This window comes from Rutidosis leptorrhynchoides, chromosome 10, assembly GCF_046630445.1.
Source record: "Rutidosis leptorrhynchoides isolate AG116_Rl617_1_P2 chromosome 10, CSIRO_AGI_Rlap_v1, whole genome shotgun sequence".
Taxonomy (NCBI): Eukaryota; Viridiplantae; Streptophyta; class Magnoliopsida; order Asterales; family Asteraceae; genus Rutidosis; species Rutidosis leptorrhynchoides.
In genome coordinates, this window is record NC_092342.1 from 222,919,738 (window position 1) to 222,991,826 (window position 72,089).

Sequence of the window (72,089 nt, forward strand, 5' to 3'; positions counted from 1 at the left end):
TAAATTAAGATTGGTGTGAATTTTTTATTTTTAAAATATGAATTTTTAATTTTATGCATTTTAAATTGTAAGTTTGGTGTGAATTTTTAATATTAATTTTGAATTTTATATTTAAATTGTGTGAATTTAAAAACAAAAATTTACTTTATCTCATTAAGTTAAAAATATGATTTTTAAAAATTCGTCGTAAGTTGAAGACTAGGTCGTTGAACCGAAATTGCTTTACTCGGGGGAGGGACGAGAACTTTTATTATCATTATTTTTTAAACTTATTGAATTAAAGTATGCCAAAAAAACATTAAAAAACCCAAAAATCTTAGCTTTTAAAACAATCGCTACAAAAAGACAAATTTTAAAATTTTGTCAAAGGACGGACTAGGACATCTATCCGAAACGACCTCGTCCTAAATAACAAGGGAAACAAAATTTTAAAATTAATTACTTAATTGTTTTAATTAGTATAAGATGTAAAAAAAAAATACAAACTCCGCGACTCGCGGAGTTTGAAGCTTTAAACCCCGCGACTCGCGGAGGGATCGAATTCCAGAAAAAAAAATATACTGATCAAACTGATCAGTCCACACACCACAAAACCAAAGAAAACACTGCGAAAACACTGCGCAAAAACCCAAAAAATACACCCCAAAATCACAATTTTTAACCGTTAATCATCAAATCTTTTACTAAAATCATGTTGAGAAGGATGCTGTCAAGGAATTACTCAAGAAAAACGGTAAATTTCTACACCTAAACACCATTTAATCCGAAAATTAGTGTTCTTGAGCAATTTTTTCTCCAATTTGATTTTGATGCTTTTTAGTGTAATTAGGCTTAAATTGTTTATGTATTATGCTTGTATAACCTAGATTGATGCTGTTTAACATGATTAGAAGCCTTAAACTTCAAATTTTGAGTAATCTAGGGTTTGTGTTCTTGAGCAAATTTGGGGCTTTTTGATATAAACAGGTTATGGTCAATTTTTGTCATGAATTGTTGCTAAATTAAGTAGTGTAACATGTTTAGGTAGTTAAATGATCCAAACTTTGAGCCTAAACATGATTTTGAGAATTAAAGTGGACTTTTTCGAGTCTAAAAATTCATGAACTTGATTTTTGAGAGATAATGTCATTTGAAACTTGTTTAATTGCTAGTAATGATTATTTTGACATGTTATTTGAGTTAAATGCTTATGAACTTGGCGAACATTTTCGTATATGCTTATTTGAAAAAGTGTAGATTTGATGAAAATATGAAAATGAGCTTAAGTTTGATATAAATTGATCATGTCATTGTAATTATTTTGATTGATGATTTTGCTGACACTAATGCATATTTGGATGCACAAAAATTGTGTTTGATGTGTTTTGCAGACTGAAAGGGGTGAATCTTCATCCCAAGCCCGTAATGCTCCTGCTGAGAATGCGGAACAACAGGAGGTGGATAACTACTACAAGCAAGATATACCTCACTCAGTCATGACATTTTTTGATATGCACTTGGAAGATTTGCACCCAAACCTAAGATTTAACAGACTTTGGATAGATTATCCAAAGTATCAAAGGGCTTTGCATACTCTTCATTCTAAAGTTGTTGAGGTACCTAGGGTCATAGAATGAGGACCATTAGAAGCTTTAGAATTGGCCGGGCCAATTAGGGAATTACTTGCACAGAGGTATGGTAATTCTACTTTTAATGACTGGGTACGTTTATTCACCATGCGTAGACCTGTATATAAAGTATGGTGTGAAGAATTGTTGTGTAGTATAGAATTAAATGATCGGGTAGCTAGTTTAACTGATCGATCTTTTATTAGATTTTTGTTAGGAGGTTCGATGCACCACATGTCTTTACTAGACATGGCTTAGGCTTTACGTATATATACGCCTGAGGAGTTAGCATCTGCCGATTGTAGAGGGTTGATACTAAATGGTAGAAAGATAGATGAAAATTTTGATACACACGGTGTATGGAGTCAAATGACAAGCCATCACCGATTCAAAGGGGGAAATTACTCTTATTTGGATATAGATAGAGCTGAATTAAGAGTGATTCATAGGTTTTTAGCTAATTCAATTACACAAAGAGGTAAGAACAAGGAAAAGATAAATGAACAGGATTTGTTTTACCATATGTGTATTCGAGACCCACAAAGCGCTGTAAGTATACCTTATTGTGTGGGTTATTATTTATCAGCTATGGTTAGGGGGATGAGACCGCATAGCATAATAGGAGGTGGTATTTTTATTACTTTGATTGCTGAATATCTCGGTGTGGATATAAGTCGGGGGGGATTATTAGTCGAAGAACCAGAACCCCGCGATACTATAGGTTTAAATGTATACCATGGTGCGAAAGTTTTGAAGAGGCGAAATAACGCCGCAGTACAATACCATGGTAGACATCCACAGGTTGAGAGAAACCAACAGCAAGGTAATGTAGGAGGGGGAAATGAGATGCAAGAAATGCAAAGGTTTATAGCTGCACAGGAGTACGAAAATGCTAGACAGAGAGCATTTGAAGATTGGCAAGTTCATCAGAACCAAATCATAGCTCATTGCCAACATATAGGTAGAAACTATATTCCTACACCAAAACCCATATTCCCTCCCTGGTCTATAGAGATGCAACCACCGTATCCTACGTATAACCCTGCCGAAGCATTATATAGCACCTATGGTTATGCTTGGAACCCCTATTGGTATCAATATCATCCCTAGTCTACTTAGTTTTTTTTTTATTATTTTGTAATTTGTAATATTGATACATTTAATACTTATGTTAATATTTTAATAGTTTTTATAATTTTCTAACTTTTATTCTTAGATTTTAATAATTTTTGAATGTGGGGTAATATACCAAACTTCAAAAATATGTATATATGTTTGCAGTTTATCTTATGTACACAACAGGGTAAAACAACGCATTTTCAAAGACTGGCATTAAGTTCAGCAAAAGCAACTAATTTTGACGACAAGATGCAAAATATATGTGAAATAAGAACAAGACGGAATGAACAAATGATGTGCACCATTTATCATTCAGCAAACAAACGCCAACATATTTGGAAACTTTGGTAAAATTTAATCATTTTCACACAAATCACCCTCAATAATTTAAATTGTTACTGATTTCTTGCAAATGAGGGCATTGCAAGATCTTAAGTGTGGGAAGGGGTTAAATTCTTTCGGATTTTAAAATTTTTATCTTAAACACTTGGTTACCATTAAAAATACTAGTAAAGCAGTAGTTGTATTAGAATCTAGTGCTCTCTGATAATAAAGAACAGCCCTAGTCTTATATACTGACTACCCAATTCTAGTAAAATTTTTCAAAATTTTCAATTAAATGAACTCAAAATCATGTTTATACATATTTATGAACGATAAAACTAGGTTTTAACACCGAAATTATTGTAACCTCGGAAAGGACATAAATTGAGAAACAAACCAAAATGTTAAAATTCATTTAAAATGGAATAGAGGATGATAAAAAGGAAAATAAAAGCCAAGTGTGGGAAAATTCTCCAAGTTATTCAAAACATATATCACATATTTTTGTACAAATAACTGAAAATACTTTTGCTTTGGACTAAACTAAACTGTTTTACCCGATGAAAGAAAAGAAGAGATGGATCTACACGATGAATCAATTCCATCATTAAAAGGAAGTAAAGTCTTCCAAAAAAGAAACGCGCTTCTTGATTTAGGTCATGAAGTTGTCGTCCAGACCAGCTGTAGGTTGACGAAAAATCTAGAAAAGTCATCACTAAAATTAGCAGGAAATCCACGAACCTCAGCATTAAACAGGGTCGCCAAGTGGTCAGATTTATCCTAACCATGAGAAGGATTTATCTCGTACAATGGGGGGCACCATGCAAATTAGCTGGATAAGACTAATGAATCAGATCCCCAGAAAGGATAATCTCCTTAAAGATTAAAAATCAGCTTTTAAGCCTGATATTACTCAATCCTAGAGATTGACCTTAAAGATTGAGAATTACAAACTCATGGAATTCAATGATATCTAAACTCGAGCTTGAACGAGAAAATATTTTGATCAAAATTACAAACCAATTTGTTTTCTGAAAACCCTATTTTCAATACGTTCATTACCATTGAACGTAAAATCCTAGGAATTCACCTGGAATTCATTAGGTCACCTGAACTAAATCGGGTGTCAACCGTAAGAACGGTGGTTGCATAGTGGTCAAAGACAGGACCTTGTGCCAGACCGAAAAATTATAAGGGTGAGCTTTACTATTGCTCCTACCAAGGATAGTAATTGCGTCCGACACGTTATAGACCATAATTAAAAGCATGTCAGGGGACATTGCCTTAACAGTTGCTTGTTCAACGCTTTCCTTTACAACCGGACGGTAGTTTACCGAAAGGTAATATACGGGACAAGTAAACTGGACGTGTTGCTTTCCAAATACAAGGTTAGCAAGTGGGTGACACAAAACCGCAAGTTTTGAGCTAAAATTTTCAAATCTGAAACCCACCAAACCCACAAAAATATTTTGCAAACACCGGTAAAGGGTTATTCCGGAAAACTTATCTAGGGTAAAAACTAGATTTAATTTTCAAAAGATCAAATGTTTTCATAAAGATCCAATTTCCTTAATGGATCTAAATTTTTATAGTCATGTGGGACTGTAAACCATATCGTTACTACCATTGTTTATACCGCCGTATAGAAATCACTGATGTACAAAGTGTGAAGAATAAAGAAGTGATTCTAGTATTTCAAGACGATATTGCTTGAGGACAAGCAACGCTTAAGTGTGGGAATATTTGATAATGCTAAAAACGAACATATATTTCATAGCATTATTCCTCAAGAAAGACAAGCTTTTAGTTGCAATTGTTCTATTTACAAGTGATATTCGTTTAAATAATAAAAGGTGAAGACAAAAGACAGATTCGACGAATTGAAGACGCAAACGACCAAAAAGCTCAAAAGTACAAAACACAATAAAAAAAGGTTCCAATTATTGACAAGAAACGTCTCGAAATTACAAGAGTACAAGATTTAAAACGCAAAGTACAAAATATAAAATTGTACGCAAGGACGTTCGAAAATCCGGAACCGGGGCCAGAGTCAACTCTCAACGCTCGACGCAACGGACTAAAAATTACAAGTCAACTATGCACATAAATATAATATAATATTTAAATAATTCTTATAATTATTTATATATTATATAAATATTTAAAACCGTTGGTAAACAAAGAGCCAAACTTGTGTGAGCTGTAAAAGCAAACTCCGCGACTCGCGGAGTTTGAAGGCAAAAAGGGCCGCGAGTCACGGAGCCCCAAGTTTTGAAAGTCCCTATAAAGCCAACCGAATTCTGATCATTTTTCATAACATATATCATCCATCTCTCTATCTATATCGTAATATTTATATTTATAATTTATATTTTAATTTTAATTTTAATCCTAATAATAAGGGTATGTTAGCAAATGTTGTAAGGGTATAAGTCAAAATTCTGTCCGTGTAACGCTACGCTATTTTAATCATTGTAAGTTATGTTCAACCTTTTTACATTAATGTCTCGTAGCTAAATTATTATTATGCTTATTTAATCCGAAGTAATCATGATGTTGGGCTAATTACTAAAATTGGGTAATTGGGCTTTGTACCATAATTGGGGTTTGGATAAAAGAACGACACTTGTGGAAATTAGACTATGGGTTATTAATGGATTTTATATTAATTAAACAATACCTTGTTAATTTAATATACAAACTTATAATTCGACGTATTTATATATAACCACATACGCTTTACTGGGTACGGTGGGCGGGATATCTATAAATACCAATAATTATTCATTTTACCGGATACGGAACTGGATTAATAGTTAATAGACTTGTTGAAACAGGGGTGAATTACATTCAAGGGTAATTGGTGTAATTGTTAACAAAGTAGTAAAACCTTGGTTTACACGCAGTCGATAACCTGGTGTATTCGTTAAATAAAGTATTAAAACCTTGTTACAATTCGAATCCCCAATTAGTTGGAATATTTGACTTCGGGAATAAGAATAATTTGACGAAGGCTTTCGCTCTTTATATTTATGACTGATGGACTATTATGGACAAATCCGTATGGACATATTAAATAATCCAGGACAAAGGACAATTAACCCATGGGCATAAAACTAAAATCAACACGTCAAACATCATGATTACGGAAGTTTAAATAAGCATAATTCTTTTATTTCATATTTAATTTCCTTTATTTTATATTTAATTGCACTTCTAATTATCGCATTTTTATTGTTATTTTATTTAATTGCACTTTTAATTATCGTACTTTTTAATTATCGCAAGTTTATTTTATCACATTTTTATTAATCGCAATTTCATTATCGTTATTTACTTTACACTTTAAATTAAGTCTTGTATTTATTTATTATTTTACATTTGGTTTTAACTGCGACTAAAGTTTTAAAATCGACAAACCGGTCATTAAACGGTAAAAACCCCCCTTTATAATAATAATATTACTTATATATATATTTGTATTTTTATAAAAGTAAACTAATATAGCGTTAAGCTTTGTTTAAAAAGATTCCCTGTGGAACGAACCGGACTTACTAAAAACTACACTACTATACGATTAGGTACACTGCCTATAAGTGTTGTAGCAAGGTTTAAGTATATCCATTCTCTAAATAAATAAATATCTTGTGTAAAAATGTATCGTATTTAATAGTATTTCCTTGTAAAATTTAATAGTATTTTTATACCACTCTGCTAAAACATCAGTAACTTAGCAATGAAATCCATGGTAATGTTTTCCCATTTCCATTCTGGGATTTCAGGTTGTTGGAGTAGACCCGATGGTTTCTGATGCTCAGCTTTGACTTTAGAACAAGTCAAACATGCTCCTACATATGTGGCTATATCGGCCTTCATTCCTGGCCACCAAAAGTTTCTCTTGAGGTCTTGGTACATTTTCTCCGCTCCGGGATGTATTGAATATCTGGTTTTATGCGCTTCATCTAGTACCACTTTCCTCAAATCCCCATTCTTTGGTACCCAAATTCTTTCAGCTAAATACCTGGTTCCGTCTTTCCGAATATTAAGCTGTTTTTCTAATCCTTTGGGTATTTCCCTTCCAAAAATTTCTTCCTTCAAAACCTCCTGTTGTACCTCTTTTATTCGAGTAGTAAGATTAGTATGAATAATCATGTTCATAGCTTTTACTCGAATAGGTTCTCTTTCCTTTCGACTCAAGGCATCGGCTACCACATTTGCTTTCCCCAGGTGGTAACGGATTTCACAATCATAATCATTTAGCAGCTCAACCCATCTACGCTGCCTCATGTTTAGTTGCTTTTGATTTAAAATATGTTGGAGACTCTTGTGGTCGGTGTATACGATAAACTTGACCCCATATAGATAATGCCTCCACATCTTTAATGCAAAAACAATGGCGCCCAAATCCAGATCGTGTGTGGTGTAGTTTTGTTCATGAATTTTGAGTTGTCGAGAAGCATATGCAATCACCTTCTTCCGTTGCATAAGAACACACCCAAAACCCATTCTTGATGCGTCGCAGTAGATAACGAAATCTTCCATTCCGCCAGGTAACGATAAAATAGGTGCCGTAGTCGACTTCTTTTTCAACAATTGGAAGGCACCCTCTTGTTCGGAAGTCCATTCATACTTCTTCCCCTTATGTGTCAAGGTAGTTAAAGGTTTGGCTATTCGGGAGAAATCTTGAATAACTCTCCTATAATAACCAGCTAAACCCAAAAACTGACGAATTTGCGTTGGAGTTTTCGGGGTTTCCCAATTTTTGATGGATTCGATCTTGGCGGGATCAACTTTGATTCCATTACTACTGACTACGTAACCAAGAAATTGTACTTCATTTAACCAAAAAGCACATTTAGAGAACTTAGCATAAAGTTGCTCTTTTCTTAACAACTCTAACACAAGTTTCAAGTGTTGTTCGTGTTCTTGGTTATTCTTCGAATAAATAAGGATGTCATCAATAAAGACAATAACAAACTTATCTAAATATGGACTACATACTCGGTGCATGAGGTCCATAAAAACTGCGGGTGCATTGGTTAGACCGAATGGCATAACCATGAATTCGTAATGGCCATAACGAGTTCTGAAGGCTGTTTTTGGTATATCAGCTTCTTTAACCCTCAGTTGATGATAACCCGACCTTAAGTCAATTTTGGAGTATACGCTCGAACCTTGGAGTTGATCAAATAGGTCGTTGATTCGGAGTAAAGGGTATCAGTTTTTGATGGTTACTTTGTTCAGCTCACGGTAATCGATACACATGCGAAAAGACCCATCTTTCTTTTTAACGAACAAAATTAGAGCTCCCCATGGTGACGTACTCGGTCGGATAAAACCACGTTCTAATAATTCTTGTAGCTGACTTTGCAATTCTTTCATTTCGGTGGGCGCAAGTCTATATGGAGCACGAGCTATTAGTGCGGCTCCTGGTACAAGATCTATTTGAAATTCAATGGATCGGTGTGGAGGTAGTCCCGGTAATTCGTTCGAAAACACCTCAGGAAATTCTCTTGCAATAGGAACGTCAACGATTTTCTTTTCTTCTTTTTCAACCTTCTCGACGTTTGCTAGTATGGCATAGCAACCTTTTCTTATTAGTTTACTCGCCTTCAAACTACTAATAAGATTTAATTTTGCATTACCCTTTTCTCTGTACACCATTAAGGGTAACCCGTTTTCTATCGGAATGCGAATCGCCTTCTCATGACAAACAACTTCGGCTTTCACCTTGGACATCCAGTCCATTCCAATAATTACATCAAAGCTTCCCAATTCCACCGGTATCAAATCAATTGCAAACGTTTCGCTAACTAAACTAATTTTTCAATTTCGACAAATTTTATCAACCTTAATTAGTTTACCGTTTGCTACTTCAACTATACGCTTTTTATCCAAAGGCGTTAACGGGCAATTTAATTTGGCACAAAATTCTCTACTCATATAACTTCTATCGGCACCCGAATCAAATAAAACATAAGCAGGTGTATTGTTGATAAGAAACGTACCCGTAACAAGCTCCGGGTCTTCCTGTGCTTTCTCCCCATTAATGTTGAAGGCTCTCCCACGGCCTTGCCTATTTCCATTCCTGCACTGGCTTATGGTATGGCCCGGTTTTCCACATCCATAGCAAACAACGCCGTTATTATTTGTTCCGGCATTATTTACTCCTTTGTTTCTATTTGGTCCGCAGACTTCACACTTTGCCGCAATATGGCCATTCCTATTACACTTGGTACATAATTCTCTACAAAACCATTCCGGATGAAATGTATCACACCAGGGGCATATAGTTCTTTGCCTTTTGTTGTCGTTGTTGTTGTTGTTGTTGTTATTGTTGTTGTTGTTGTTGTTAGGGTTATTGTTGTTGAGTCGTTTGTTGTTGTTATTGTTGTGATGGGGATTGTTGTTGTTGTTATTATTATTGGGATGGTTGTTGCGGTTATTGTTGCGGTCGTTGTTGCGATTATTATTGTTGTTGGGGTGGTTGCGATTGTTGTTGTAGTTGTTGTTTTGATTGTTGTTGTTGTACTGGTGACCCTGATCACTGCTTTCCTCCCACTTTCTTTTTCCCTGTTTCATTATGGCCTCCTCGGCCGCTTCTTTCTTTATCCTTCCTGTAATTTGGCCTATCAATTTGTGGGCTATACGGCTCACTTTCTGCATTGTTGCAGGATCGTTAGCACCTACATGCTCTTGGATTCGTTCTGGCAACCCTTTTATGAATGCTTCAATTTTTGCTTCTTCGTCCTCAAATGCTCCAGGACACATTAAAGCCAGTTAATTGAAACGTCGCTCGTAGTTAGTGACATCTAACCCTTGGGTTGTCAGTGCTTTAAGCTCTGTCTTGAGCTTGTTGATTTCGGTTCTGGGACTGTACTCTTCCGTCATCATGTGCTTGAAAGCGGACCATGGAAGTGCGTAGGCGGTATTCTGTCCTACGTAATCCATGTAGGTATTCCACCATGTCAAAGTAGTACCCCTGAAAGTATGTGTGGCATATTTAACTTTATCCTCTTCTGCGCAGTTGCTGATTGCGAACACGGCTTCAACCTTCTCTGTCCACCGCTTTAGTCCAATGGGTCCTTCAGTTCCTTCAAACTCATTGGGTTTGTAGGCCATAAAATCTTTGTAGGAACATCCTATCCGGTTGCCATTGTTTCCTCCACTACTGAAACCCGATTAGTTATTGTTGTTCATTGCATTCACCACTGCAGTCATTGATAGTGCTCCAAATGAACATATATTTAGTAGCAATATCCTCCCAATATGTAAATTATTTAGTTGTAATTGTCCTATTTTAAGTTGTAATCGTTTATATTAAATAAGTGCGAAGACAAAAGGCGAAAACGACGATTTGAAGACGCAAATGACCAAAAAGCTCAAATGTACAAGATACAATCTAAGTGGTTCAATTTATTGATGAGAAACGTCTAAAAATGACAAGAGTACAAGTTGCGGAACGCAAAGTACACGATATAAAATAATACGCAAGGACGTTCGAAAATCCGGAACCGGGACATGAGTCAACTCTCAACGCTCGACGCAACGGACTAAAAATTACAAGTCAACTATGCACATAAATATAATATAATACTTAAATAATTCTTAAAATTATTTATATATTATATTTATTTATATATTATGTCGGCAAAGCTAAGATCCAAATTGATGTGAGCTGGAAAATCAAACTCCACCACTCGCAGAGTTTGAAGGCCAAAAACTCCACGACTCGCGGAGTTTGAAAAATCAGAAATCCCTATAAAAGGCCATGCATTCTGCCGAGTTTAAAAAATAAATAATAATAATAATAATACTATGTAATAAATAAATATATATATATATATATATATAATATATATATAGTATAGGGTAGTTTTATATTAGATTAGTTCGGTTTATGTAAAGGTTATTTTACGGGTTTTAAAGTCGGAGCTCTGTCCGTGTAACACTACGCGATAAATACTCAATGTAAGTTATGTTCTCCTTTTTAAATTAATGTCTCGTACTTAAGTTATTATTATGCTTATTTGAGCCGAAGTAATCATGATGTTGAGCTAAATATTAAAGACGGGGTAATTGGGTTTTGTACCATAATTGGGGTTTGGACAAAAGAACGACACTTGTGGAAATTAGACTATGGGCTATTAATGGGCTTTATATTAAATTAACGATACCTCGTTAATTTAATATAAAGATTATGATTTGACGTATCTATATATAACCACATACGCTTAATCGGACACGATGGGCGGGATATTTATAAGTACGAATTATTGTTCATTTGACCGGACACGGAGATAGATTAATAGTCAATGAACTCATTAAAACAGGGGTGGATTACATTCAAGGGTAATTGATGTAATTGTTAACAAAGTATTAAAACCTTGGTTTACACACAGTCGATAACCTGGTGTATTCATTAAGCAAAGTATTAAGACCTTGTTACAGTTCGAATCCCCAGTTAGTTGGAATATTTGACTTCGGGTATAAGGTTAAATTTGCCGAGCAGTTTATAATTATGACCGATGAACTATTATGGACAAAAACCAGATAGGTTTCAAATACATCCAGGACAAAGGACAATTAACCCATGGGCATAAAACTCAAAATCAACACGTCAAATATCATGGTTACGGAAGCTTAAATAAGCATAATATATTTTATTTCATATTTCCTCGTACTTTTATTTATTGTCATTTTGATTATTGTTATTTATTTTATATTGTTATTTAAATATCATCATTTACTATACGCTTCGCTTAAAATATAAATCGACAAGCCGGTCATTAAACGGTAAACCCCCTTTTATATATTATTATATATAATTATATATATTTTGTACAAATATAGTTGTTTAAAAATATAGTGTGCAATAAGCCCGCTCCCTGTGGAACGAACTGGACTTACCAAAAACTATACTACTCTACGATTAGGTACACTGCCTATAGTGTTGTAGCAAGGTTTAGGTATATCCCATCTGTAAATAAATAAATAACTTGTGTAAAAATGTATCGTATTTAATAGTATTTCCTTGTAAAATTTAATAGTATTTTATACCCCTTCGCTTTAACTATCAAGTTTTTGGCGCCGCTGCCGGGGACGTCGGCGAAACTCTATATTTTTAATTTATTTTTGTATAAATATATTTATATATATTTTTAGAAAAACAATATAAAAAAAAACACGTTTTTTCAAACTCCACGACTCGCGGAGTTTGCAGGCTTAAAACTCCACGACTCGCGGAGCAGCCCTGACGCGCTGAAAGAAACCCTATTTTCGCTTTAATTACGGAGTAATATTATTTATTATTATTTTTAAACCCTAATTACTTTATTAGTTTAATATAATTAGTTTTAATTTTTAATTAAATTGTATTTTAAATTTTAATTAGTTTTATTTATATATATAAATTAATACTTTTATAAAATAAATATATAAAAATAATATTTTTATAAAAATAAATAATTTTATCAAAATTTAAGCTTATTTTTATTTTTGTATCTTTTTAATCGGTTAATCGTAATATTTGTATTTTTATCGTTCATATCTAGTTTTAAGCTTAGTATTTTGCCGTAGCTTATTTTTATTTCTAGATTTTTAGGCTTTGCCGTAAAATCCCTTAAGTGCTTATTCCTTAGACTAAGATTTAGGTGCTTTAGAATTTTGCGACGCCATTTTTTTCGCGCTATCTTTCTTATTTTTATTTTTCGACGTTTTTCGACGCGCACTCTTTTTCTTTCTTATTTCTCGACACGCTAGTTTTTAGGACTTAGAAATTTTCTCTATTTCTTCTCTAAAATTTCAAAACGAAAAATTATTTTAAGCGGTTAAATTGATAGACATCCAAATTTTCTGCTTCGTAGTAATAGTTGGATTTGTTAGTGGCTGAGTTGTGAGCTTCCGATTTAAAGGGTTCTGGCTCCCTGCTGCATCTATTGGCTATTCGAAACGTGGGCAAAAGCAGAAAAGTCTATTAATTGGACAACTTATATAAGTTTTTCTATTTTTATAACTAATAGGATAATTAAAATTTGGTAATAAGCGCATTATGAAAAGTCTCGAAGATATTTTGGAAACTCTTTATGAAATACAAAATCAATACTCTCAACCGAGTGTTGATGACAATTCAATCAGTCAATCTTGGATCACGAACGACGAAACAATAACTGGTTGTGAAATCTGTGGAGATTATCACTCAACATGGGAATGTTACTATTACGTTCCTATGGAAAATTACGCACCCACGGAACCTGAATGGAATGATTATGAAGAATACAATTTAAATTGGGATTATTCCCAAGAATATTTCCAAACTCAACAACCAGTAGGCGAGGAAAATTACGTGTCTGAAAATTTATTAGACAATATGAAAATCAAACTCGAAGAACTCAATGCTCAAAATGAACAAATGAGAGAGTTTGTAAACCGGCAAGCTGAAACTATATCAGACTACACACCTGTTGATCTGAGGAGTCGTGTGCAAGAAAATCTCATATCATCGAATTTTGATGAATTCGAGAGCTCCGAAATCACCAACTATCCCGATGATACTTTTTATTCAGTTTTACCGATTTCACAACATATCGACACATTAGCCTCTATGAATGAAGAAGAAGTAAGGGTGACAAATTGGTACTCTTGGGAAAACGATAACGTTAAAAACTTTACCCCCGAGACCAAAGTGGTGGGACCGATAAGTACCGTTAATGAAGAAGAATCTACTCCAATCCCGAAATTCACCATTCCACAACCTTCCAACCCAATATTCTCAATAGACGAGTCATCTACCGAAGATGAACTACGAGCTGTAATAGATATTGACACCTCAAATTTCACCCAATTGGGTAATAGAGGTGAAAACTTTGATCTCGAGAATAAAAGGAAGGAAATGTTAGGAATTGTCCGCCCTATAATATGTATGTCGATGTATATCGATCCATTTGACCAAGAACCAGAAAAGAGACATATCCATTTACTAAAAGCTACACTTAAAAAAGAATTAAGTAGTGACGATCGGGTGGTTCTAAACTTTAAACCCATTTATATATTATATACCACCCGAGATGTAAATAACTGGCTCACTACTCTAATTCGTGGAACTTATTCTACCGACTTCACATGTCGTCAGCTAAGTGTGGGGAAGTCTAACCCCACTTAACGTTAAATTAGGGGTTCGGGTTAGTGCATAACTCGTTAATAAACATGCATAATAAATCAGGGTAAAAAATGCATTTTTAAATATTAGCAAACAGTTCAGAAAAGCAACCGTTTTTGAAAAAAAAGCATGTGTGATAAAATAAGAAGGAATGAACGATGAGGCGCGCCATCTATCATTCGACGAGCTTTGTAATTACAAACTGGGTATTTTCAATCATTTTTCTACACTAATCACCCTCATAAATTTATAATTAGAGTCTGATTTCATGCAAATGAGGGCATTGCAAGATCTCAAGTGTGGGGAAGGGTTATAAATTCTCTCGGGTTTATACTTGGTTTATTAGCCAAATTTTATGAAAATTTGAAAAATTTTCAACTAAATGAATTTAAAATCATGTTTATATATATTTATTAACGATGAAAACTAGGTGTTAATACTGAAATTATCGTTACCTCGGAAAGGACATAAATGGAGAAACACCCTAAAATGCTTGAATTCATTTAAAATGGAATAATGGAGAATAAAAAGGCAAAGAAAGAAACTAAGTGTGGGGAGAATGTACCTAGTTATTCAATTAAAAACTATCTAGCACATGTTTCTGTAAAGTTTATTGCAGGTGCTTTTGTTTTGGACTAAATTAACTATTTTACCCGATGAAAGAAAAGAAAAGATGGATCTACACGATGAATCAATTCCATCATTAAAAGGAAGTAAAGTCTTCCAAAAAAGAAACCCGCTTCTTGATTTAGGTCATGAAGTTGTCGTCCAGACCAGCTGTAGGTTGACGAAAAATCTAGAAAAGTCATCTCTAAAATCAGCAGGAAATCCACGGACCTCAGCATCAAACAGGGTCGCCATGTGGTCAGACTTATCCTAACCATGAGAGGATCTGTCTCGTAAAATGGGGAGGGCGCCGTGCAAATTAGCTGGATAAGACTAATGAATCAGATCCCCAGAAAGGATAATCTCCTTAAAGATCAAAAATCAGCTTTTAAGCCTGATATTACTCAATCCTTGAGATTGACCTTAAAGATTGAGAATTACAAACTCATGGAATTCGATGATATCTAAACTCGAGCTTGAACGAGAAAATATTTTGATCAAAATTACAAACCGATTTGTTTTCTGAAAACCTATTTTCAATGCGTTCATTACCATTAAATGTAAAATCCTAGGAATTCACCTGGAATTCATTAGGTCACCTGAACTAAATCGGGTGTCAACCGTAAGAATGGTGGTTGCATAGCATGGTCGAAGACGGGACCTTGTGCCAGACCGAAAAATTATAAGGGTGAGCTTTACTATTGCTCCTACAAAGGATAGTAATTGCGTTCGACACGTTATAGACCATAATTAAAAGCATGTCAGGCGACATTGCCTTAACAGTTGCTTGTTCAACGCTTTCCTTTACAACCGGACGGTAGTTTACCGAAAGGTAATATACGGAGCAAGTATACTGGACGTGTTGCTTTCCTAATACAAGGTTAGCAAGTGGGTAACACAAAACCACAAGTGTTGAGCTAAAATTTTCAAATCTGAAACCCACACAACCCACAAAAATATTTTGCAAACACCGGTGAAGGGTTATTCCGGAAAACTTGTCTAGGGTAAAAGCTAGATTGAATTTTCAAAAGATCAAATGTTTTCATAAAGATCCAATTTCCTAACGGATCTAAATTTTCATAGTCATGTGGGACTGTAAACCGCCTTTCAAATGTGCACTTTGCTTTGGAAACCGAAAGTAAATCGGCTATTTGATTGCAAGTGTCGTTGACCTAAACCCGAGGCAACTGTGGATGACACACCCACCTTTAACCATGGTTCTATCGTTACTATCATTGTTTATACCGCCATCTCAAAATCACTGATGTATAAAGTGTGAAGAAAAAAGAAGTGATTCGTGTGATGTATTATATTATTTCAAGTTATGTATTGCTTGAGGACAAGCAACGTTCAAGTGTGGGGATATTTGATAGTGCTCCAAATGAACATATATTTAGTAGCAATATCCTCCCAATATGTAAATTATTTAGTTGTAATTGTCCTATTTTAAGTTGTAATCGTTTATATTAAATAAGTGCGAGGACAAAAGGCGAAAACGACGATTTGAAGACGCAAATGACCAAAAAGCTCAAATGTACAAGATACAATCTAAGTGGTTCAATTTATTGATGAGAAACGTCTAAAAATGACAAGAGTACACGTTGCGGAACGCAAAGTACACGATATAAAATAATACGCAAGGACGTTCAAAAATCCGGAACCAGGACATGAGTCAACTCTCAACGCTCGACGCAACGGACTAAAAATTACAAGTCAACTATGCACATAAATATAATATAACATTTAAATAATTCTTAAAATTATTTATATATTATATTTATTTATATATTATGTCTGCAAAGCTAAGATCCAAATTGATGTGAGCTGGAAAATCAAACTCCACGACTCGCGGAGTTTGAAGGCCAAAAACTCCACGACTCGCGGAGTTTGAAAAATCAGAAATCCCTATAAAAGGCCATGCATTCTACCGAGTTTAAAAAATAAAAAATAATAATAATACTCTGTAATAAATAAATAAATATATATATAATATATATAGTATAGGGTAGTTTTATATTAGGTTAGTTCGGGTTATGTAAAGGTTATTTTACGGGTTTTAAAGTCGGAGCTCTGTCCGTGTAACACTACGAGATAAATACTCAATGTAAGTTATGTTCTCCTTTTTAAATTAATGTCTCGTACTTAAGTTAGTATTATGCTTATTTGAGCCGAAGTAATCATGATGTTGAGCTAAATATTAAAGACGGGGTAATTGGATTTTGTACCATAATTGGGGTTTGGACAAAAGAACGACACTTGTGTAAATTAGACTATGGGCTATTAATGGGCTTTATATTAAATTAACGATACCTCATTAATTTAATATAAAGGTTATGATTTGACGTATCTATATATAACCATATACACTTAATCGGACACGATGGGCGGGATATTTATAAGTACAAATTATTGTTCATTTGACCGGACACGGAGATGGATTAATAGTCAATGAACTCATTAAAACAGGGGTGGATTACATTCAAGGGTAATTGGTGTAATTGTTAACAAAGTATTAAAACCTTGGTTTACACACAGTCGATAACCTGGTGTATTCATTAAGCAAAGTATTAAGACCTTGTTAAAGTTAGAATCCCAGTTAGTTGGAATATTTGACTTCGGGTATAAGGTTAAATTTGCCGAGCAGTTTATAATTATGACCGATGAACTATTATGGACAAAAACCAGATAGGTTTCAAATACATCCAGAACAAAGGACAATTAACCCATGGGCATAAAACTTAAAATCAACACGTCAAACATCATGGTTACGGAAGCTTAAATAAGCATAATATATTTTATTTCATATTTCCTCGTACTTTTATTTATTGTCATTTTAATTATTGTTATTTATTTTATATTGTTATTTAAATATCGTCATTTACTATACGCTTCGCTTAAAATATAAATCGACAAACCGGTCATTAAACGGTAAACCCCCTTTTATATATTATTATATATAATTATATATATTTTGTACAAATATAGTTGTTTAAAAATATAGTGTGCAATAAGCCCGCTCCCTGTGGAACGAACCGGACTTACTAAAAACTATACTACTCTACGATTAGGTACACTGCCTATAGTGTTGTAGCAAGGTTTAGGTATATCCCATCTGTAAATAAATAAATAACTTGTGTAAAAATGTATCGTATTTAATAGTATTTCCTTGTAAAATTTAATAGTATTTTATACCCCTTCGCTTTAACTATCAGTCATATTTGCAGCGAAAGCTTGAAGTTCTTTTGTGTTCAATTGTTGTTGTCTAGTAGCTGGAGGAGCCATTTCCTTCAAAAATAACCGACTGAGTTAATCATATAGAATTTTAGAAGTAGCCAAAAAGTATTTTGTAGCTTAATATGAACTTATTATTATAAAAGCTTTTTCTTCATATTAGCGTTTTATAACTATAATAATGTTCATACTTAGCAGCTAACACACAAATTAACTACTAAAATTCTAATATGAAAAACTATGGTAAATTATTACGTTACTACGTAATAATAAGTTGTAATAATAATAATAAACCTTCCATGCTTATTCTTATTATTATACAATCATAAGGAAAATTACATTGCGGATTTTCTTACAAACTTAAACACACAATATAATACATATTATACAATGCATGGAATACAGGATAGCTGCCGATGGTTCAAGAACGGTGAGATTTCTTAGATGTTGATGTTGTTTCTTTCTCGGCCAAACGTTTGGATTTTCGTTTGGATAGTTCTTTTTTCAATTCCTCCCAATTGGTTCTTTCGGCTAATTGTTTGGGGGCAAAACCAACAGTCGTTATACGAGCGGTCATTTTATAAACTGGTCTCTTAGATGGTTCAGGTGGATGATCACAAACATTTTGGGTCATAATAGGTTCATCGGGTTTGGGATCGGGTATAACAGCCAAAGATTTTCCCAAATCACGTTGTGGTTCGGTAATTTCCACAACTTCTTCAGGTTCCTCTTCTTCGGGTTCCTCTTCGGGATCTTCTTCTGGATCCTCTTCTGGAACCTCTACTGGCAATTGTGAATCTTCCCAATTTTCCCAACAATTTTTCACTTTAATGGTAGCACCAAAAGTTAACTTTTCCGTTGGTTCATAAGTCTTACGCTTTGACTCAGCCTCCGAATCGCTTGATAAGTAAATGAAATCTGAATCACTAGAGATGCTTATATGATCGGATGAAGTCATCTATCACATAATAGCAGGCACGTTAAGAGAATGATATATCTTATAATATTTATATGTTAATAATCTTATATTTCCAACAATTATATTAAGCAATCATTTTTAAAATAATTACGGTCGAAGTCCAGACTCACTAATGCATCAAAAATCAGTTAGACACACTAATGAAAAATTTTCTGATTCTCTAAGACCAACGCTCTGATACCAACTGAAATGCCCCGTTCATATTAATTATAAACGTTTCATATTAATTGGTTTCTTTGCGAGGTTTTGACCTCTATATGAGACGTTTTTCAAATCTTGCATTCGTTTTTAAAAATAACCATAATCTTTATTATTGAATAAAGGTCTTAATGGCATAATTTAGATTGTCTATCAAAGACAATCTCCTCAAATAAATAAGTTTTTACACAACCCATTACAATATGATCAAATATATTACAACAAATACTCCGAATGCAAGTTTAAACAATATAAACAATTATGCCGACTCCAAATCTTGACCTTGGGTTAGCATACGGCAGCGGAAGTGTTTTAATATTCATCGGAGAATAAACATGCTTAAAACGTCATCAAAAATGTTGGTGAGTCATAGGTTTAATTTCTATATAATAATCATAACATTTAATAAGCCACAAGATTTCATTTAATCAAATGCGCATGATCATTACAACTGCAAAAATCATTCATACGATGAGTCGCCTGGTAACTGACCTTAACATAGAGTGCTTAAGATATCTGGCATCATACATTCCACTATTCAAATGTATGACAAGAACCCTTCGAAGTACTAAAGCATTTCCACTATTCGAAAATGGGGGTGGTTGGTGCCCGTAGATCTACCTTTAGGATTCGCATCAATTAGTGTTTTTCACTAATTCTTAGATTACCAAGCATAATAATAATAAGTACAGATATCTAGTATAATAAAACAGTCGTAGAATGTAGTTTCATGAACTTGTGCTTATTTTGTAAAACATTTATAAATTTGCATGTATTCTCATCCTAAAATAATTTAGATAGTAAAAATGGGACTATAACTCACTTTCACAGATTACTAATTCATCGAGAATTAGACTTGGCCACGGGTTGATTTATGAACCTATAACAATATATACATATATTAAAATATGATCGAAATATATTCACAATATTTTCTTTATTACGTGTTGATGATTTTAGTTGTCCAGTTAGCAGTCCAATGTTAGTAGTCCATAATTTGTCGTACATGAATAACTTAATATATATCTTGAATCAATTCATGACCCAGTGTATACATATCTTAGTATTGATCACAACTCAAACTATATATATATTTTGGAATCAACCTCAACCCTGTATAGCTAACTCCAACATTTGCATATAGAGTGTCTATGGTTGTTCCGCAATATATATATAGATGGGTCGACATGATAGGTCGAAACATTGTATACATGTCTATGGTATCTCAAGATTACATAATATACAATATAAGTTGATTAAGTTATGGTTGGAATAGATTTCTTACAAATTTTCACGTAGCTAAAATGAGTAGTTTTTACCAATTTTGTTTTACCCGTCATTTCTTCGTTTCAAATCCGTTTTGAGTGATTTAAGCGGCTACGGTTTCATATTGAACTTAACTTTATGAAACTAAATAGAAAAAGTATAGGTTTATAGTCGGAAATATAAGTTACAAGTCATTTTTTAAAGAGGTAGTCATTTCCGTCGAAAGAACGACATCTTGATGACTATTTTGAAAAACATACTTTCACTTTGAGTTTAACCATGATTTTTGGATATAGTTTCATATTCTTAAGAAAAATTATTTTCCCAGAAGTATAGCTTTTAAATCAAAGTTTTTCATAGTTTTTAATTATCCAAACCAAAACAGCCCCCGGTTGTACTACGACGGCGTATATCCGGTTTTACGGTGTTCTTCGTGTTTACAGGTTTTAAATCATTAAGTTAGCATATCATATAGATATAGAACATGTGTTTAATTGATTTTAAAAGTTAAGTTAGAAGGATTAACTTTGTTTGCGAACAAGTTTAGAATTAACTAAACTATGTTCTAATGATTACAAGTTTAGCTCTTCGAATAAGATAGTTTTATATGGATGAATCGAATGATGTTATGAACATCATTACTACCTCAAGTTTTCTGGATAAACCTACTGGAAATGAGAAAAATAGATCTAGCTTCAAAGGATCCTTGGATGGCTTGAAAGTTCTTGAAGTAGAATCATGACACGAAAACAAGTTCAAGTAAGATTTCCACTTGAAATAAGATTGTTATAGTTATAGAAATTGAATCAAAGTTTGAATATGAATATTATCTTGAATAAGAAAGATAACCTACTATAAATAACAAAGGTTTCTTGATCTTAGATGATGAGTTGGAATGGATTAGAAAGCTTGGAAGTAGTCATGAAGACTTGATATGATTCTTGAAGTGTTCTTGAAAGATGGTTGTTTTTATGATGATTAAAGCTTGTAATTGAAGCTAAAAGATGGTGAAAATGCTTGGAGATGATCAAGTATGATGTTAGGAGTATTTTGAGAGAGAAATTGGAGTGTAAGTATGAGAAAATGGAGTGAAGAAATGGTGTGCATTCATGAATACGTCTTTTACATTTTATAAAGAAAAAAAGATACTTAAGTTTGTTTTCTTGCTAAATAATTCATGCAAGTTGACAAATGATGGTTCCCACATGATCCTTAATCATTTAAGGCTGCTAAGGAGCAGATTTTTATTAGTATATATGAATAGTAAATACATCTAGAAGCTGCATATTATACGAGTACAATACCATACATGTACGAGTAGAATTTTTGATGAAAATGATTGAGAATGTAATTGTAAGCATTTTTGTTAACTAGAAGTACTTTGATATGTTTCTTGAAGTCTTTCAAAAGTGTATAAATACATCATAATACGTTACATGTATATATATTTAACTGAGTCATTAAGTCATCGTTAGTCGTTACATGTAAGTGTTGTTTCAAAACCTTTAGGTTAACGATTTTGTTAAATATAATTGACCCATTATTATTACACTTAAATGAGATGTTAAATTGTTATGTTAACATGTTAACATGGTGTATTATCATATCTAATATCATATATATATATATATATATATATATATATATATATATATATATATATATATATATATATATATATATATATATATATATGTGTGTGTGTGTGTGTGTGTGTGTGTGTGTGTGTGTGTGAAATACTATTACAACAATAATCGTTACATATATGTATATTGTTTCGAAGTCTTTAAGTTAGTAGTCTCATCTTATATATATAACTCATTGTTATTATACTTAATGAGATACTTAAATATCATTTAATCAAATCATAAATATATATATATATATATATATCCAAATATATATTCCTTTAATTAATTATTACGATATATGACGTTCGTGAATCGTCAGACAGACTGGGTGTCCAAACGTTTGTATAACATTCATTCCAAATAACCAAGTCTTAATGAGTTTGATTGCTTAACATGTTGGAAATATTTAATTATGTAAATATTAATGTAATATATATTAGCGGAAAAATCCGGGTAGTTACAGAACCCGCGATGTCTCGCTAACCCGATAACACTCCTTAACCATTTGCTCTATCACCCTTTTCTGTATTATATCATATCCTACTCTATTTGACCCAAAATTTCGTGTTCCCAATTTCTTCTTCAAAAAAAATAAAAAAAATGTCTCAACCAAGACTTGAACCTGCGACCTCTAGTTCCCTTACACATACACTAAACCATCTGCTCTGTCTGTTACTTCTTACTATACTCTACCTGTTTAAACATTTAATATGTACAAAACCGTTTGCCTTTCTCTTAAACTAAAACCCATTTAGTATCTTCATAGTATCACATAAAATCATGATCATAACCTCATCTAATATTATCTATTTATCATCATCGTATGCATCAATATATCGTATCATCATCTTTATAACTTAATCGCCAAACCATTCTCATCGTCACTCAATACCTGCTACACTTTAGATTTCGGCCCAATATTCCTCATAAGCCCAAAAGTTTAAATGAGTTCATATAGCCTAGTAGCTCAATAAATAAATTTGTTATGGCCCAAGCTAGGGCTTCACAAGCTCATCTACTATCTACAGCCCACTTGCAGGTTCGTGGCTTTTAAAGGGATTCGATAGCAGCAAAAAGAAAATAGAGGATTCGAAGGTTAAAGGTGCCGGCTAAGAAGAGGAATAAAGAATACGCACTACCAGCTTTAATTCATTTTCAATCTCTTATTCGTAATCATCATCGTACATCTGTTATCATCTTAATTATACTATATTGTCTTCATCATAACAATAATGTCATTAATAATTAAAAGATGGGTAAATTAGTTGTTAGTCGAATAGGAACCCATAAAAGATCTAGGCTTTAGCAAATCGTGGCCCATATGCTCCATAGCTTAAAAGAAACGGGTACATGGGGTCCATCAATTATATGCATCGATGGTTTTCAAATAAAAGTCTTTGAGTGGAATTTTAGAATCCAAAGTATGGTGTCTAATTGGATACTTTATGAATGTGATCCCTTTTACAGCTCATCCTCCATTCATGATTACTATATTATATGATCATTACGCATAATTATCGTGGCTTCATTTATACCCTCCACGTTTAACAATAACTGAAATTATTACGTGCTGCAACAGCAACAGCAGAAGTTGAGCAACATTTGCTGGTTGTTACTCGTTGGATTTCTTTGTTGGTTTAGCAGCACAAAACAGGAATGGTATAGCTCAGCAGGAGACATGATTATAGTGCAAAGGTGGTAGTATGGTGTTAAGGTGATGAATTGGGTGGTTTATAAGTTTGAAGATTAAAGGTGGTTAAACATGAAGTATGATAGTGGCAGTATTTGTGATGATAGCAAAGGTGGTGATTATGTTGTGGTTTAATGGTGGTTTATGATGGTCAATCTAGGTGGTAATATGGTTTGTTTGTTGATCTTCGAATAGCAGAGAAAAGAAAAAAGATATATGGGTGCGTGTATTTGGTTTATGTTTGTGTGAGGGTTGAGTGGTGATTTTTGGACAAAACCATAAATGAGGTATGTATATAAATATACAAAGTCATCTAAGTTTATTGCATGAATCCATTTCTTTCATTATTGTTTGATGCTGTATCAATAATCAACTGAGTTTGTATTGTAGTGATTGAATTCGACGTCTAACAGAATGCAGACAGGAGTCAAAAAAGAAAACAAAATACAGAGCATAATTTTAAAAGCCGATGGTGATAGCTAACAGAATGGAATAATTCATTCTTTATAGTTTGTATTTATCTGAATTTAATATCTATCAGATTTATCAAGATGAAGCGAAGGTGATTTAGATGGCTAACAGATTCTTGGATTGTTCCTTTGATTGAATTGTGATTTGTACGAATTTGATTATATCTGATTTATGTATTTAACAATTTTGTTTGTAATCGTGACTGAGTACGTGTCTTAACAGTTAAATTGATTCCAGTTGATTTGTGAAGTTGACCTCTACTCAACTTGGCCAGACAAGAAGTACATGAGTTTTATTCAGAAGAAATAAAAAATAAAATTGATAGTTATATCTAACTGATTCGTACGATTTAGATACAGATATTTAACAAGAAACAAAACTTATAAAGGTTGAGAGTGATCTGCAAATTTGGATTGGAACCTGTCTGAATATTTTTATATATATAAATAATATTAATAATTAACAAATATAATTATATATTCATAATAATGATTATTTTAATATTAGTAATAATAAATAATAATAATGAAGCTAATAATAATTATTAATAATAATGTTAATGATAATATTAATAATGATAACATTAATGATAATAAGTTGTATCTTAATAAAAATAATAATAATTTTAATAATTTTAATAGAAATAATAATTTTATTAATTATAATAATGTTACAAATAAAAATAAGACAATAATAATAATGCCAATACTTGAAGATAATAATTTTTAATATAACACAATAATATTACTACATACCTATATATATATGGAGTGAAGTATTATAAGTTTCAATATATATATATATATATATATATATATATATATATATATATATATATATATATATATATATATATATATATATATATATATATATATATATATATATGTATCATTTATAAATTTCTTATTTTACAAAATATATATATATATATATATATATATATATATATATATATATATATATATATATATATATGATTATGTATAGAACATCTTACAAATTTATATTTATAAGTATTCGTTTCTAACTTCGTTTAATATCAATCAACCAAGAATTGAGTGTTACTATTGTTTAATAACTAGATTCGAAGCCATATATGTATATTCAATATACTATATATATGAATACATTTTAATTATCAAGTCTTGTTACATATCTGAATATACTATTTATATATTTTAAACATATAAATTTGATATCATTATATATATTTATATTTACAAGTAATATTCTTATATATATATATATATATATATATATATATATATATATATATATATATATATATATATATATATATATATATATATATATATATATGTATGTCTAAAATAATAATTTCATTACTTACTATATTATTTTACATAAATATTTATAACATCCATCTCATACTATAGTTTAATAACCTTTCAAGTTAATAACAATATATCTATATATCTCCATATCAATTTACAATTAGTTGTTCGTGAATCGTCGGAACTAGTCAAAGGTCAAATGAATTCATACAACGGTTCAAAATTTTTGAGACTCAACCTAACAGACTTTGTTTATCGTGTCAAATATAATAAATCGTATCGAGAGTTTGGTTTAAAATTAGTCAAAAATTTTCGGGTCGTCACAATTTACAACTTATATTATGTCGCAAATTATTTCATTTATACTTTATAACTTTTGTAAACTTAAACTTGTTGTCGAACCATTTGGTAAACTTAAAACTTTGCAAGTCTTACACGTTTCAAATGAATGCGACATAATTTTGGTCAGACGCGTCTCATTCAGGGACTATGACCACATAACGGGACCTAAGTTAACGGCGCTGTCAATGGCGATTTTGGCGGGTCGCTACAGATGGTATCAGAGCGTTGGTTGTAGGAAACTACGATATGCATTAGTGTGTCTGACAGAGTCGTTAGAACGCCTTAGTGAATCTAGACTACAACCGGATAGTTAACCATTGCATCCTAACTTGCATTTGCTATAGATAGCACTTACTTGACTACTTGTGCATTTATACTCGAATATTCATAGGTGAACTTCTTAATGGTACTAAATTTTTCATCATACGAACTCGTACTTTGCCACTTTCAGGTAAGACACGTAAATTCAAGATTCATTCACGTAAGGATGACGACGACTTCATTAGTTATACTAGTTCGGGAACTTCGTCTCCTAGGTTGTTATTCACCACCGTCCCAGCTTACTATCCACGAGTACTATAAAGTTTCCACCACTATGGAAATCATTAACCACTACAGATGTTACACCGGTGATCATCACTATCTACCACTTCTTGTTACTACCACCACTACTCTAGATGAGTATCGTCATCACTTCTTATCACTACGGTTGCGTACTACTCGTTATCCTAATTCATTACTCTTTTCATACCTAAAGACATTATGGTTTGACTTGAACCGTATTGACGTGAACAACCAGTTATACACTTCCCTCGGGAAACGCATCTTTAGAGTTGTAATGACCCCTATATTTCGAATAGCCCCACAAGGACTCGGCCCAATCCGAAATGGAAAGGAATTCGGCCCAATAACTTAGATCTCGGCCCAAGCTTTCAATACAGTCTTCTATTGTAAAAAAAATGTAGTCGCCTAGATTCGAACCCACGACCTCCCGGTTAAATCAATACTCACTTAACCATCTGAGCTAGTTTGCTTTTCTGTTTTAATTTAGGAACTAAAACTATATAACCACCATCATCGTTTGTTATTATCACTATCATCAACTCATCAAACAATATCAATATCTAATATCATCAAACCTTACGTTATCACCATAATCTATCTTCATCATCATTTCGGTATATCATCAATTCCATAAAATCACAATTATAAACCTAAACATCCTAATGTAAATTGAGTTTTGTCCCATATAAAAATCCGAAATATAGTAGTTCACGAAGTTGAGTTGAATCCACGACATCAAGCAATAATAATAAAAAAAAAATTGGTACTATTCTTTTATCTTTGACTACTTTTAATTTTCCACTCACTTGATTTGCATATGCTTTTCTACTTTTTCTAACATCATTTTCTATCAATTTTTCTTGTTTTTGACTTGTTGTTCTTGGTGTGTTCGTTATACAGCAAAACAGAAAGACGGTGATGGTTTGATTTGGTTGAAAGTGATGGTATTCGATTTGAGGATTGATCGTGTAATCATCTCAGAAACAAGAGTAGATATAGATGTTGTAGCAGCGAACATGTAACAGAAATAGAAGGTTAATAGTAGCAGTGACACGTTGATGGTGGTGGGTCTGTTTCTGGTTGTCACGAATAAGAAGAAAGAAGAAAATAAAATAATGATGGTACGTGGCTTGGTTGTTTTAGAAGAAACATAAACACGAGAGTGTGGTGATGGTTGTTTTTGGTTTTTAAACAGAATTTAGAGAGAGATAGGATGAGAGAGATAGAAGGAAGTGGCGGTTTACGGTTGAAGTGGGTGGATGGTGGTTGTTCACGACATAAACAGAAACCGAAAGTGGTGGTTTCAATATGGTGGTCGATAGTTCTTGTTATGGTAGGTTTTCGTTGCAAGTGGGTTTCGATAACCCAAGTGGTATTCGGTTATTGTAGTTTGATAAAAGAGGTGGTTGTTTGGAGAAGGTCACGATGTAGGGTTGGTTTGTGATGAGAGTTCTTGGTTAACATCAACTCTCGTAGCTGTAGTAGACCACATGAGTTCGGTTATGGAAATTCGAAGGTGAGGTTATGATCTTGGGTTTTATGTAGCATCAAACAAGGGAGCATGATAGTTGAAGTAGCAGTAGTAGTAAAGAAGAGGAAGGTGGGTGATTAGTGTTGGAGATGAAGCAGGAAAAGAAAAAAAAAATATGGTTATGGTAATTATTGCATACAGCATATGCATATAAAGATAGAGTTATAACATATATAATTAATATACTAATCAATCTATCACAGTAATTCAATCACTACAGTTGTGGGTATCATTCAATTCACTGAATCCATTGAGATCGTAAATATTAATAATATAATATTAATAATAAACGTGTTAAAAGGAACTAGCAGCCATGAATTTTGGATTCATATTACCGACGCTTTTCCCATGAAGTGCTATATCATGCCCATTGCTAAATAGTTAATGTAATAAAGTGTTCCTAAAAATCCCAAACTTTTAGATTAAATATATTTAATTATTTCACTCATTAACTGTTTGAAACCTGATCAAAAAGGTTCGATAATTATTTATTTACTGTTCCAATTTATATGTACGGAGCACTAATATTTAAACTTAAAAAGGTAAAAATATTTTAACAAATCTAAAATCTTCGTAATCAATTTACAGTCCAACTTTTATTTTAAAACCTCTTAAACTCGTATTAGATCTATATGAACACTAGCAAAATGTCAACCGAGTGTTACTGACGTTTACTAATTAAGCTCGAAATCATTTATTTTCCATATACTATATGTATATATAATTACATTTTAATATCAGGTTTTATTATATAACTAAATATAAATATATTTTCAAATAAATATATTTACAATTAACATTCATGTATATATACATATATATATATGTATCTATTTACAAATAGTTGTTCGTGAATCGTCGAGAACAGTCGAAGGTCAATTGAATATATGAAACAGTTCACAAATTTCAAGACTCAATCTAATAGACTTTGCTTATCGTGTTGAAATCATAATAAGATTAGGTTTAAATTTGGTCGAAAATTTTCGGGTCGTCACAAGAGTTGCACTAATTCTTTCGATTAAATACGAGTCACGTTAGAGATGCCGTTACACTTTGTTCATTTTAAATCTTCACGATTACACGAACTTGATTCTATGGAGTGATGTGGGAATGGAGGTATGAGTTAGCGTAATATAACGACACTCGATCAATGTGTTTATATTATGGTAAGTCATACCAAAGTTCTAATCACCCGTAATGGTGATTGGACTCGATCAACCTAATCACCACCACGTGCCATGTACATGACTTTATTTTTCTTTATTGACATCCAAAAACTCCGAGAATATTGGTAACAACCATACCAAGGACACACCTTCGATTATTGTCGAACCATGTTTATGCTTCCGAATGAATGACGAATTCTTTCAACTTCAAACATATGTTACACGTGTATACTATCTCGTTTTAACACAGTTTTATCGACGGACTACAAAATGCTTAATATACCTACATCAAGGCGGAAACTTCTCCTGCATTACACTCGTACTTCCGTATAAGGAAATCTTTTGTCTAAATTCTCAATGGAGAGAGAGACTCTTCACGATTATAATAGTATTCGACACGAGGGTGAATAGTCCAAACAAATGTTTTTCAGAAACCGATAGGAAACTTGTTCTAACAAACGTTTTCAAGACCTAACAAACTTGTTCAAACATATTTTAAAGAAATTCTATCTCGGCACGGCGTGCCATTGCCATTTAAATTTCGAATCAAGATACTCGCTTCACTTCTAAATTTCGGGGTGCCTTACAAGAAACCTCGGGGACCCGTTCAAACATGAGTACCGCGTATCACCCACAAACCGAAGAACAAATCAAATGTATGATTCTAACCTTGGAAACCATAATATGAACTTGTATTTTTATCCTTAGCCGAAATCTCTTACTACAATAGTCATCATTCGAGTCTTAACGCCACACCTTTCGAAAACTCATATAGCCGCAATTGTCGTTTTCTAAATTGTTGAACCGAAGTAAGCGACAATTAAACCACCGAACTCGAACTCATTCATGAAACAATCGAGAAATTGTTCACATCCAAGAAAGGCTCAAGACGGCCCGTAGTCTCCAAAAGAGCTATGTCGATGTTAGACGTAAACCTCTCGAATTCCAAATGGGGGACCGCGTAATGTTAAAAGTCACACCTTGGAAAGGTGTAATCCGTTTCGGGAAACGCAGAAAGCTAAATCCGCGATATTTTTTTGATCCTTTTAAAATCTTGGGGCATTTTGGGCCCGTTGCTAGCCGTTTAGATTTTCCGACTCATTTGAGTCCCCGTTCATCCTATATTTCATGTATCAAACTTAAATAAGTGTCTTGTGGAACAAGAACTTGTTATTCTTTTCGATGAGCTTAAAATCGATGACAAACTTCACTTCCTAGGAGAACCGGTTGAAAATACGAATCGTGAAACCAAACTCTAAAATGACGTGAAATTCCGAGTGTCAAAGTTCGTTGGAATGCCCAAGGAAGTACCTTCACCTATTCGTCGAATTGGCAACGCAAGATCTCGAGGAAGAAACAACGACTACTACTTCCAACCAAATTTTGGGACGAAATTTCTTTTAAGATGTAGGTAATGTAACATCCCGCATTTTTTCGTTAATTCATTTTATGTTAGTGCACGAAATGGAGTTGTCCATCGCTGTCGAACAACCTGAGAATGGTTTAGGTCTACGTTGTTCACCTATGGATGTATTGAACTAGAAAACTCATGTCGCAGGAGCATGTGTGACCAAACGTGTAATATACGGTTGAGACCTCAACCGTACGTGTGAGCTGACAGATGACAGACACTATAAATAGAGTTTTACTTGTTCATTTGTAGTTGAGGTTTCCACCAAACACTTGAGAGAGAGTGAGGTGTGTGCTCCTCCTCTTCACCTTCATGGTGGAGAGGATCCATGGTGATTTGATGCTCCAAACACCATGGAAATGAAGATTTGATAGTCTTAATTCATGTAATTGTTTATTGTAATCATTTATCTATTTCATTACATGTAATTGTGACTGTTATTGATTAAATACAGCTGAGTTTTATTATGTTCATCACATGTTCATCTCATTTATCACATATTATGCTCAAATTGCTAATCGAAGCTTGTTCCTTGATCAAACGATCCTAGCAATCGATGCACGGGATCTAACAAATGGTATCAGAGCCTAAGATCAAACAAGATTAGATTAATCTGTTGCAATTTGATGAAATTGAAGTTTAGAGCTCGGTTTTGACTTTTGTTGACTAAATTTGGGTTTTGATGATTTAGTACGAATCTGGAAATACTAAGAATGAGGAATTGTTGGTAATCATCTAGTGATTGTTTCCTCATATTTACAGCTTCTAATTCATTGTTTTGAGCGAGTTATGTGAAATTTTTGATTTCGAGTTCTAGAAACTAATTTGGTTCGATTCATGAATTGTTAGAGTTTGTTGGTGAAATCTGTTAATGGGTTCAGGTTATTCGTGGTTAGATGCACCTATCTGTTAATTTTCAGCCATTTTCGTGTTGTTTTGAGCATGTTTTCATGTGAGCCGCCATGAACCGCCACCACTCTCGCCGGAAATCTGGAAAAATATGAAGAACACGATGAATTAATCACTCGTACGAGTGGATAGATGGAAAGTACGGTTGATTAGGTGTATATACGAGTGGTATTGATCAAACGTACGGTTAAGAAAAAAAAATCGGATTTAATTGTTGTCATGGTGAACGTACGGTTAGGGTTTTAGGTAGAAGAAGTAGCTGGAACAGTACCTGTCGAGTGGCATTAGTGTAATTTTGCGGAATTTTTTTAGAGGGTCCCACGCTGAATACCCTTTTGTCGGCTGAAAATTTAAAAAAAAAATAAGGGAAACAGGTGACTAGCTGGTTGAATATTCGGATGGCTTTTTCGTAAATAAAGGGAAGTTGGTTAGTGGTGGACCCCACCAGTACCATGTATCTTCTTTTATCGACTGAATAAATGAAAGAGGAAAAGCTTCTGGGTCCCACCTATCATGCAATTTGTCACCTTGTCCTCTATAATCCAACATTAAAGAAAGATTCCTTTCTTTTTCAATTTTACAAACGGTTATAATCATTTATTCAAATGGATCACCATGACCCAGAACCCGACCCAGCAAACAGATCCTGACCCAGATCCATTTCGTGACGCAAATCAATACCCAACAAATAATTAGCACAGCTAGTCCTTCTCTGTTAACTATTTTAACGGCAGTTAAATCCCAGGGACCACCAATGCAAAATTTTGAAAACTTTTTTAAAATTTTCACTTTTGGTCCATCAACTTTCTGAAAATTTTATTTTCAGCCCCTGAACTTTGGAAAATTTACACTTTTGGTTCCTAAAGTTTCAAACTTTACACTTTTGGTCCCTCAAGTTTAGTGAATTTTTCAACCATGGTCCTGGAAGCTTGTAAGTGACTATATTTTTCAACCATGGTCCTTTATGCTTAAAGATTCAACAAAATAGCCATGAAACAAAGGAAGTTCAAGTTTAACCTTTCCGGTTTTGGTTCTGCAACTCGATTTAACCCATGAGCTGATGTGTTTGTCAACCAACAAAGTCATTTATACCGATTGATACGTGATTTGAGATGTGATTGTATCGAGAAGCGTACGAGAAGGTGATTTGTGCAGGAAATATGAATTAAGCTACACGTTTGAGAATTTAGTGACTCACTAGGTCTTGCATCATGATTATTCTGACCTGACTTGGTTTGCGCGCCAGAAGTACCAACGCGACATCATGTGCAGTTTTGGTGTCATACGTATCTTATTTTGATTCGTGCGTAGCTACTTTGGATTTTTATTCGTAGGGTGTAATTATAAGACGCACAATCAACATCGACCTGCTCAAGCGTTATTGATATTGAGATGAGAGAAGATGTTTACTATTCACTGAAGCATTGATATACAAAGTTTAGTGGACAACCTCCTTTGTCCGTTGGACTTAGTTAGTAAGTGTTTATGTAAAGCACTTGTGTTATGCGAAGATTAGTGGGGCAGCCAGGACAATCTGACTGTTATGTGTGATGACCCGGGAATTTCCGACCAAATTTAAACTTTAATCTTTATATGTTTCCGACACGATAAGCAAAGTCTGTAATGTTGAGTCTCGAAAGTTTTGAAATCTATATTCATGTAATCAAATACCCTTTGACTATTCCCGACGATTCACGAACCATTTTGTGTAAATAAATATGTAAATAAACATATATATGTATATATAAAAGAATTCTATTAGTAGCTAATATATTGTAACATATATAAAATAGATAAATATTAAATATTCAATTATGACAGTATAAGTAGTATATAATTAACAACAGATTAAATTCAATCATATAAATAATTATTGTATAATATCCTTATTACTTTCAACATTAATATTAATATTAATCTTAGTGTTAGTAATATTATATATAATTTAAAGATGCAAATTTGTTATATATAAATGATAGCAGTATTATTATTACTAATATTATTAACATTAATAATATTGGCATTATCATAATTAGTATTATTATTATTTATCATTGATAATATTACTATCATTATTGTTACTTATTATTATTATTATTATTATTATTATTATTATTATTATTATTATTATTATTATTATTATTATTATTATTATTATTATTATTATTATTATTATTATTATTATTATTATTAATATCATTATTAAAGTTATTATTAATAATTATCAATATACTTAATATTAATATTAGTATTATTATTTTTAGTATTACTATTGTTATATATTAATATTAAGAATTATTATTATTATAAATTATTATCATTATTATTATTTTCTGTTATTATTATAATTGTTAATACTAAAAATCATCATTTTTATTTAAGATTGTTATATTCGTTATTTTAATTACTTGTATCATTATCCTTAAAGTTATTATTATTATTAACTTATCAACATTATTATTAACAGACTATAATCAGTATTATTATCAATTATTATTATTAATACTAATAGAATTATTATTATTAATATAATTACATTTAATTATATAAAATAAATAAAAGAAAATGAATTCAGTAATGAAATAAAAGTTAGTTGCCATCGTTGTCTATTGTAAAGGAGTTTGTTTTTTTACCTCAAGTTTGTTACACATCGTAATCCAATTCGTACGAATCAATTCCCTTCACAATTTATATATATTTTTTTATACTTCTGATTTAAATTTTTTTGTCGACTGCCTTTGCTATAAACCAAACCAGTAACACATATTATCAGACAAAAACCATTCAGTCGTTTCACAATTTCTAACATTTATCAATTGTAAGTGTTTAATTCAATTGAATTAAGCAGATTCAAACGACATCCAGCAAAATACCTCTGTTCTTGACCAATTTTAACAACAGATCAATTTTGTATTATTTTTCAAAATCTATAAATACAATTTTGTTAAGAATCGTGTACTCAAACTATCTGTAAAGTTTTAACCTCCAATTTTCTATTTTGAAATCGAATTTTCGAGTCAAAGTTTCGAGATTAAAAAGTCAAAGAATGTTCTTCAATCGAATTCGAAGTTTCTGTGGTGTTTCAAGTGAAATTAAGGATTTATAAAGATTATAGGAAGGTTCTCAAACTTATTTCATGTACTAAGTTTTAACTAAAACGGTCTTAAATTGAAAATTCAAACTTGAGTTTATATGTGTTCATACAGCGACGGTTTATATCTATATATGTATATATATATATTTTTTATTTTGTTTCTAAACAATGAAATCACCAGTAGATATGTAACATCCCGCATTTTTCCGTTAAATTATTTTAACGCCCGTCTTTTTATTTTAATAATATCCTCAGTATCTCGATTCGTATCCTCCATTAGCTAACATTCTTAAAATATTTTCGTTATTGGATTATAACATCTCTCGTACTCTCGTGTAATTCAAAATAATTAGTTCGGTTAATTCACGCACCCGCACCCGAACTAGAGGGACTAAACTTGCAAAGAGGCCAAAGATTTGACTAGGTCAACTAGTCAAACCTTCAACCTCCTCCTCTCATTTTCTCTCTTTCTCTCTTTTCATACTTCCATTTTCCTCTCAAGAACTCAAACAAGATTCATCATCTAATTTCGGATTTGGAGGCTAACATCAAAACAAATTACATAGTTGGAATCCTCTCTTCATCCTCTTCGACTTGATACCAATTTCATCTCATTTAGGTAACTTTCTAAAATCACTAGATTTTGTGTTCTTGATGTTTTTGAATTATAAAAGTGTTAATTAGTGTCTATGGCTCGTGTATAACATGAATATATGTTTTGTTTGTTCGATTTGTTGTTTTGAGTAACTAGTTTGAACACTTGAAAATGGGTTTGCTTAATCTTTGATTTTGGAAGATTAAATACTGTTAAATTGTTAAAGTTCATGTTTTAATTGTGTTACTAGTATCACTAGTTTCATTTTGATGTGAAGGTTGATTTGTAAAACTTCAAAAACATGATTAATGATTTTGTGATTCTTGATTAGGGTTTGATCGTTCTTGAGATGAACTTTTTGATGCTTGAATGCCATGAAATGTTAATTGTTAGTGTTTAGTTGTAATGCATGTTTCATTACCTTCAAAACGGCATTTCATATGTGTGAATCGGATTCCCGAAACTTAAAATGCATTTTGTGAACTTGAAACTTGAAAATGGACTTTAATTGATCACATGACGAGAAATCGGTTATTGGAAATGATGTTTTTGTTTGATGAAACATGTTTTTATGTTCCTTGTCAAAAGAGCTTTCCAACGATATAAGGTGCGAGTTCTAAATGTTTACGGTTTTGCATTTTGTGCTAAGACGAATTTTGGATCAAGACTTGAACATTTGAAACTGGCCAGGTACCAGCTCCCGTGTATTGTCGCGGCGCGACAATTGTGGGCCGCGGCGCGGCATGAGCCGTGTTCAGGCTCTGACCTCCTTGGTCAAAATAAGAAAAATGTTTGGCACGCTATGGACCTCCGATTCACATGAGAATTGTTCTAACATGCTTATATATGAATAAAAACCTCAGAAAAATAGTTCGAGACCTGACCCGAACGTGTTGACTTTTTCGTTGACTTTGACCCGACCAAAGTTTGACTTTTGTCAAACTTAACCAAATGATTATGCAATCTTTCTAACATGATTCTATACTTGTATCTTGCATGAAACTTGACAATTTGATTCACATGCTTTATAATCGAGTCGTAGCGAGCCATAAGACTAATTGAACATCTTTGACCTATCGTGTTTACCGTTATTGATACAACCTATATGTTTAGGTCAAGACTAGCTTTGTCTTTGCACGCGTTTACTTGTTGAAGTACTTTATTACTCTTGCACTCAAGGTGAGATCATAGTCCCACTTTTTACTCTTTGAACTTACTTTTGGGATGAGAAAACATAAACGCTTCTTTTAACTAAGTGAACACAAGTACATGAAAACAAACATTCTACATACGAGTTTAGAACAAAATCCTCAATTCGATTATCATTAGTTACTCTTGCAGTGTGCAAGTGTAGGCGTGAACTTATGTTGTATGGCCATATGGGTTTGACAAACCCTCATCTCGGACGGTTCGCTACCGTCCACAGATGAAATATATTTTCGAGAAACAGTGTTATTCTAGCACTATTAATGGGGTTCAACGGACGGAATGTTAAGCCTTGATAATTGGGTGCTCGTGAATATTAACTTTTAGAATGTACTACTATTTTATCAATGTTGCAAATCTTGTGGTTCGACTTACTTTTACTCACTTACTTACTTAAACCTATGATTTCACCAACGTTTTCGTTGACAGATTTCTATGTTTTTCTCAGGTCTTTGAACGCTATGTGAAACATGCTTCTGCTCATTATTTGATACTTGCATTGGATGTCGAGTATACATGCATTTCATGGAGCATCTTTTGACTTTCTTTAAAACTGTGTCGCATAGGTTTCACATGTAACTATAACTTTGTAACGTAAATTTTGGATGAACAATTCTTGTAAACTTTGAAACAATCTTTATTTTTGAAAGGAATGCGACATATCTTTGGTCAAACGTCACGTTAAAGACCTATGACCACGCAACGGGACCTAAGTAGTCGACGCCGTCAATTAACGATTTGTCGGGGTCGCTACAAGTGGTATCAGAGCATTGGTTGTAGGGATTTAGAGTTCATTGGTGTCAACCCCGAGTCATAGGGTACATTAGTGAATCTAGACTACAACCGGCATATAGACTTGAAGTAGGAATTACTTGACTGTTTGTGCATATATACTCGAACGTTTCTACTCATAACTAACTCTCGCTTCATCTAAATCTTTCATTGTTTAATTTGATTGACGCGCCACCTTGACTTTATAGAATAATGTCGAATGCACATATGAATCAGGGTAATATAATTGCCGGGATTATATTACGGTGACTTCATATGAACGTTCCGACATTACGACACAAAGAATTTAAGGCGAGTCAAGGAAAATTTTCTCTTCATCATTATTCCATATCACGATTAGTATTGTTAAGAATACTAATCAACGATATTCTTGTGTCATGAAGGAACAATGGCTCACCAAGGTCAACACAATACTCCTCTCGAAACTCTAGAACAAGCTCTTCAACGAATGATATCCACTGCTGTGGGTGCAGCCGTGGCCGATCACTTTTCCAACAACAACAATCGTGGGGCCGGTAATTCAAACGAAGGTTGCTCCTAAAAAAACTTCATGAAGTACAATCCTCCCACTTTCGATGGAACCGGGGGATCGGTTGCTCTCACCTGATGGTTTGATCAAACGGAATCCGTTTTTAGCATAAGCGGTTGTCGAGACCGAGATAAGGTCAAATTCTCCACCCTCATTTTCACCGGTGTTGCTCTCTCATGGTGGAACACGCATGTACAATCGGTGGGTATCGATGAAGCCCACACACTCTTTTGGACCGAATTAAGAGAAAGAATGATCACCGAATACTTCCCGCGCGACGAAACTCAAAGGCTCGAACAGGGGCTAAGGAATTTAAAAACGGTCGGGAATGACCTCAAAGCTTATAATCAACGGTTTGTCGAACTAGCCTTAAGTTGCCCGAACCTCATGACTCCTGAATCCCTAAGAATTGAACTTTTCATGGAAGGCCTCCCAAAGAACATTCACCACGAGGTAGTATCATCCAAACCCGCCAACCTACAAGAGGCTTTAACGATGGCCCGCCAATCTATAAAAACAGTGAATGAAATTGAAGCGCCGACACCAATGGCCGAGGACCAATCGGGTAACAACAAAAGAAAATGGGAAGCCTCTCCATCGAGCAACTACAACAACAACTTCACCAAGAAGTCCTTCACCTCCGACGGCAAGAAAGGGTATGCCGGAAACCTGGCCTACTGTAACGAATGTCGCAAACATCATTTGGGTGAATGTGGCAAACCATTTTGCATCAGGTGTCAAAGAAGTGGCCATGTGGCCCATATTTGTAAAAGTACCGTTACCGTCGCTCAAAAGACGCCCAATGCACCAAGGGCGGTTGTTTGTTTCGAATGTGGCCAACTGGGTCATTATAGGAATGCGTGCCCAAAGAAGAAAGCCAACCCCAACGCACGCCATTGAACTTTCAAGATCAACACCTAGGATGCACGAGACGACGATGGACTAGTCACGGGTACGTTTCTTCACAATAACCCGCATATTTCATATTATTCGATTCGGTTACCGTTAGACATTTTATAACCAAAACTTTGACTCGTACTCTTGGCACTCCACCACTCTCCCCTAGATATTACTTAGGCCATTCAAGTGACCCACGGAAAACTATTGTGTGCCACCAAATTTATATCGGAGGATGCACGTTAAACTTATTGGGTGGATAAGTTGAATTTTGACTTGACACTTATAGAGCTGAGGAGCTCAAAACCTATTCGTTAAGAAGAAATGTTTCCCTATCGTCTTGTATAGATTATTGTGAACTAAATAATTTTCGGTTAAGAACCGATATTCTTTTTCCCCGTATCAATGACCTCTTGATCAAGTACGAGGATCTCGTGTGTATACCAAATCGATCTCCATCCTTTTTATCATCAATTGCGGGTTGAGGGAGACGATGTCTCCTAAACCATTTTTTGAACTCGCTATGATAGTTGTAAATCTCTCTTAGTACCGTTCAGTAAATCTAAGGCTCCGTCTGTATTCATAAACCTCCTTAGCCGCGTGTGCAAACTTATTTAGACAAAACGTTACCGTACTTATAATCGATGTTCTAAACCAATTCAAATGAAGAAGAAAACGAACAACGTCTCTGACTTACGCTCGAACACTTGAGAAAAGAGCAACTCTATACCAAATTCTCCAAGTGAGAATTTTGGTTAAACGAAGTTCAATTTTTAGACCATGTTGTTAGTGGTCAAAGTATCTCAATACATCTCGCAATCGGAACCACACGTAATCGGGAAACCCTCACGACTCAGACTTGTATTTGTAAAATCTTAGATCTCACCAGTTATCACTGAAGATTCATTTTCGACTTTTCTCGTGTTGCACAACCTTTAAACTCGTTAACTCACCGAGGGAAAAATTTAAACCTCTCCGTGTCCGAACTTTGAACATGATCTTTCACACAAACCTTACTAGCTAAATTCATTTAGCACACTGGAACTCAAATATGGAAATATTTCTACTTGAACGCTGAAAGGCATACTCTCTCGACTCGAAATCAAGGAAACTGAAATTCGTTAATTTGCTCGAAAAATTTGAATACTTAATCATGGACCCGATCAACCTTCTCATCAACCCGTGCCACGTTACATAGCTCTGTTATTTCACCATTTTGCGCCTGATATTACTGGAACTTAAGATAACACCCAATCCAAGGATACTTCACTCTTCTTTGACTTATCATACAACTACGTGTACTATCTCGTTATCCCACCAAGCCTCAACATTCGACCACTAAGTGCGCGACATGGTTACCTCAAGGTGTGAACTCATCCTATTCTAAGTTCTCATTTCACTCCTGTCTTATCGCTCGCACTTTCGTGTAAGGAAACTTTTTATAAAACTTCTCAATGGAGAGAGAAACTCTTAACATTATATTAGTATTCGCCACGATGGTGAATAGTCCTAACAACCATTTTCGGGAACCGATGGATCTTCCGCGGTGCAGACCTCTTGAGAAACGAAACCTGTTCAAATGTGTATTAAAGAAAAATTCTAGCTCGGCACGGCGTACCATCTCCATTAAAATTTCAGATCGGGATACTCGTCTCACTTCTAAATTCGGGATGCCTTACAAGGAACCTTAGGGACACGTTTAAACATGAGTGCCGTGTATCATCCACAACCAACGGACCAAACAAATGTACGTTTCACATCTTGGAAAGACATGTTACAAACTTGTATTGTTGCCTTTAGTTGTCTCCTCTCACACAACAGTTACCATTCGTGTATTAATGCCCCACTTCCGAAACCCTATATGACCGCAAATGTCATACCCCTATTCGTTGGACCAAAGCATGTGGCAAGCAAATCACCGAATCCGAACTCATTCAAGAAATAATAGTTGAGATCGTTCAAGTCTGAGAAGGACTCAAGACGACCCGTAGTCGCCAAAAGGGCTATACCGATATTCGACGTAAACCTCTTGAATCCCAAGTCAGTAACCGTGTAATATTGAGAACCCGCACCTTGGGAAGGTGTAATCCGTTTCGGGAATCAGGGAAAGTTAAAACCACGATATATTAATCTTTTTGAAATCTTGGGGCGTATTGGAACCGCCTCCTACCGTTTAGATCTCCTGACTCAATTAAAGTTTCCGTTTACCTTACATTTTGTGTAACAAACTTAGAGACGTGTCCTGCGGAACAGGAACGTGCTATCCTTCTAGATAAACCTACTATTGATGACAAACTCCCCTCCATGGGAAAAACCGTTTGAAATGGTAGATCGTAAACCACTCCTTAATACAACGTGAAACCCCGACTATCCAAATTCGTGGGAATGCCCAAGGACGTATCTTCACTTATTCATAGCATTGACAACGTAAGGTCTCGAGTAAGAAGCAACGACTATTGCTTCCAACTAAATTTCGGGACGAAATTTCTTTTAAGGTGTGGGTAATGTAACATCCCGCATTTTTCCGTTAAATTATTTTAACGCCCGTCTTTTTATTTTAATAATATCCTCAGTATCTCAATTCGTATCCTCCATTAGCTAACATTCTTAAAATATTTTCGTTATTGGATTATAACATCTCTCGTACTCTCGTGTAATTCAAAATAATTCGTTTGGTTAATTCACGCACCCGTACCCGAACTAGAGGGACTAAACTTGCAAAGAGGCCAAAGATTTGACTAGGTCAACTAGTCAAACCTTCAACCTCCTCCTCTCATTTTCTCTCTTTCTCTCTTTTCATACTTCCATTTTCCTCTCAAGAACTCAAAAAAGATTCATCATCTAATTTCGGATTTGGAGGCTAACATCAAAACAAATTACATAGTTGGAATCCTCTCTTCATCCTCTTCGACTTGATACCAATTTCATCTCATTTGGGTAACTTTCTAAAATCACTAGATTTTGTGTTCTTGATGTTTTTGAATTATAAAAGTGTTAATTAGTGTCTATGGCTCGTGTATAACATGAATATATGTTTTGTTTGTCCGATTTGTTGTTTTGAGTAACTAGTTTGAACAGTTGAAAATGGGTTTGCTTAATCTTTGATTTTGGAAGATTAAATGTTGTTAAATTGTTAAAGTTCATGTTTTAATTGTGTTACTAGTATCACTAGCTTCATTTTGATGTGTAGGTTGATTTGTAAAACATCAAAAACATGATTAATGATTTTGTGATTCTTGATTAGGGTTTGATCATTCTTGAGATGAACTTTTTGATGCTTGAATGCCATGAAATGTTAATTGTTAGTGTTTAGTTGTAATTCATGTTTCATTACCTTCAAAACGGCATATCATATGTGTGAATCGGATTCCCGAAACTTAAAATGCATTTTGTGAACTTGAAACTTGAAAATGGACTTTAAATGATCAAATGATGAGATATCAGTTATTGGAGATGATGTTTTTGTTTGATGAAACATGTTTAGTTATGTTCCTTGTCAAAAGAGATTTCCAACGATATAAGGTGCGAGTTCTAAATGTTTACGGTTTGCATTTTGTGCTAAAACGAATTTTGGATCAAGACTTGAACATTTGAAACTGGCCAGGTACCAGCTCCCGTGTATTGTCGCGGCGCGACAATTGTGGGCCGCGGCGCGGCATAAGCCGTGTCCAAGCTCTGACCTCCTTGGTCAAAATAAGAAAAATGTTTGGCACGCTATGGACCTCCGATTCACATGAGACTTGTTCTAACATGCTTATATATGAATAAAAACCTCAAAAAAATAGTTCGAGACCCGACCCGAATGCGTTGACTTTTTCGTTGACTTTGACCCGACCAAAGTTTGACTTTTGTCAAACTTAACCAAATGATTATGCAATCTTTCTAACATGATTCTATACTTGTATCTTGCATGAAACTTGACAATTTGATTCACATGCTTTATAATCGAGTCGTAGCGAGCCATAGGACTAAATGAACATCTTTGACCTATCGTGTTTACCGTTATTGATACAACCTATATGTTTAGATCAAGACTAGCTTTGTCTTTGCACGCGTTTACTTGTTGAAGTACTTTATTACTCTTGCACTCAAGGTGAGATCATAGTCCCACTTTTTACTCTTTGAACTTACTTTTGGGATGAGAAAACATAAACGCTTCTTTTAACTAAGTGAACACAAGTACATGAAAACAAACATTCTACATACGAGTTTAGAACAAAATCCTCAATTCGATTATCATTAGTTACTCTTGCAGTGTGTAAGTGTAGGCGTGAACTTATGTTGTATGGCCATATGGGTTTGACAAACCCTCATCTCGGATGGTTCGCTACCGTCCACAGATGAAATATATTTTCGAGAAACAGTGTTGTTCTAGCACTATTAATGGGGTTCAACGGACGGAATGTTAAGCCTTGATAATTGGGTGCTCGTGAATATTAACTTTTAGAATGTACTACTATTTTATCAATGTTGCAAATCTTGTGGTTCGACTTACTTTTACTCACTTACTTACTTAAACCTATGATTTCACCAACGTTTTTGTTGACAGATTTCTATGTTTTTCTCAGGTCTTTGAACGCTATGTGAAACATGCTTCTGCTCATTATTTGATACTTGCATTGGATGTCGAGTATACATGCATTTCATGGAACATCTTTTGACTTTCTTTAAAACTGTGTCGCATAGGTTTCACATGTAACTATAACTTTGTAACGTAACTTTTGGATGAACAATTCTTGTAAACTTTGAAACAATCTTTATTTTTGAAAGGAATGTGACATATCTTTGGTCAAACGTCACGTTAAAGACCTATGACCACGCAACGGGACCTAAGTAGTCGACGCCGTCAATTGACGATTTGTCGGGGTCGCTACAAGATATATTTGGTTTCTTTTACATATTTTAATTCAAATTTATAAGTTGTTGATTTTAATCGAGCTGAAAGCCTGGTCGATTTGTAAACTGGTTGAAGAAGATGACAGTTAAGTTGGGGTTATATATTTATATATGGTTACTAAAACAGAAAATCTGGGATAGCTGAATGGTTAGAGTGTTGTGATTAAACAAGTGGTCAGGGGATCGAATCTTGAGCTGAGACCTTTTTTTTTGTTAGAAATCAGATTTCCATCAGGTAGTTTATTTATTTATTCATTATTATATTGAGTATGATGATTATTTTTAATTATGTTATTATTATTATGTTAATTGTTGCAATCATTAAAATTAATATTAGGAGTGTTATTATCATTCTTATTATAGTAATATCAATATCAATTAAAACATAATAGTATTATCATTATTAATTTTATTACTATCAGTATTATTGTTATTATCACTAGTAATAAAATGGGTATTTTTATAGTTATTATTAATATTAGTATTATTACCGTTATCATTCATATTAGAAGTATCATTAATTTAAAATTTATCATGTTATTAAAACTAGTATTATTATTAAGAATATTATTAGTAATATCATTATTACTAACATTATAAGTATCGTTAAAATTATCTTTTATAAAAAATTCTCATTTTTATTATTATTATTAAATCTAATAAGTATTATCACCCTTATATTAATAAATTCATAGATTTACCTAATAAATGTTACTCATATAACAATATACTTAATAAGATATATAGTTTAATAAAATAAGAACTATATCACTAGTAATAATATATATATTTTTGATCAGTTACGACTATATACATTAATGAATATATATATATATATATATATATATATATATATATATATATATATATATATATATATATATATATATATATATATATATATATAAATGATATAGGTTCGTGAATCCAAGGCCAACCCTGCATTGTTCAGTTGTTTAATGATGTTATATGTATTTTTACTACAAAATACAATAGGTGAGTTTCATTTACCTTTTTACCCTTTATATTTTTGGGCTGAGAATACATGCGCAACTTTTTATAACTGTTTTACGAAATAGACACAAGTAATCGAAACTACATTATATGTTTGAATGATCGAAATCAAATATGCCCCTTTATAGTCTGGTAATCTAAGAATTAGGGAACAGACACCCTAATTGACGCGAATCCTAAAGATAGATCTATCGGGCCCAACAAGCCCCATCCAAAGTACCGGATGCTTTAGTACTTCGAAATTTATAGCATGTCCGAAGGAGGATCCCGGAATAATAGGGGATATTCTATATGCAATCTTGTTAAGGTCGGTTACCAGGTGTTCAATCCATATGAATGATATTTTTGTCTCTATGCATGGGACGTTTATTTATGAGAACTGGAAATGAAATTCTTGTGGTCTATTAAAATGATGGAAATGATTATTTATGTTAAACTAATGAACTCACCAACCTTTTGGTTGACACTTGAAAGCATGTTTATTCTCATGTTTGAAAGAAATCTTCCGCTGTGCATTTGCTCATATTTGAGATATTACTTGGAGTCAATCATGACATATTTCAAAAGACGTTGCATTCGAGTCGTTGAGTTCATCAAGATTATTATAAAGTCATTTATAAATTGGATATATTATGACATGGTATGCATGCTGTCAACTTTCGATGTAATTAAACATTTTCTTTTCAAAAATGAATGCAATGTTTGTAAAATGTATCATATAGAGGTCAAGTACCTCGCTATGTAATCAACTGTTGTGAATCGTTTATAATCGATATAGACTTCGTTCGGATGGATTAGGACTGGTCTCTACAGTTGGTATCAGAGTGGTGGTATTAGCGAACCAGGTCTTGCATTAGAATGTCTAACTAGTAGTTGTTTAGATGCATTAGTGAGTCTGGACTTCGACCGTGTTTGCATGTCAAAAGTTTTACTTATCAGTTTTGTCGGAAATCATCTATTTATCATCCTTAAGAAATCATCTGCTTATCATTCTTAGTCTAGACACATCTTACTGCGTTGATTGCATGAATAGTGTATAGACAAAAATTCATATCTTAGCATATCTACTAATCCATATCTGAGCGTATCTGTCACTGTAGACTTTATCTGACACGTTTCCTTAATTTTCTCCGTAATTCACGGGATCTTTGGAAGTATGTATAGATATTCTATATATAATTAGAATATCATTCGGTATTCGAAAATCATTTCATATCAAAACCCTTTAACTGATCGTGAGAGATGGACCCTACACCTAGCTTGGATTCCATTAGTTCTGGAAGCGATTTCGAGATGTATATTGAAGCAGACTCCGAAGTCAATGAACCAGAAATGCCTCAACCATTTAGTTATTTTTCTTTCTGGAAGAAATGGGGGTGGGTCCGAGACTTACTCACTCGATGGAGAAATGAAGAAGGCGAGCCCTACTGCGAACCAAACTTACCTCCTAACATCGGAGAAAACGATGTACTCACCGGTGAATCTATGCGCAACACTGTATTCACGCTTCTTGCTAAAGTATTTCACCTCGAAGGTCGCATTACTGCAATCTCAGATAATATTCAACCTCTACTCCCGAATACCAATTGAAGGGGAATATTAGAAGAAGTTAGGGAACTTCGAATTGATAAGCAAGATCTATCGAATCAGATGAGTGGATGGATAGAAATGATAGAGGGTAGGATAGAAACCCTGACAAGAATGGTGCGTGATCTACAAGCTATACTTACTACACCAACATCGTCACCAACCTCAGCACCAACAACACTTGTAGCACCGACAGCAACAGTTCCACCATCAGCAACACCAGCAGCATAACCAGTACCAACAACAACAACATCATCACACGTCTCAACCTCGTAATCTATACCTCAAGCATAATCATCGTTCTACGAATCGTTCTACGTAAACTATCTTCGTCCTTAGTGATGATTATGTAATCTCTAATGTTTTACAGATTATGTACTCTAGTTCTAGCCGTAAATCTGATGAGTTTAATATCACATTGACTCATTAAATCCATGATTACGTCTGAAGAAAATATATATGTATATATATTTTCATAAAGATTGTAATTAAAATTTTTATTGTACAAACTGTTAATGTTGAAAATATTTTAACGGGTAGGTAATACCCGAGGAATATTTAGATTTCGCATTAATAAGTTACACTGTACATTTGACGAAGCTGATTCAGCAGTCATTTACTATCCTACTTACAACCACCGATATACGTATCCGTTCACCAAAGAATAACTATTTTCATTCAAATTCAATTTCATATTTGGATTTTGATCTATCAGAATCTAACAAGTGGCATAATGAAGAAATAATGGACACAATAAAAATTGATTAGAAACAGACTAATTAACAATATGTAATTTTGTTAAGAAACCACGCTAACAAAATCCTAGCTAACTGTTCCTAGCTAACTGTTAATTCCATATTACATTTTATTTATCGCAATTTAATTACCACAATTTATTTTATCGCAATTTACATTCTCGCAATTTTATTTTATCGTCATTTAATTTCTGTTATTTACTTTACGCACTTTATTTATCGTTATTTAATTTTATGTTATTTATTTTACGCACTTTAAATATCGGGACACATATACAAGGTTTTGACATATCATATCGACGCATCTATATATATTATTTGGAATCACCATAGACACTATATATGCAGTTATGATCGAGTTCTCTATACAGGGTTGAGGTTGATTCTATAATAATATATATACTTTGAGTTGTGATCGAGTCTGAGACATGTACACGGGTCACGATACGTATTAATTAATTAGAATATTATATATTAAATTATATATGAATTATTGGACTGTTAACTGTGGACTATCGACTGTGGACTGCCAACATTGTACAATTAAAATGAATTAAAATATTGATTATAACATATGAAACTAAACAATTCTTCAAGTTTGCCACTTGATCTCATTTTAAACCTCAGTTGTATCTTGACGATTACAATCTATGTTCAAATCTTTCATGATTCTTGAAAACACCTCAATTGAGAGGATGAACCAACCGCATTTCATCTACGGAAGGAAAGATTTATGCATATAGTTATGCACCTGAAAAACTCTCGAAAATTGAGTAAACATTTAACACATAGCTGTGTTAATCCCTTTAGTGTTATTATTACCCAACATAACTTTGCAATCCCTTTCCAAATTAGCCAATTTTGTCACAGCTCCAACAAGTCAACTTCGACTTTTCACTCGGATTAGCTTATTATAACCCTGATATATAAGTTACGTTTCATCATCGATACCGGAAAACCGTTTATATCTCACTACATTAGCAGAAACTTACCAGCAACATCATTGATCTTTGACTTTATGAAAAGTTATTATATTCATTGAAATCCTATCATCTACTCATATGCATCTGATAACGAGAATTGCCGTACCTAAACACCGAGAATCAGCAATCAGTACTTTGAAAACTCACGCATATAAATATCAACAGTTATATGTATCCATATAACATTTATCTCTAAGAATTATGATCTTTCATTCTGAAATTCTGAAAAGCGCCCAGTCTACAAATCAATACCACAAATTCTGAAAAAGCTGAATACAGCGGCAAAAACTGTATACGAATTCAACCGTCAAAAGTTTGATGATAAAGAATGGAGTATTGGAAACATTCAATAGAAAATTTAGTACCGAAAAGCGGGTTATGTGAGACTATGAAGGAAGCCATGGACAAATCACAAAGAATAAGTTTGACTTCAAAGAATCTAAATGATTCAATGCCTGCTAAGGTCTTTAGCGAATATCTTGCTCCTTACTCTAAACCCTTGCGGACAAATGTTTCTATCATCCTCTGATCTTAGATATTTCGAGATATTATCGTATCTTTCATTATAAATATCCTCAATATTTCTGAATATATTTTCATAACTAATCTTATCTGAAATCATTAATCTCTTCGTACTATCAGTGTTACATCATATAGAAACTGTTAGTTTCTATATTCTGTAAACTTTCGAGCTTAATATATGAATGTTATTGAAGTAATGTTGGGAACTGAAGCATGAGTTAATATAATATAATGACACTTGATCAACGTGATTATATTACAGTAAGTCATGCTGAGTTTCTAAATGAGATATGATGATTCACAGATTATAACGTCATCATGTGCCATGTTACACGACTCTTACATTTTATCTGATATATAAACATATCAAGAACATATTTTCTTCATAGTTCTATCTTTTCCGGATATTCTGGTAATTTGACGAATCAAGATCGTGCTATTACCATTTCTTTCTTAGAACATTAACTGTGTTCATTTCGAAGTTCATATCTATGAATTCTGGACTATTGCTCGCTTTACTAGAGGTCGAGAGGATAATAAAAAGGCAAAGAGATCTAAAATATAAGGGAGAATATAAAGCCCAACAACAACACCAAAATTACAAACTGTGGATATCAGTGCGTATAGAAATATAAAGACACGGGAGGATTATAAATACAATAATCCCTAGAGCATAATAGAAATAAACAGATTCTTCAGGTGGGAGTTGGAAAAGAAGAACGATCATTGCGATAGTTAGAATAAGAACAAGGATCAGAACAGGGTTAAGCATTTTCATAAATCTTTTGAATTTAGGAATTGAGTATAGAAGTGGTGAAAACAAATGGAACGGAAAAGGTGAATTTATAAAGGAAATATCAGACGTAGTAATCGGGACAGATCACCGTATTTAATTAAAGAGATCTTAATTTCCATAAATTTCGAAGAATCAGATCTTATAAATCTTCAAGATTTTCTTTAAATCCCTTGAATTCCGAAAACCAATCATAATGACATCATCAGTTAAAACGATTCTACATTTACTCATTTCGATCTTTTACGATAGCTTCACTCATACGCTTCGAGAAATCAAATTATTTTATCCGTATTTCTTAATCATGATAAAACTCTATGGATCAGCTTATATTCGTCATAATAACATTCTTACTGTTAGCCATGACGACCTCTATCAAATTTCAGGACGAAATTTCTTTTAACGGGTAGGTACTGTGATGACCCGGGAATTTCCGACCAAATTTAAACTTTAATCTTTATATGTTTCCGACACGATAAGCAAAGTCTGTAATGTTGAGTCTCGAAAGTTTTGAAATCTATATTCATGTAATCAAATACCCTTTGACTATTCCCGACGATTCACGAACAATTTTGTGTAAATAAATATGTAAATAAACATATATATGTATATATAAAAGAATTCTATTAGTAGCTAATATATTGTAACATATATAAAATAGATAAATATTCAATATTCAATTATGACAGTATATAATATAAGTAGTATATAATTAACAACAGATTAAATTCAATCATATAAATAATTATTGTATAATATCGTTATTACTTTCAACATTAATATTAATATTAATCTTAGTGTTAGTAATATTATATATAATTTAAAAATGCAAATTAGTTATATATAAATGATAGCAGTATTATTATTACTAATATTATTAACATTAATAATATTGGCATTATCATAATTAGTATTATTATTATTTATCATTGATAATATTACTATCATTATTGTTACTTATTATTATTATTATTATTATTATTATTATTATTATTATTATTATTATTATTATTATTATTATTATTATTATTATTATTATTATTATTATTAATATCATTATTAAAGTTATTATTAATAATTATCAATATACTTAATATTAATATTAGTATTATTATTTTTAGTATTACTATTGTTATATATTAATATTAAGAATTATTATTATTATAAATTATTATCATTATTATTATTTTCTGTTATTATTATAATTGTTAATACTAAAAATCAACATTTTTATTTAAGATTGTTATATTCGTTATTTTAATTACTTGTATCATTATCCTTAAAGTTATTATTATTATTAACTTATCAACATTATTATTAACAGACTATAATCAGTATTATTATCAATAATTATTATTAATACTAATAGAATTATTATTATTAATATAATTACATTTAATTATATAAAATAAATAAAAGAAAACGAATTCAGTAATGAAATAAAAGTTAGTTGCCATCGTTGTCTATTGTCAAGGAGTTTGTTTTTTTACCTCAAGTTTGTTACACATCGTAATCCAATTCGTACGAATCAATTCCCTTCACAATTTATATTTTTTTTTTATACTTCTGATTTAAATTTTTTTGTCGACTGCCTTTGCTATAAACCAAACCAGTAACACATATTATCAGACAAAAACCATTCAGTCGTTTCACAATTTCTAACATTTATCAATTGTAAGTGTTTAATTCAATTGAATTAAACAGATTCAAACGACATCCAGCAAAATACCTCTGTTCTTGACCAATTTTAACAACAGATCAATTTTGTATTATTTTTCAAAATCTATAAATACAATTTTGTTAAGAATCATGTACTCAAACTATCTGTAAAGTTTTAACCTCCAATTTTCTATATTGAAATCGAATTTTCGAGTCAAAGTTTCGAGATTAAAAAGTCAAAGAATGTTCTTCAGTCGAATTCGAAGTTTCTATGGTGTTTCAAGTGAAATTAAGGATTTATAAAGATTATAGGAAGGTTCTCAAACTTATTTCATGTACTGAGTTTTAACAAAAACGGTCTTAAATTGAAAATTCAAACTTGAGTTTATATGTGTTCATACAGCGACGGTTTATATCTATATATGTATATATATATATTTTTTATTTTGTTTCTAAACAATGAAATCACCAGTAGATATATTTAGTTTCTTTTACATATTTTAATTCAAATTTATAAGTTGTTGATTTTAATCGAGCTGAAAGCCTGGTCAATTTGTAAACTGGTTGAAGAAGATAACAGTTAAGTTGGGGTTATATATTTATATATGGTTACTAAAATAGAAAATATGGGATAGCTGAATGGTTAGAGTGTTGTGATTAAACAAGTGGTCAGGGGATCGAATCTTGAGCTGAGACGTTTTTTTTTTGTTAGAAATCAGATTTCCATCAGGTAGTTTATTTATTTATTCATTATTATATTGAGTATGATGATTATTATAAATTATGTTATTATTATTATGTTAATTGTTGCAATCATTAAAATTAATATTAGGAGTGTTATTATCATTCTTATTATAGTAATATCAATATCAATTAAAACACAATAGTATTATCATTATTAATTTTATTACTATCAGTATTATTATTATTATCACTAGTAATAAAATGGGTATTTTTATAGTTATTATTAATATTAGTATTATTACCGTTATCATTCATATTAGAAGTATCATTAATTTAAAATTTATCATGTTATTAAAACTAGTATTATTATTAAGAATATTATTAGTAATATCATTATTACTAACATTATAAGTATCGTTAAAATTATCTTTTTATATAAAATTCTCATTTTTATTATTATTATTAAATCTAATAAGTATTATCACCCTTATATTAATAAATTCATAGATTTACCTAATAAATGTTACTCATATAACAATATACTTAATAAGATATATAGTTTAATAAAATAAGAACTATATCACTAGTAATAATATATATATTTTTGATCAGTTACGACTATATACATTAATGAATATATATATATATATATATATAAATATATATATATATATATATAAATGATATAGGTTCGTGAATTCAAGGCCAACCCTGCATTGTTCAGTTGTTTAATGATGTTATATGTATTTTTACTACAAAATACAATAGGTGAGTTTCATTTGCCTTTTTACCCTTTATATTTTTGGGCTGAGAATACATGCGCAACTTTTTATAACTGTTTTACGAAATAGACACAAGTAATCGAAACTACATTATATGGTTGAATGATCGAAATCGAATATGCCCCTTTATAGTCTGGTAATCTAAGAATTAGGGAACAGACACCCTAATTGACGCGAATCCTAAAGATAGATCTATCGGGCCCAACAAGCCCCATCCAAAGTACCGGATGCTTTAGTACTTCGAAATTTATATCATGTCCGAAGGAGGATCCCGGAATGATAGGGGATATTCTATATGCAATCTTGTTAAGGTCGGTTACCAGGTGTTCAATCCATATGAATGATATTTTTATCTCTATGCATGGGACGTTTATTTATGAGAACTGGAATTAAAATTCTTGTGGTCTATTAAAATGATGGAAATGATTATTTATGTTAAACTAATGAACTCACCAACCTTTTGGTTGACACTTGAAAGAATGTTTATTCTCAGGTTTGAAAGAAATCTTCCGCAGTGCATTTGCTCATATTTGAGATATTACTTGGAGTCAATCATGACATATTTCAAAAGATGTTGCATTCGAGTCGTTGAGTTAATCAAGATTATTATAAAGTCATTTATAAATTAGATATATTATGACATGGTATGCATGCCGTCAACTTTCGATGTAATTAAACATTTTCTTTTCAAAAATGAATGCAATGTTTGTAAAATGTATCATATATAGGTCAAGTACCTCGCGATGTAATCAACTGTTGTGAATCGTTTATAATCGATATGGACTTCGTTCGGATGGATTAGGATGGGTCTCTACATTATGGGCCAACGACGTGTTTGATTCCGCATCGTTCGTGTAAGATGAGTACACGAGACACAAGTGTTATGAAGAGTTTATGTGGGGTAATTAGAACCATCTGATTATTTATGGGCCGAAACGTTTCAAGTTCCGCAATTTCGAGAGTTCCATTGTGTGATGGAAGGTGGTTATGGAAATTCCGCTGGATATAGAGCATGTTTGAGATGATTTCACTCTGTCAAGGAAAGTGATGAGAGTGATGCGCAATCATGAGATACCAGTTTGACGATGTGTGATGAATCAGATAAACTGTGGATCAGATTTCTCTAATATTTTGCCCATTACAGTAGGCAAGTCGTAATGAAGACGTTTATACTTGATTAAAGTGTTGATAGAATGGGATACATTGAACACTGAGAAAGAAGATTCTGCAGTCAAGATACTTTAAGTGTGTCTTTTATCAGAAGAGTTCGTCGGAGATTGATCTCATTTCAGTCTTAGGGGGAGTACTACTGCAATTGGTTATGTGGGTAAGTGCAAGTGGATTTGAAGTTCCTTCGAGAATATCAAACGGCAATTCGTAAGGCGGAATCTCAATGACCAGAAATCATTGAGGTGCGAAGTTCTGTATTACATGCATTCAAGAAGATCTTTAATGAAGCCTGAAGATTCATAAGACCCGGTACCACTGCAGAGACTGACTGAAGATTGCAAGAGGTGTTTTCAACGACTTATCGACAGCAAGCTTCGCCAGCAATGTCCAAGGGGAGTTGTTAGTGCGCGAAATGGAGTTGTCCATCGCTGTCGAACAACCTGAGAATGGTTTAGGTCTACGGTGTTCACCTAGGGTTGTATTGAACTAGAAAACTCATGTCGCAGGAGCATATGTGACCAAACGTGTAATATAGGTCTGTCACGCGAGTGCCTGAGGTCACTCGTACGGGTGATAACTGTCAGCCATACGGTTGACACCTCAACCGTACGTGTGAGCTGACAGATGACAGGCACTATAAATAGAGTTTTCCTTGTTCATTTGTAACTGAGGTTTCCACCAAACACTTGAGAGAGAGTGAGGTGTGTGCTCCTCCTCTTCACCTTCATGGTGGAGAGGATCCATGGTGATTTGATGCTCCAAACACCATGGAAATGAAGATTTGATAGTCTTAATTCATGTAATTGTTTATTGTAATCATTTATCTCTTTCATTACATGTAATTGTGACTGTTATTGATTAAATACAGCTGAGTTTTATTATGTTCATCACATGTTCATCTCATTTATCACATATTATGCTCAAATTGCTAATCGAAGCTTGTTCCTTGATCAAACGATCCTAGCAATCGATGCACGGGATCTAACATTTTAACGCCCGTCTCTTTTTTTTTATATAATATCTTTCGTTATCTAAATTTGTATCTTTCGTTAACTAACGTTGTTAATATTCCGTTATTCGATTATAATATCTCCCGTTTACTCTCGCATATTTAAATTAATTCGTTTGGTTAATTCACGCACCCGCTTTAAACTTGAGGGACCGAAGTTGCCAAGTGGGCAAACTAGTTGACTAGGTCAACTAGTCAACCCACCATCTCATCCACTCATTCACCCCTTCTCCTACTTCCCTCTTTTTCTCTCTAATCACCAAGAACACACATTTATCATCTTCAAAGATTCATCATCTATTTCAATTCAAGCAAGCAAACATAAAAACAAATTGTACTTTTGTGATCCTTACACCATCCTCTTCATTTTGGTACCAATTTCACTACTTGGGGTAAGGTTTCTAAAAACTCTAGATTTCTCTAAATTCATTTTATAGACTTGAAATGGTGTTAATTAGTGTCTATGGCTCAAGTCTAACATGAATATGTGATTTGTTTGCTCGATTTGTTGTTTTGGAGTAACTTGCATGAACACTTGAAATGGGTTAGTTTAATCTTTGATTTTGGATGATTAAATGTTGTTTAAATGTTCAAATTCATGTATTAAATATGTTACTAGCATCATTAGCTTCGTTTTGGTATGTAGGTTGACTTAGAAAAGCCTCATTTACAAAATGGTTGAATTCATGATTCTTGGTTAGGGTTTGATGAACTTTAAAATGAATTTTTGATGCATTGAATTCTATGAAATGTTGTTAGTAAGTGTTTAGTTGTATTTTATGTTTAATTACCTTCGAAACGGCGTATCGTATGTGTAAATTGGATTCCCGAATCATGAAATGCATTTTATGAACTTGAAACTTTGATAATGAACTTTTAACGATCATTTGATGAGGATTTTGATTGTTGTAAATGCTAGAATTTATTTATGATATGTTTTTAGTTGTATTCCTCATTAAATTACCTTTCCAACGATGTATGGTATGCGATTTAAGTGTTTACGGTTCATTAGTTATGCTTAAATGAAGTTTGGTTCGAGACTTGTCAAATTTTCAGCATTTCCACTGGAGTCAGGTAGTGATGCAGCGCATCACTATTGGATGTGGCGCATCAGTGGACTGATGCGGCGCATCACTAAGGGATGCTGCGAATCAGCAGTGGGCTGTCCAAAATTGCTGTTTTTCGTTTAATTCCAACTATGCTACGCACCTCCGATTAATCTGAAACTTGGCCAACATACTTATATATGCTTATCTTTCATAGAAAAATTGTCGGATACCCGACCCAACCCCATTTACTTTGACTTTGACCAATTTTAACTTTTAGTCAAACTTAACCAAACACTTATACAATCGTTCTAATCTTCTTTTATACTTGATTCTTGCATGAAACTTGACAATGTGACTCACATGCTATATTAATCGAGTCATAATGAGCCATATGACTAATTGAACACATTTCGACCGACCTTGTGTCGTAACCGGTAATTGATATAACTTATTTATTTATGTCAAGGCTAAGCAACTTTCATTTGCACAACGTTTAATTACAAGTACTTTGGCATGCCACTACGGTGAGATCATAGTCCCACCTTTTCAACAACTTTTACTCTTTAAACTATGGGATGAGAAACATATACGTATCATACTTTTATGCTTTGAACACAAATACAAAAACAAACATTCCACAGCGAGTTAGAACAAAAAGCCTCAATTCAATTATCATTAGGTATACTTGCAGGGTGTAAACGTGAACTTATGTTATGTGATCACATGGGTTTGAACGAGCCCTCATTCAGACGGTTCGCTACCGTTAGCGGATGAAATATATTTTCGAGTATAGTGTATGTTCTAACACTACGTAACAGGGTACAAAACAGTTAAGTCTTGATAATTGGGTGCTCGCGAACATACTTTTGGAATGCGAACGATTTGGATAATCAACATTACAAAATCTTGTGGTTCAAAAACAACATTTACAAATACACCTATGATTTCACCAACGTTTTTCATTGACAGTTTTCTATATGTTTCTCAGGTTCATACATGACTACTTGATACATACTTTCGCACACTTTGTTTACATGCTTGGGGTCAAGCATACATACATACACTCTGATTACATGCTTGGGGTCAAGCATACATGCGCACACTTTGATTACTTGCTTGGGGTCAAGCATACATACATACGCTATTGATAGCATTCGTGATTTACAACTTATATTATGTCGCAAATTATTTCATTTATACTTTATAACTTTTGTAAACTTAAACTTGTTGTCAAACTGTTTGGTAAACTTAAAAATTTGCAAGTCTTACACGTTTCAAATGAATGCGATATAATTTTGGTCAAACGCGTCTCATTTTGGGACTATGACCACATAACGGGACCTAAGTTAACGGCGCCGTCAATGGCGATTTTGGCGGGTCGCTACAATGTCCTTAAACACTCATCCATTGCAATCAACATATGCGTGGTTTAGGCAATAATTATATGTTTGATCAAATGGCGCCATCCTATGACCAAGTAGAACTGCATGGAGGTTTGTTGGTTATAATAGTTGAACTAACAATCCTTCGGGTTTCTGTGTTATGTAATTATCAGTTTAGGCTTCGTGTTAATCAAGATTACAACTTGGTTTGACTCGTACGAACCCGAGAACCCTAGGATATTTGATTAGTGCATGTTCTAGTGTTATTCCACCTCTAGATCATGTTAGATTGATTCTAAGATCCTCTAAGTACGTCTACACATAACCCATATAAGATTCCACCACCGAAAAGATGTTGGACCATATCAATCTAGCCCATGGACAATGTAATAACAAATGGTTAACCATTTCCACCGAATTGAAACACCAAAAGCATTCCATATTTTGCCCTTCTTTAAAAATACCTCTTTGAAGAAGTGTGACTTTAACATTTTTTAATATCTAACCAATGAAAAATAAGGATCTTAGATGGTATCGGATTATACCATAAAGAATTTTCCCATTCCGGACTGGAATCCACATTTTCATTAATTAAAAAATGCACGCCCTCCGAAACCGAATATCGACCATCTAAAGCGGGCTCCCCATAGTGTTGTCTTTCTCTTCAATAACTAAAACTATGTTATGTAAATCGGCTATTAACAACTCATACTCGCGTGAGTCGTATTCACGCGATAGAAACTGCATGACAACTACCCATCCCACATAATTATCAACATCAAAGGTATAAAAATCCCACTTGGGGTCGAGAAGGAAAGTGATTAATGCTTCCACTTCGGGTTCTTAAAATCTTAAAGATCACATTGAAGACTTGGATTACAGTGAAGCAATTCAAAAGTTGTTTATGGGTCCTCAAGATTGTAGGTTCATCAGCAAATGGGAAAGGAATAATGACCAAGGAGGCTTTCGCGGCCTTTGATGTTATGATGACAAGTATGGTCGAGGAGAGCGAACTGGTTATCGCTACTCTTATCAACACTAGCATGAACTCTATTGTCCCATTTAAAAACAAGAATCAACAAAAGAGAAAAAAGAGATTGGTTCAAGGTGCGGAAATAGAAGAATTCGGAGTTTTTATTAAAGATATTTGAGCTCGGAGGTATCATTTTCGTGTTCCCTAGTGTTATTTCGATTTTGTGTTTTGTCTCTTGTTAGTTTATAGAGTGTTTGTTTCGGTTATTTTTTCGGTATATTCATGTTGAGGTTCGGTATAGATAGTTTGTAAGTGTGCCGCTTTCTAGGTACGAGCCACTTCGGGTTACCTCTTGTATTCTTTGTTGAAAATGTTTTCTTTTTGAAAACGTTTTCTTTTTGAAAACGTTTTCCGTATTTATATAATTTTTGCTATAAAAAAAATCAAAGGAATAAAAGAACTTGACTTTTTCATTCTTATGCAAACATAGCCTATAAAGTGATGGATATTTTAAGTATAAAGCAACAGGGAATAGCCATATGTCGAGCCAAAAAAGGATTTGCCTACCATTGCCAATCGACCATTTCCACTTACCATTTCCCAGTATAGCCACCGTATCATCTTCCTCGTCTAAAGATACAATATCTTTCCAAATGAGTGAAAGATTTCGGAAGTTCAAGCTAATGGTTTCGTGCATAAGTTTTCCACGAAACGTAGGACCAAATAAGTTAAGAACGATTGATTTCCAAAGAACACTCTTGTTATCATATAACTTTAACCACCACTTTGCGAGCATCGCTAAATTCTTTATCCAAAGAGGAAGACTCCTAACCCACCCAATACTTTTGGCAAGCAAACGGTGTCCCATTTAACAAGGCATAATTTTTTTACTGCAATCACCACCCCACAACAAGTTTCATCTCATTCCTTCTGACTTTTTAATAACCTTAATCGGGACTTTGTACTATGCCATGTAGTGAAGAGGAAGACTAGAAAGAATGATGTTAACCAAAACTAGCCTTCCTCCAAATGAAAGGCATTTACCCTTCCACCCCGCTAGCTTCTTTTTTGATTAATCGATTACCGGATGTAACATCCTGTTTTTCCCATACGCGAATTAAGGTACATGGTTAATCGTTAGTACTGTTATAATTCGTTTGTTTACGTGCTTAAATGATTTAAAGAGTTAATTTGATGTATACGAGATATGTATATATATATTACGCATGAGAATGTATGTGTGTATGAGTATACATATGGTTTAGGAGTGTATTAAGTCATGTGAGACTACGTAGTGAAGTCTAGGCGAATATATAAAGTGGGAACGAAGTGTACAAGTCGTATAAATAATTGTTGATTAAAAATAGTCAAAACTGGTCAGTTCAGGCGTATTACCGCGCCGCGGAGGGTGAGTGTCGCGCCGCGATACGTAACACAAATCAAAATCAGGAGTCAATCAAAACAGCTCAAAAATCCTGTGAAACGCCGCACCGCGGCTAGAAGTGGTTGCGCCGCGACCTTGCTGCCAGTCTGACTCCGGATTCAGTTTTAAAAAGGGTTAATTTGAGGGTATATTCGTCTTTTCACGTGTGGATCTGATTGGGACTTTAAATCTCAGCCACTTATCCATTTTTATTCATTTCTTTTCCATTTTCTTTCTCTATTTCCTCTCAAAACACAAAACCCATTTAGATTCAAAGTGAGATTTGAGAGTGAAGATTTGAGATTTGATCTTTGGAGCAAGAAGTAAAATTGTTCTCCTCGTTCTTAGCTACGAGTGGATAGTGTTGGTAAGTCTTAACTCTGTGTTTTGAGTTTTAGTTGATTATGGCTAGGGTTTGGCCATTTGAGACTTGTAAGACCCATTTGGGGACTTAAAGTGGTGAATTTGGGTTAATTTGGTGTAAGGAAACCCAAATGGTGTTGATCTAGGGTTTGGTCATGTAAATTGGGGTTTGTAAGTGTTAATTGTGTTATTAGTCACTAATACACTTGTAAAATGATGAAAGAGTGGTAATGGGCTGTGTTTGACTAAAATTGTAAGTCTAATTGTTAAAACGGGTCAAATGGGTAATGGTTGACTAAGTTGGGTGAGATGGGTATGAAATACCCATCAATTGTATTAGTTGGTGTTAGTAGACTCTAATCATTGGTTTTTAGTGATTTATGATGAGTCATGGCCATTAATGAGCGGTTTTGGTGGATGTAAGTCATTTAATGCATTTAGGTCTTTAAATGCTAAAGAGTTAAGGGTTGGTGGTTAGTCTACTAGATTTTATGTTAATTAAATGCATAATGTGATAGGTGCATTACATTGAAAGTTGTGAGCTTGATTCCTAGTTCACCAAAGGCGATAAGGTAAGTGGAATAATTATATGCATGTATATATAATGTATTTATTGTGTAGCATGAGTTGTGAAGTGTCGACGTGCTAAGACACCACATCTCACGTGGCGAGTGAAGTTTCGACGTGTTAAGACACCACTCGGGGGTGAAGCATCGACGTGTTAAGATGCCACTCCAAGAGTTGTAATGGGTGAAGTGTCGACGTGTTAAGACACAGCCCGAGTGAAGTATCGACGTGTTAAGATGCCACCCATGTGGTTAGTGTACGACGTGTTAAGTACTCTAACGGTTGTTATGAACAACGATGGGAAATGCGAGTACCATCCCTTGTATTATTGGTTAACCATGATTGTGTGTGGTAATGTAGCATATTATATTGTTCGAGTATATGCTTTTGTTATGCTAGCTTGTGTGGTCGAAGGTTTGGCATTATACTTGTGATAGTATGATTATTTATATTGCTAGCATGTATGCGGTAAATGCGTAAGTGATTGCAAGTAAGTAGGTTGTATATGTAATCGTATAATTGTTGCACTCACTAAGCATTAGCTTACCCCTCTCGTTGTTTATCTTTTTAGATGCAGGTGAGGAGAAAGGAAAAGGGGTAGTTGGGCACTAGTTTCCCTTGTTGGATGATTAGTGAAGCTTTTTTTAGAAGTCGACCTAGAGTTTTGGGTAGTTTAGCCCCAAACCATGCTCAAGTGTCGTTTGGATTAAAACTATCATTTTAATGGGTCGAACTTGTATTACATTTGCTTATGGGCCTTTGTGCCATTTGTAAACATTAAACTTGTGATGTTGTTTAAATGGGTTGTATGTAACCGTTTGATTTGGGTGTTGATGGTTTATTAAAAAAAAAATTTGTCATGTTGGTTACGGGTTGGGTTGTTTCAAGTGGTATCAGAGCATGGTCTAAGGGATTTAGGCGACTTGAGATAGGTGCCTAGACTTAGACTTTATTGTGTGTGCGCTTTATGCAGGACTTGTAGGACTTCGGGTCGGATCGGGTTTGGTTAGTGCATAGGTTTATGTGAACTAACCTTGCGCTATTTGTTTTGTGTTGTATTTGAAATCCATCAAGCGAGATAGACATTGTACTAGCAAGTTAATGCGAGATGCTCGCGTAACAATGACTAGCTACCATTGTTACGGGTGCAAGTCGTGTCGAACAAGCGATGTACGGTGATTGTTGAGCAAGATAGGGCGGTAAGGTGTATAAGTATATATATGTGTCAGGTCTTTTCGTTTCGTTGTTTAAACTCTTCCGTTTTATAGAATGAAGATGAGAAACGGACACAACACCGAAAATGGGGGCACGAGTGAGGACCCCGAGTTCACGGCCAAAGTTGAGGCTATTTTGAAAAGTCATCATGCGGCTTTCCTAGAGGATGTCAAGAAGATGTTCCAAGATACGATTGACGAGTAATTAGTCAATGTAGTACAGGAACAAATTATGGTTGTCCTTCAAGAGGATAATGTTGGAAGGCGGGACTTTTTCTATAAGAACTTCAAAGATGCTCAACCTCCTACTTTTGAGGGTGAACGGGACCCACTTAAGAGTGCCCGATGGATCTCCGATATGGAGGGAGCTTTTCGTACTTGTGAATGCCCTCTCGATAAGAAGATGAGGTACGGTTGTAGCATGTTGAGAGGTAATACTAAGTTGTGGTGGGACGCGAAAATCCAACTTTATGGTGAAGAACAATGTATGGAATTCACGTAGGATGAATTCAAGGTGGAATTTTTCAAGGAATACCGAACATCGGCCGATCTTTCAAGGCTTAAAGACGAGTTGTGTACTTTGAGGCAAGGGTCAATGGAATTGAACACTCTTAAGTCCACTTTCTTGGCGAAGACCCAATTTTGCCCGGAGTATGTCGGTAATGATCAAATGTTGAAGGAAGACTTTTACCGAACCCTGAACGATAGCTATCAAGAGAAGATTAGTGTAAACGTGGTGAAAAGTTTTGATGAGTTGTTTAATATGGCCAAAGGTTTTGAGTCGCTCGTCTTGAGAAAAAGTGGCTTTACTTTTGGCAAAAGGAAGTTTGAAGCTACTAGTCAATCGAACTTTTCAAACAAAAAGTACAAGAAGGGCTTCGAGAGTGTTGGTAGTGTGAAGAAGGGTGCTTCCAGAGATTTTACTTATACGTGCTATAATTGTGGACAAAAGGGTCATATGGCTCGTGATTGTCTGAAACCGTCATCTACAACCAAGCTCACTTGTTTTAATTGTGGTAAAGAAGGGCATCGAAGGACGGAGTGTCCTGATTTGCGGGGTGATCATATTAAGGAATTGGAGAAAGCGGCGGGTACGGCTCGGGGGCAAAATTATTTGATGACCAATGATGAGGCCAAGCAATCCAATGAAGTTGTCTCAGGTACTTTCATGGTTAACTCTAATCCGGCAAGGATATTATTTGATAGCGGTGCTAATTTGTCTTTTGTGTTGCCTCGATTTGTATCTAAGCTTAACAAACCGCTAGCTAAGTTAAGTCATCCAGTAGAAGTCGAAATAGCGGATGGTAAGACGGTGCTAGGGGTTGATGTGTGTAAGGATTGTAATGTTGTGTTTGGTACCGAAACATTAAAAATTGATCTCATTCCGATGACCTTGGGTGAGTTTGATATTGTTGTTGGTATGGATTGGCTCGATCGTTATAGAGCCAATATTGCATGCCATGAAAAGTTCATTCGTGTAAAGACCCCAAGTGGGGGAGAGTTGATTATTCATGGCGATAAACGAAGAAGACTCGTATCATTATGCACTTATGCACGGGCGCGACTTTTTTTAAGAGTGGTGGTATGGTTTTTCTTGCCCATGTGGTTGATACTCGTGATGAACCACCATCTATTCATGAAATTCCGGTGGTAAATGAATTTGAAGACGTTTTTTCGGATGAGTTACCGGGTGTTCCGGCGGAAAGACAAGTTGAATTTCGCATTGAGTTGGTTCCGGGAGCTACTCCCATTACTAAAACTCCTTATCGTTTAGCGCCGACGAAAATGCAAGAGTTGTTAAATCAAACCCAAGAGTTGCTTGAAAAGGGTTTTATTCGACCGAGTGCCTCGCCATGGGGTGCTCCGGTTTTATTTGTGAAGAAGGAAGATGGTAGCATGCGGATGTGCATCGATTATCGGGAGTTGAACAAAGTGACTATCAAGAATCGTTATCCATTACCTCGGATTGACGATTTGTTTGACCAACTCTAAGGTGCAACCTACTTTTCTAAGATTGACTTACGGTCCGGCTATCACCAAGTGCGGGTCCGTGAGGTAGATATAGAGAAAACAGCTTTTCAAATGCGTTACGGGCATTATGAGTTTGTGGTTATGCCATTTGGTCTTACGAATGCACCGGCGACATTCATGGATCTAATGAACCGAGTGTGCCAACCTATGTTGGACAAGTCGGTAATTGTGTTTATTGACGACATACTTGTTTATTCTAAGAGTATGAAGGAACATGAGCACCATTTCGTGAGGTGTTGAAGACGTTGCAGAAGGAGAAGTTGTATGAAAAATTCTCCAAATGTGAATTTTGGCTAAGGGAAGTGCAATTCCTTGGCCATATTGTGAATAAAGAAGGTATTCAAGTAGATCTGGGGAAGATAGAGAAGGTGAAGAATTGGGGAAAACCGACTACGCCTACGGAAATTCAAAGTTTTCTCGAATTGGCCGGTTATTATCGGTGGTTTATCCAAGACTTTTCTAAAATTGCTTCTCCATTGACGAAGTTGACAAAGAAGAACGTGAGGCTTAATTGGGAAAACGAGTAAGAAATTGCTTTCCAATTATTAAAGGAGAAATTGTGTCAAGCTCCGGTGTTGGTATTACCGGAGGGAATCGAAGATATGACGGTTTATTGTGATGCCTCATTAAATGGAATCGGGTGTATTCTAATGCAAAGAGGTAAAGTCATCACTTACGCCTCCCGACAATTAAAGGAACACGAAAATAGATACCCGATGAGACGACCCGTCCAAATCTATAAGGACGAATACAATAACATATGGATACATTGCGAGGTATTTGACCTCTATATGATACATTTTACAAACAATGCATTCGTTTTTAAAGACAAACTTTCATTACATCGAAAGTTGACTGACATGCATACCCTTTCATAATATATCCAAACTATAAATGACTTAATAGTAATCTTGTTGAACTCAACGACTTGAATGCAACGTCTTTTGAAATATGCCATGAATGACTTCAAGTAATATCTTTAAAATGAGCAACTTCACAGCGGAAGATTTCTTTCAAACCTGAGAATTAACATGCTTTAAAGTGTCAACTAAAAGGTTGGTGAGTTCATTATTTTATCATAATCGATCATTTCCATAATTTTAATAGACCACAAGATTTTCATTTTTTTTCTTCGTTTCAATATACATCTCATATCAGGCATTTCGCACAAACTGCATAGAGATAAAAATCATTCATATGGTGAACACCTGGTAATCGACATTAACAAAATGCGTCTAGAATATCCCCATCATTCCGGGACCCTCATCGGACATGATAAAATCGAAGTACTAAAGCATCCGTAACCCGGATGGGGTTTGTTAGGCCCAATAGATCTATCTTTAGGATTCGCGTCAATTAAGGTATCTGTTCCCTAATTCTTAGATTACCAGACTAAAAAGGGTGATATTCAATTCGATAATCCAACCATAGAATGTAGTTTCGATTACTTGTGTCTATTTCGTAAAATATTTATAAAATCAGCGCATGTATTCTCAGTCCCAAAAATATATATAAAAAGGAAGTAATGAAACTCACAATACTGTATTTCGTAGCAATTATGCATATGACGGCACTGAACAAGTGCAGGGTTGACCTCGGATTTACGAACCTATATTAAGTATATATATTTATATGTTGGTCAATATCTGTCTAACAATTTAGGTCGAGTCGTAGTGTATCACAATCCTAATGCTCGAGATTATCATGCAAAAGTCAACAAAATTCATTTTGACCAAAATGATTTAAAAATCAATACATGTTTATTATATAACTTAAATAGTCATTTTATATATTTAAATATATTTATCAGATTTTATTAAAGTAAATAATACAATTCACTTATTAATAAATAAAAATTTATATTAAAATTTTATATATGATAAAAATATACTTTTATATATCTTAAGTAATATAGTTTATATAGTTCACTTAATATCATAAAAATATAGTGGTATGTATTATTATATTACGTGTGGTAAAAATATCTTTGTATCACATATTTATTTGATAAGATAATATTGATAATAATAACAATAAATAAAAGTTGTATTATTTTGTAATAATAATAATTATTATTATTATATTAATAATAATAACAATATTTATATTTGCTAATGATGATATCAATTATGATAAAATGATAATTCTAATCATGATAATTTTAATAATAACGATACTTTTTAATAATAATAATATTTTTATATATCAATAATAATAATAATTCTATTTAAAATGATAATTTTTAATAATAATACTAAAATGATAATAATAATGATATTTTATAATAATAATGATATTTCTATTTAAAATGATAATTTTAATAAAAATGATAGTTTTAATATTAATGATACTTTTAATTATAATAATAATAATAATAAAAATAATGGAAACGATATTTTTATCTGAATCAATATCTTACAATATTTTAACTGAATCATGATACTTATACTTATTATTTCCTAATTGACATGTTTAATATCGTTTAGTCCTCTTTTATATCGCATTCATAATAATGATAATAATAGTAATCAAAATAATTAGATGATACTAATAATAATAAATATTAATGATAATATTAATGATAATGCTAATAACTATAATAATAATAATAATAATAATAATAATAATAATAATAATAATAATAATAATAATAATAATAATAATAATAATAATAATAATGATAATGTTAATAATAATCTTAATGATAATAACGGTAGTACTACTAATAACAATGACAATTTTTAATAATAATACACATAACGATAATGATAATAATCGTTTTAATTATAATACCAAAATTACGGATAATTCAGTTGACTATATCTTTTAATCCGTTCATCGAAACCATACGCTTTTTAAATGAAAAGTTGTTAATTTTTCGCCAGCTTTCCAACGACATGCATATCATATACCTTATCTCAGAAGCATATGTATAAAACTCATGATTCATCAAAACTATCTAACGACTCAATTAAACATACATGCATGCATAATCATATCTACTCGAGCACTAGTCAGGGATACACTAATTATATATAAAAGATAAGATATGAATGCTCACGTATCAATATTGTGATTCAATATTGCAGGAAAGTACGTAGACGCGATGGAGATGATAAACAATAGTTTGATCTCTCGAGCTATACCCCCGAATCATACCCATAACCTCCTTAGCAATAACCCATAACTTCCTTAGCTCAATCCCGATTAAAACCCGATTTGAAAATCACCCAAACATAACCCCGTCGTAGTATTTTATGTCTACTAATAATAGTGATAATAATAATATTAAGATTACTAATAATAATAATCTTAATAATAATAATAATAATAATAATAATAATAATAATAATAATAATAATAATAATAATAATAATAATAATAAAAATAATAATACTAATAAATATAATAATACGTAGTAAGAATGAGATCACAATTTAGTAATATGTGTTGTTAGATTGAAAACTGATGGATATATATAGAATGGTTTATAATTTAATAATATAATAAATATAATAATACAATATAATAATATATCAAATAAAATAATAATAAATATCAAGTGAAAAAAACGTGTAATTGCAAAAGTAAAGCCACCACTTGCTTACAAGATTCTCGTGACTCTTTGTTTGTGAATTAATTGTATCCCCGGGTTTTCACGGACTGCTATATTATGCCCCGTACCAATAATAAAATATAAAAAGTCATATAAAAATTCTAAAATTTAGGATAATGTTAAAATCTTTATCCTTTTCATGAAGTTAAGGAACCGGGTTTTAAAAATGGTTCTAGATATTTTTAAAATATTAAATATATTTAAGAAGACACACCACTCGAACGTTATATATAAAATTTATAAATAAAAAGGTAGTTACATTTTTAATAACCTTTAAAGTTTTAAAATATTTTTCTAATCCTCGTTATTTATATATAATATATGATAAGATTATTTTATTTAATTCGTTATATATATATATATATATATATATATATATATATATATATATATATATATATATATATATATATATATATATATATATATATTAAAAATGAATATTTTTTTCTTTTATATATTCAAAATGTTTTATATTTAAGTAATATATATATTCTAATAATATATTTTGTTACGTTGTAAAATATATTAACGTTTTGGAATATAAGTTTGTACGTTTTATATTTGAAACACAATATACAAATACACTTGAAAACTAAATAAATATAAAATTTAGTTTTTTTAAACTAATTATATTCAAATTACTTTATGTATTTTAAAAAAAAAAATAATAGAAATTATTATATCGTATTACGTTTTCATTATTGAAATTTAATCACGTAATATATTATCGGGTTTCAAGTTTTTAAATTAAAATTTGTTCGTGAATTGCAGGATAAAGTCTAATGGGTAATTAAATGTATGAAATCATTTTAATGCAATACATCGATTTACTTAACTTGTCAATATCCATCATCTAAGTGCTTTACACTACACGTTCTTACTTTCACATTAACAAAATGAAAGTTATAATAATTATCTTATCAAAGTCACGAGGAAAATATGGTAAATCATGAATTGGAAATCAAACAAGAATCTCCATTAACATTTGTCTAGTTTTTCTAAATTGACACATTTGTTCTTACTTGTAAGACACTTTACCATTTTCCGAATATAGCTAAAAGAACAGATTTCTTCAATCATAGTGGACCTCATAACAGAGACCCGTAATCACAACATATCTGATAATTTAATGATTTGATATTATCTTTTAATTCCGTCGATAATTATATTAAGTATATATTGAAACAAATACGTTCATGTAAAGTATTAAACATCTAATACTTTGTTAACGTTTTCAAGTCATATAATAATTTCATGACTTATTTTCATATCAACCAAACCGTTAAATGTTTTATTAATATTTCTTAATTTAATAATCACACATATGTATATATTCATACATATCTATTTACACATAATTGTTCGTGAATCATCGAGAGTAGTCGAAGGGTAAATGAATACTTGAACATAGTTCAAAGTTTTTGAGATTTCAACATTACAGACTTTGCTTATCGTGTCGAAAACATATAAAGATTAAGTTTAAATTTGTTCGGAAATTTCCGGGTCGTCACAGTACCTACCCGTTAAAGAAATTTCGTCCCGAAATTTTATTGGGATGGTCATGGTTGACAATAAGTATGTTTTCATGACGCATAAGAGCTGAAAATTATAGTTTTATCATCAGCGAGTAATTTGGATAAAATAATTCATTTATGTGAAGAGTACGAGTGAAGCTATCACAAAAGAATGAAATGAGTAATTGCAGATTTGACTTAAATGGTGAAGTAGTCACGATTGATTTTCGGATTTCAAGGGATTTAGAGAAAATCTTTGTAAAAAGATTTGGTTCCTCAGTAATTAAGGAAATTAGGATCTGCTTTGATTAAATGAAATAATTTGTTTTGATTGCTCTGTCGGATATCTTACTATATATTCACCCTTTTTGTTTCCTTATTTACACAGCTCATACCTTTTATTCTTTCTCCCTCAGTTCATACTTTGAAGCATTCGTCAATATGCTTCATCCAATTTTGATTCTTGATATACTCCTAACTTTCATGTCTATCGTTCTTCTTTTTCATCTGCCACCGGAGGAATCTATTCACTTCTATTATACTCTTGGTTTTATAGTGTTTTTAGTTCTCTCGTGTCTTTACGTTGCAATACTTATTGATATACACAGTTTGTAATTTATGCGCTGTCGTCGGGTTTTATATCTTTCCTTATTTTTCGGAGTCCCTGCTCTTGTCTTTCTATAATCATTGACATCCACAGTTAATTCTCTCTCTTATTTGCTGCGATTTATACTCCCATTTTTATTTCGGAGTTTCATTCTTTTGTTTTTCTCTTCCCGACTTTAAATCAAGCGAATAATGGTCCAGAATTCGTAGGTATGAATTTTGAAATGAACATAATTAATGTTCTAAGAAGGAAATTGTAATGACACGATCTTGATTTGTCAAATTACCAGAATACCTCGGAAAAGGCCGAATCATCAAGAAAAATATTTTCTTGATATGTTTAGAGTTTAAGTAGAATACAAGAGTCGTGTAACATGGCACATGATGACGGTATGGTCTGTGAATCGTCATGTTCCATTAGAAACTCAGCATGACTTACTGTAATATAATCACGTTGATCAAATGTCATTATATTATACTAACTCATGCTTCAGTTCCCAACATTACTTCAAGAACATCATAATTTAAATTCGAATTTTTAGAATTTAGAAACTAAAATAGTTTCTTTTATGATGTAACGCAAATAGCGCGAAGAGATAAATTATTTCAGATAAGAATAGTTATGAAAATATCTTCAGAAATATCGAGGATATTTATAAAGAAAGATACGATGATATCTTAGAATTTCTAATATCAGATGTGACAACCCGAAAATTTCCAACCAAATTTAAACTTTAATCTTTATATGATTCCGACACGATAAGCAATATTTGTTAAGTTAAATTTCAAGAATTTTAAACAATGTTCATACATTCATTCAACCTCGACCAAGTTCCAACGATTCACGAACCATTAAACGAATATGATTATATATGTATATGTGTATATATATTATAACTTGAAACGTAAACAAAATATTAGATTAAATACTTTATATGATTGTATCTGTTTCAAAATGTTTATCAATGGAATTAGAAGATAAGATCAAATGATTGAATTATCAGATATATTAAATTATGATTACAAGTCTCTGTTAAAAGGCCCATGTTGATTTGAGAAATCTTTTCATTTTAACAATATTCAGAAAACGGTAAAGTGATTTATAAATATGAACAAATTGTCAATCATTGAGAACTAGATAAAGGATAGTGGAAGATTGAATCTCATAAAGACTCGATTGATCTATTTAGTTTCAAACGTACAAAAACGTTTTCAGTTTAAAAAGAACTTTATTATTAAAACGTATATAACTTTTATAAATATCTAGAACCACTTTTGACAACTCATTACTTAACTAGTATGATAAAGATAACGATATTTATATTTTATTTTATTAAATATATATAACGATTTAAATTAATATTATATATATTTATACGCGTATTATACGTACATAGTTTTATACTTTTACTATACTTAAACTTTACCTTTACTTTATTTTTACTTTACTTTAACTTTAATAAATCATACTTTAATAATTCACTTTAATAATTCATACTTTAATAATTCACTTTAATAATTCATACTTTAATAACTCACTTTAATAATTCATACTTTAATAATTCACTTTAATAATTCAAAAATCTATTATAAATAGAATTCAATAGGTTTCATTATTTCATAGAAACTTGAAAATAGTTTTCTCTAAACTCTCTCAATCGATTTACATATATATATTTACTCCGTATTATCTCAAGATATTATTAGTATACATAAAATATTACGACAGAGTGCTGTCCGAGTGATTTCGAAGTTGTTTTTTCGAGTGAGATAGGATTAAGGAAATTATGGGTTATAGCTATGGAGGTGATTGAGTATGGTTCATGGGTATGCTCGTGAGGTCAATATAGTGTTTATTATCTCCGTTGCGTTTACGTACCTTTCCTGCAATATTGAATCTCAATATTGATATGTGAGTACTCATAATTTAATTTTTACATACTAATAGTGTATCCCTGACTAGTGCTCGAGTATATAGGATTATGCATGCTTGTACTTTTGATATTGCCATTAGATAGGTTATGTTGATTCCTGAATTAGTTACATATACGATTGAGATAAGGTATAAGATATGCATGTCGTTGGAAAGCTAGCGAAAAATAGTTGAATTTTGGTTTAAGAATCACTTGAATCCAAGTAACGGTTAGAAAGTTATGAAATAAACAAATTGCATAATTAATTTCGTAATTAAAATTGCTGATGATAATTAGTGAACTAATTTTTTGGGTTATAAAAAGTGGTTATTTGGATTCTACTCGTCGAGTAGATAAATTTTCAAATAAAGCACGTCTCGTTTCGTTGAACGGTTGTCAAGTTATGGACAAAAGAAGTTTTGCAAATTTTGATGAAATGTCGAAACGGGAACTGAAATTCTCGCTGATCTGCGTTGTTTCATATATAAAAAAAAATACCACTGAATTCTTTGCTGTAAGGTCTAACAAAAGACTCTGGCCGTTTGTCAATTCGAGTCTCGATGAGTTTTCTAAAAATCATCAAAGTTGACGGTTTGGTCACATTTTAAAATTCTAAAAAGAGCTGAAACTTTTTTATTTAAAAATGTCAGTTTTGTATCAGTTGTCATGGTCGACCTGATATGTGTTTACTCTTGTCAAAAATCATGTTATATCTTTGTGGTAACGAGAATTTGCAGGCTTTGACCGTTTGTCAATACGAGTTTTGAGGAATTTTCTAAAAATCTCCAAAGTAGGCTACTCGGTCACTTTTGTAAATTTATTAAAGCTGAAAAATTAACTTTGAAACGCCGAAAACGCGTTGGCAACTACGAGTTGTCTAGGTTTAGTTTACATCTGTAATATTTATGCTTAATCTTTTTGGTAATGTGTAACTTTTATCTTTGGCCGTTTATCAATCGGAGTTCTG